The sequence below is a fragment of the Saimiri boliviensis genome, chromosome 1 (assembly GCF_048565385.1).
Source record: "Saimiri boliviensis isolate mSaiBol1 chromosome 1, mSaiBol1.pri, whole genome shotgun sequence".
Taxonomy (NCBI): domain Eukaryota; kingdom Metazoa; phylum Chordata; class Mammalia; order Primates; family Cebidae; genus Saimiri; species Saimiri boliviensis.
The window spans coordinates 263,730,601-263,802,689 of NC_133449.1; the positions used below are offsets into that span (position 1 = coordinate 263,730,601).

Here is a 72,089-nt window from a genome sequence, read left to right on the forward strand (position 1 = left end):
TGCACTCCAACCTGGGTGGCAGAGCGAGACTCTGTCTCAAAACCAAAACCAAAGCAAAACAAAAAACAACAAAGTCAGCAGAGAGATAGAATATGAGAATGGGCTGAGAGGTGTTTGGATGCTGGAGTCTGTACTTCTTGATTTAGGACCCACAATGCCGATATTGATATTGTGTGAGAGAGCTTTGATCACAAAGACGCTGAATTCCAACCACACAACTCACCTCTCTCCCTTTGGGACAGTCATTTACACAATCTGATCTTCTTCTCTATTGGTGATATGGGCTCATGCCATCTTCTCAGAGATTTGCCATTGAATCAAGAAACTCAGTGTTTTGAGTTCCTCTACTAGGTCATTTAGTCAGTCAAATATTTACTAAGAATCTACCATGTGACATGCTTGAAATCAGTAATGAGCAGAATAAACACAGCCCTGGGTCTCAAAGAAAACACCTTGGAGTTTTTCTACATGATAACGTGTAAGAAGCAGTAAGCATGCAGGTGAAAGAGTGGTGTTGGGGGTGGAGGGCGCTGCAGAAGCCACTCGCTATCGGACCCTGGACAGTTGCTGCCCCCATCTTCTTCCCCTGTCCCATGGCTTACGGTGTTCTCACCACACGACTCCAAACTACCTCCTGAGCACACCATCCTCTTCATGCCAATCTTTCTGTCTTAACACCTTTGTCTTTGCTGCTCACTCTGCTGAAATAACCCTTCACCAGTTACTCGCAGGGCCGCTCCTGTCCTCCAACTGTCCGAATCTAAAATAGCAGCCCAAGTCCTTCTCGACTCTTCCTCGTGACTCTGCTTCATTTTTTTACAGCACTTGCCGCCTCCTGACATTCTAGTGCACATTTGTTTTGCTGTTGCTGTTGTGAACCTCCGCCCTCCCTGGTTTACATTGTCTCTCTGCTCCACTAGACTGTAAGCCCCACGAGAGCCGGCACTTTTGTCTACTTTGTTCGCTGCCCCATCTCCAGTGCCAGATCGAGCCTAGATCCTGGTTTTATTCATCAAACATTTGCTGAATGAATGAAGGAAGGAAACACACATGGGAACCTAATTAGGTTCAGGGAAATCTTCCTAGCAAAGAAGATGTTTAAGCCAAAGAATTGTCCAGATAAAGAAGTTATTTAGGCAAAGAAGGGAATACAAAAGTATTTTAGGCAGGAAATACAGCATGTGGGGAGTCCTGGAGATGAGTAAGAGCTTGTTCACAGCAGCGAAAGATGTTGAGTGTGGTCAGTGACAAAGTGTGGAAAGGGTGGAGTAAGGGAGAGGGCTGTGGCTGGGGAGCCAGAGGTCTGGCGTAGGGAGCCCTGGAAGACCTGACCAGGAGCTTGAACTTTATCCCACCAGCAGAGGGATGCAAAATAGTACAGCGACATTAGAAAACGTTTCTGCATTTTCTTATGAAGTTAAGTCTGTTTTTACCGTACAACTTAAAATGCCATTCCTAGGTATTTACTTGAGTGAAATGTAAACTTATATTCCAGAAAACATTCTATGAGAATGCTTATAGAAGCTCTGTTCTTTTTTTTCTGAGACAGAAACTCTTGTTGCCCAGGCTGGAGTGCAATGGAGCAATCTCGCTCACTGCAAACTCCCCCTCCTGGGTTCAAGCGATTCTCCTGACGCAGCCTTCTGAGTAGTTGGGATTACAGGCATGTGCCACCATGCCCAGCTAATTTTGTATTTTTGTAGAGACAGGGTTTCTCCATGTTGGTCAGGCTGGTCTCGAACTCCTGACCTCAGGTGATCTCCCAGCTCGGCCTCCCAAAGTGTTGGCATTATAGGCGTGAGCCACCACCATGTCCGGCAGAAAAGAACTGTTCTATATTTGTAATGCTGTGATTACCTGACTGCGTGCTTGTCAAAATTTTCACAATTATGCGTTCAAAAGAGTTATTTTCACTGTATGAATATTACTCTTTAATTTTTAAGAAAAAAAAAAAAAACATGGGAAATCATTAGAAGATTCTCTGCAGAGACGTAGCACTGTCAGATTTGTGTCTCCAAAAGATCACCTTGTCTGGAGGACAACAAGAATGGAAACAGAAAAACCAGTGAAGAGTCTATAGCAGTGGAGGAGGCGAGAGATAATGGTGGCTCCCACTATGCTGGTAGAAGTGAAGATGTAAGGAATGGAGGACTTGAGAAATATTTAGGGAGTAGAATTGGCAGGACTTGGGAATTAATTAGATGTGAGAAATGAGAAAGAAAGAGGAGTCAAGAATGATGCTGAGGAATCTGGCTTGGAGGCATCTGGGTGTAGTGGTGCCACGGAGCATGCAGCAGGAGGAACAGGCTCTGGCATGTACAAGGTGTGAGGATACGGTGAGATAACAGTGGCTAGGTACACGTCAGAGGTGCGCTTAATGTTTTTATCTGCTGCATTGGGTTGTTTGGTCTTGTTTAGCTAAGCAGCAAAATGTTAGGCACGTCGCTCACATAAAGAGACCACCAGGCAGGCTTTGTGTGGGCAACAAGGTCATTTTATTTCATGCTTGTGTGCAAGCGGGCCAAGCCTGACAAAGGAGTTAGGCGAGGGGGGTAGGAAAGGGGACTTGTTATATAGGTTGGGGCAAATGGTCAGTTAAAGGTGGTTATCTATTTTAGGGAGGGGGAGGGCATCACGGGATGCATGGCCACAATGGTAGGGGTTATCTATTATGATCAGGCATGGTCAGAAGGGTAGGGGTTATCAGTTGCTAGCGGAGGGGAGGGTGCAGTAACTTACGTAGTTACAGGGATGGGAGTCTTGAGAAACCGAACGTCTTCTGGGGAAGCTTCGCAAGGCTGACCAGGAGCAATGGTAGACCGGTGCAGCGGGAGTGCAGTCAGCTGAGGCAGGAGCTAGTTGTTTCACTTCTTTTTGTGGCCATCAGATTACTTCAGACTTTCTGGCCCCTGGAGACCACCAGGAGGTGTACGTGCAGGTCACAAAGGCTATAATGGCCAGGCTTGGACTTGAAGGCCTGACACAAAGTAGCACATGCCTGAGCGCTTACTACTAAGGGTCTCTTTGCAGCCATAAAATCCACCTGTCTCATTAGTTGTCCTTTTAATTTCACCTTCTATACACTCTCATCAGAGCACTCTCATCTTCCAAACTCAGTGCTGCTCACGTGGGTGATCAAGACATAGCGCCTACTCAATTCGAGCAGGTGCAACCACATCATTAAGACAGTAAGTCAGATGGTGGACCATTCCTCAGGTCCAAACCTATTTTCAAGGCATTTTTTTTTCTATATCCATACACATACGCCCTAGTAAAGAGAGAGCTGTCTGTCTACCCTCCCAGAGTCTTTAGCACCTGCACTTGGTGTGGCTTGGGCAGTGTTGACTGACTCCATAGAGGAATGACGAACCTCCATCCTCCCTTCTGCTTTGTCAGCTCCTTTTATTCTCTGGCCCGGAGAAAGCCGGATTGTGCATCTCCGGCCAAACCACCTTCTACTATTTTCATGTGGCCCCAATTCGTTGTGGTCTGGCCTGGCAAGGAGGAACCCAGACTGAATGAGTGTGGTTCCTGGAGACTGTAGATTTCTTTCAGAACATTTAAAATTCCCAACCAATGTCATATTATTGATCCTGAAAGTACTTTTGTGAAGTTAATTGGAAACTCTTGTTTATATTTAAGAATAGGGAAACTGAAACCCAGAGACATTCTGGATAAATCAGCCTAGATTCTAACTGAAGATATGCAGAGCGTTGGTTTCTTACTGTTGCCTTAGAGGCATGTTGCAACATTCTGGGCTTTGTAAATGTCAAGATTCAATGAAATTGCTTTGTAATGGTTACCTCTTGGTGGGTGGGATTGCAGGGTGGTTTTATACTCTTTATGATTGTGTGTTCTGTTTTTTCTATACTAAGCATGTGTTACTTTTATAATTAGGAAGAAAATGCAAGAAACTATTGCAAAACAGCATGCATAGTATGACATCATTTTTAAGGAAACAAGTACATGTGAGACTATGCATCTACATGTTTGCAGCAGGCAGTCAACAGGCCTGTCTGGGAATAAGGGTGACTTTTCTTTTCTTCTTCATGCTTTCTGTGTTTTTCCAATTTTCTGTGATAAATGCAATGTTTATTGCAGCACTGTTTATAATAGCAAAGACTTGGAACCAACCCAAATGCTCATCAATGATAGACTGGATAAAGAAAATGTAGCACATATGTACCATGGAATGCTATGCAGTCATAAAAAAGGATGAGTTCATGTTCTTTTCAGGGACATGGATGAATCTGGAAACCATAGTTCTCAACAAACTGACACAGGAACAGAAAACCAAACACTGCATATTCTCACTTATAAGTGGGTGTTGAACAATGAGAACACAGGGACACAGGAAGGGGAACATCACATACTGGGGACTGTTGGGGAGTTGAGGGGGCTAGGGGATGGATAGCAGTGGGTGGGAGGACTGGGGAGGGATAACTTTAGGAGAAATACCTAATGTAGATGACAGGGGGATGGATGCAGCAAACCACCATGGCACGTGTATAGCTATGTAACAAAGCTGCACAATCTGCACATGTACCCCAGAACTTAAAGAATAAAAAAGATATATGTATATATAGAAAATTGTTAAAAAATGATGCATAGCATTTCTGTCCTCAATTAACTCAATAGGACTTGGATGGTGAGGAAAGCTGGCTTCATCCTGACCCTGAAAGTAACTGGCTCTGTGACCTAAGGCAAATCCATTCAGAATGATCCATTTCCAGGGCTTTAAACAGGAGTGATGATGTCAGTGCAATCTACACCCCATCCACCCACCACATCAGTGTCAGTCCTAATGAGCTAAGGCATGGGAAAGCATTTGGAAGGACGATGGGAAGCTGCATTCCACAACTAGAACTGCTGTCCCATAAATATTCTGTTAAATATTATTAAAGCAGCATGTTGCAATTTGCAAGCACATAATTTTTATTTTAAGGAAACAGACTAAATCACAGTTATTAAACCAATATCCTGGACTTTGGCATTTCTTGTGCCAACTGATGTCATGTGAGAGCAGAAGGGAAAAAAAGTTTGTCCTTATATGCCTGGGTATCTTGCCACCATCGAAGGAGGTGGGAGTGCGAAGGCCAAGGGCTCTTGAGGGAATAGGGGTGACCAGGCACTGCTGGCTCTGAGCAGGGCTTCTCTTTTTCTCCCAGTCGTGGTCTGGTTTGAACAGGGATTCTGGGAATGCTGCACCGCCGTGCCTCTGAGTCTTGCTGGTAACCATGCCCGAATCTTCCACAAAGGCAGAAAATCAGACCCTCTTGGCTGCACATTGACAGAAAATCTATGGCTAAGATGGCTCCATCAGGGAACTAAAGCTATTGTTCGCTTCCAGTTAAAAGTCATGTAATTATCAATGTTCAGTCATATAATTTTATGGCCATGATGATTCACACAGATTCTCTGTAAGAAGAAAAAAAATGACACAGAACAGCTTATAGATCTCTCTGATATATAGCTATATGCATCACAGAGGGTGAGAGATTTATATTTCTTTGAATTTGAAGTTTCGCTGGGCATTTAGAAATATATTATTAGGGTGATGCTGCCCCCTCTTCCTCCTCAGGGGTAGTAATGGAAATCATTTAATGTGGGAACTCAACTCATTTCAAGTTTTCTTTGGCTGAACATCTAGTGGAGGAGGGGAGGGCTGCTTTCAAATGCTTCTATTCCGATCACGCTTTTGTTAAGTTTTTCTATTGTTAAATGACTCGTATATTGGGGTGGAACTGAGGGTGCTTGAATCACTTTTCAGTATTACACCTAGCTTATGCTTTTCCATATGTCTAAAAGAAATAAAAAGTATTTTCCCCACTGAAGCAATTTAGGAATGGTCCTAGTGTTAGAGAAAACAAACAGATTAAGTTTGTGAACATTAAAAACTGAATGTTGGGACAGGGTGTGGTGGCTCACGCCTGTGATTCTAGCACTTTGGGAGGCTAAGACAGGCAGATCACTTGAGGTCTGCAGTTCGAGACCAGCCTGGCCAACATGACAAAACCTCCTCAGCTCCTACCTGACAGTTTACTCACCAGGCTCTTTCTGCTGGGCTGCCTAGTCCCTGCAGGTGGGACTGGACTGGTGGGGCCTGGGTTTTTCAAGGCAGCCAGAGTCTGGCTGTCATTTGAGGTGTCCTTCCTGCCCCATGAATGACACCCATCCCTCCCACCTCAGGTGCAAATGCTACTGGTTTTTCCTTTAGCGCTCTCTCTTACCCACCATGGATGCTAGTTCCATCAGCCTCCCGCTTTGGATTTTTGCAGGCTCTGTGCCCTCCCAACTCTTGGGAACATCTGTTGAACTTTGTAAGAATGCTCTCTGATCCCATAACAGTCTTAGGTTTCTGCGGTCTGCGAGCCACTTGCTTTGGGGTAGGTGGGCAAGATTGAGAGGTATTCTCCCTTGCTGACCAGCGCCTTCACTTCCCCACCCCTTTCCTTTCCATCATACACTTGCTTTGAGTAAGAAGAGGGGAGGAAATGTTCTGTGTTCGGAGAAAGTCTCCCTCGCTAACCTTCCAGCGTCATTATTGCTTTTTTCTCTGTGTAGGTGAAGGTGTGTGGTGCTTTGTGAGTTACGAAGTGGTTCCAGACTCTTAGCACGTCCTGTGCATGTTCTCATGTCTACTGCCCTCAGCTTTGGAGCCTGAATCAAGACCAGGACCCATCTTATGTAATATCCTGTGACGAAGAAAGACAGCGACCTCTCCAGGCTGGCTTGAATGCAAGCCAGGGTTTGCCACGTAGGTGGCACCAAGACCATACTGCAGCAGTGCCCCTCAGATATGACTTTCTGCCTCTTCACCTCTCTCTGTCCCCTTGCTCTGGTTCTGGAGGAGTTTGATGCAGCAGAGGAAGTTGGGGTACAGTGTCACAGGTGAGTAAAGAACCAATCAATACCCTCTGCTCTTCTCTAATGCAAGTATCTGAACCTGAGTCAGGCCTGAAATGGCAGAGGAGAGGAGCTTTGAAGCACATGAGAAACTGAAGTTTGAGTTTAGAGGAACTAGACTTTCCAATACCTGAAAATAAGACTGGCTTGGTGTGTGACAGTAACTCGAAGGGGAAAGGTCTGTCTGAGATACTCTTTAGGTGCGGGGAAGAGAAATCTGATGGAGAAGTGAAACGGAAGTCCATGGATGAGAGAAAAAATTGTTTCAGGAGCTGCAAGGCCAGCCCCACAATGTTTCATTTACCTGAGCAAAGATTGCAGGGAGAGAGGTCTTTGTATGCCATGATTTTGAGAAATATTTGGAGGTGTGCAGTCTCAGTACTTGACCTATAAAAAAAATACTCCTTTAATTTCTATAATACTCATCTTTTCTCTTTTTTGCAACATTCTGTCTGTGGTAACCCTGCCTCATCTATCAATATTTCTGGGTTTGAAGAACCTTTCTCTCCCACTTACTGAACAGAGAAATTGATGGTAAGAACAATCTAGATATTCTAGAGTGTAAAACTGAGATTTTTGAAATCAGTTTCCTGTTGAATTGCAATATTTAGGATTTGTAAAATATAACTGGGACAGCTTTCTCAGAAAGGCAGATTCAGTTTTTATAGAATTTACACTGTTTGATAACTAATGGCACAGTGATTAAGACACCAAACTCAGTCTGATTGTGTCTCTTTTTAATTGTACGACCTTGAGCAAATTACACGACCTCTCCTCACCTCGATTTCCACCTTTTTAGTGCTAAGTACCGACCTCATAGACTTGTCAGGAGGACTAAATGAGTGAATGCGTGGACAGTGGTAAAGACAGAGTCTGGTAACTTGGTAAAGACTCAGGACTCAACTATTGTTGTAGACACTGTCTGAACCTAAGTCATATCTTCTTGGCCTACACTAGAATAGCCTGTGATAATTCCCATGCACATCTATAGCTTCCTGCCTCTTCCTTCTTTTCCTACGGGTGTTCTCTGGCAGCAGGAGTGAGCTCAGTTCAAGTGCGGGGCAGCCAGAGTGCTGGGCATTAACACCCCAGATGAGACTTTCAATCAATGAGGGATGGGAGGTGGAAGATAAATACCCCAGATCCCCTACCTTTCATTGAGTGGATTCTGAGCCATATTCCACCCAGTCTATCAGGGACTCCCTGATGGGATCCAGTTCCAGTTGCCCATCGCAGTAACCCGTTCATCATGTGTCCTGTGTCCAGTTACGTCCCCTCGAGGCCTCACTTCTCCACTCCCTTGTCATGTCTCCTGAGATTGCCTCTCAGATAAACAACTTAAACCCAACCCTTGTCTTAGTGGAGAACCTTGAGGGAATCAAACCTAAGATAGCCCTTTGTTAGGTAAGTCTGCCAACTTCTTAAAATTCCATCTTATACATTTTTCATGTCACCAACAACACATAAGAATGGTGGAATTCACAACTAGAGCTCAAATACTTGTTGATTTTTATTTTTTATTTATTTTCTTTCGAGACAGAGTCTCCCTCTGTTGCCTAGGCTGTAGTGCAGTGGTGCAATCTCGACTCACTGCAACCTCCACCTCCTCGGTTTGAGTGATTCTCATGCCTCAGCCTCCCGAGTAGCTGAGAATACAGTTGCCAGCCAGCACACTCAGCTGATTTTTGTAGTTTTAGTAGAGGTAGGATTTCACCATGTTGGCCAGGCTGGTCTTGAACTCCTGACCTCAAATGATCTGCCCGCCTTGGCCTCCCAATGCTAGGGTTATAGGTGTGAGCCACTGCTCCCGGTCAGTTGTTGATTTTTAATCTAGATCTTCATTATTCAGTATTTCTCCTTGCCTCCCCACAAGCTTGTAATTAGAACTGTACCCTCAGAACTTCAGATGGATGGATCGTTATCCTTTTCTCAAGATTTCTACTCAAAGCACTCTGGGGCTCTAAAAAGGATTGTTTTTGTTCATCCTGTGCTCCTAGAGCAAAATCCAGTATCTGGCAATACTAATACTCAACAAAAACACTACTGCCTTACCAGCCAAAGCCTTATTCTTTACATTAAATTGAAAACTAGTGGAGAAATAGGAACACTTTTACACTGTTGGTGGGAATGTAAATTAATTCAACCATTGTGGAAGACAGTGTGGCGATTCCTCAAGGACCTAAAAATAGAAATCCCATTTGACCCAGCAATCCCATTACTGGGTATATATCCAAAGGATTATAAATCATTCTACTACAAGGACACGTGCACACGAATGTTCATTGCAGCACTGTTTACAATAGCAAAGACCTGGAACCAACCCAAATGCCCAACGATGATAGACTGGATAGGGAAAATGTGGTACATATACACCATGGAATATTATGCAGCCATCAAAAACGATGAGTTCACGTCCTTTATAGGGACATGGATGAACCTGGAAACCATCATTCTCAGCAAACTGACACAAGAGCAGAAAATCAAACACCGTATATTCTCGCTCATAGGCGGGTGTTGAACAATGAGATCACATGGACACAGGGAGGGGAGCACTACACACTGGGGTCTGTTGGGGGGAAATGGGGGAGGGGCGGGGGTGGGGAGGTGGGAAGAGATAGCATGGGGAGAAATGACAGATACAGGTGAGGGGACGGAAGGAAGCAAAGCACACTGCCATGTGTGTACCTATGCAACAATCTTGCATGTTCATCACATGTACCCCAAAACCTAAAATGCAATTAAAAAAAAAAAAAAAAAAAAAAAAAAAAAAGAAAACTAGCTGGTTACAAATTAAACTCCAAATAATGAGAAAGCATCAGCAAACTTTACATATTATCTATTAATATTATATATTAAATGCATCAGCCTAATAATTGTGTTGAGACGGTCTAGACCTGTGCTGTCCAGTAAGATATTAAACACCCACGGCTACGGAGCACTTGTGATGTTCTACACAAATAAAGTGTACCCAAGATTTTAAAGACTTAGTACCAAAAAAAGAATGTAAGCATCTCATTGCTAATTTTTAAAAATATATTGTATGCTGAAATATTTTTTGACATATTGGGTTACATAAAATGCCTTATTAAAATTTAATTTACACATTTATTTTGACTCTTTTTAATGTGACTACTAGAAAATTTGAAATTCCCCATGTGATTACATTATATTTCTATGGGACAGTGAAGCTCTAGAGAGTTCTCACACCCATACCTTTCAAGGATCACTCTTCTCAACTGCCTTTCATGCATGGAGTTTTCTTAGCCTCTAACTAAACATGTATGGCTCATGGGCCTGCCACAGAGGCTAGCTACCTGAAGGCTGGACGCTGCCTGCTGCTTGAGGCTGGGCTGGGGGCAACTTGCCGTGAGGAAGAGCAAATACAATGAGAGCCCAGGTCCTACGTTGTGCACATTTGTCTTGGATCTCAGAGAGGGAGTGAAGTAGATAAAGCCTTACTATATCAATACTAAATCATAAGAATCCAATACCTATGTCTATTCAAATGTCTCTACTTTCATTTGGTTATTTGGCTGATTTCTGGCCTGTGGTCTGCCTAAACAGTATTTTTTTCTCCTGACTCAATTGAATAATTTGAGAATTTGGAATCCAGAGACATGTTCTTGAGTGTAGGCCATGCATTTTCTAGCCCTTGAGTGTTATTTTATCTTCCTAAGTCTTGGTTTCCAACTCTGTAAAACAGCGATAGTGATGCCTGACTGTGTATTGCACAGAACTACCTCAAGGAGCAAATCAGAGAGTGGGCAGCTTTATGTGGACTAGACTCTGGGATGAGTCCTTAAAATGATACCAGTTTAAGGAGCTGCAAGAAGATTTGATGGTGAGTGACTGAAATATCCCAGAGAGTACCCAGTGACTGATAAGCCGTTCTTCTTCCCTTTGTTGATCATCTCAACAAAAAGTCTCTGGTAGAGTACAGACCAGAATACATGCTATTGTTGAATGAGATTAAATAAGTGTAGATGCAATATATTGGTTAGTAAGAGAACTATCCCTATGGGTTTGTTTGTTTTCATAGCTATGCACACATTTTCATTCTTGAGAACCCCAAGGAACAAAATGTTATTGGCATCCTCTCCAGAAACAAAGAACAGCTGCATTTGTCTGGGACATTTCCCAAGCAGCTCCTTCCCCTATGTGTGAAAGATGCTATTGATCTACTGACCTGACAATGAGGAGGGAGACTGAGTTCCTAGCACTCTCCTTCACAAGCACTTGTGCAGAACTGGGTATGCCAGTGGATACTCAACGGTGTTCAGTAAAGGGAGCACTACATACCCGAGCTTTTCCCCAAAACACAGTGGAGACCATAGAGCCCCTGTGGAGAAAAGACCTGGAACATCCCCGCTTCCACCAGCAGCGGTCTCATTCTGACAACTGGTGCCACGCAGACTGTGAAGCTGGTAGAGTCTTGAGCAGTGATTCTCAACCCTGGCTGCCCATTAGAAACTTTTGGATGAATTTTGAAAATACCCAATGCTCAGGCCTTGATTCTGACATTCTGATTTAAGTGAATTAGAACAGGGTGTTGGCACTTGGAGCTTTATAAAGCTCTCCAGGGTTGAGAATCAGTGGTTTAAAATCAGGACCAGAAGCCCTCTCAATTTCTCATTCAGATAATTGTTGAAAACGTGGGCTTCAGACGCAGATATCTTTGTGTTTAGAATTCTGACTGTTCATTAATTCAGTCCTTGAATGAACTATTGAAATTCTCAATTTCCTTGTTTCTAAAATGGAATAACACTTATCTCAGAGCATTTTTAGAAAAATTAAGTGTCAAGACATATGTCTATTTATTGTAAACAACTTGAAGATAGGGACTTTCTGGTAATATAAATAACATTTAATTGAATAACTGCGATGTATCAGACACTATACTAGACACAGCAAGGGCAATAATGATATTATCTCACTTAAGCTTCACGAGGTAACTATATGTGAAATAAAGAACAGTTCTGTGAGATGAAGAAAATAATATACAGAAAATTTGACTGCAGATGCCCAGGATCTCACAGGCTACAGCAAAGCCAGGATTTGAACTTTCATAGATCATTATTTTAATTGAGGCACTACAAGGTCTCCCTAGCCTGTGCTCAATCTGCATCATTAGCCCCTCCCACGATACCTGCCATGTGAAAGTACTTAATAACATGCAACAAATGGATACAAATGAAAAGATGTAAATTAATGAATGAAGCACCCAGGTCATGGTAGACAATTAACATTAGTTCTCTCCTCTATTGTTTAAGTCGCTCCATTAGTCTAACAGGTGAAAAGAGTCTATTTTCATCAGAGACAACATCCAATAAGCAAAATTATAACCTGCCTTATATTATTGCTGTTGCAAAATGAGAAACTAGACTAGTAGCAGATCAATCCCATGCATTTGTATAATATTCAGTGGAAGATGATTTTAACTTGGAGTATGCTGATGGCTCCAGATTAGAAAAGCAAATATTGGGCCAGGCACAGTGGCTCAAGCCTGTAATCCCAGCCCTTTGGGAGGCTAAGGCAGGTGGATCACTTGAGGTCAGGAGCTCGAGACCAGCCTGGCTGATATGATGAAACCCTGTCTCCACTAAATACACAAAAATTAGGCTGGCATGATGGTGCATGCCTGTAATTCCAGCTACTCAGGAGGCTGAGGCAGGAGAATCGCTTGAACCTGGGAGGTGGAAGTCACAGTTAGCCAAGATCACGCCACTGCACTCTAGAGTGGGCATGATCACTGGGCGACAGAGGTAGACTCTGTCTCAAAAAAAAAAGAAAGAAAGAAAGAAAGAAAAGCAAATATTGGTTCATGCCAGGTTTAAACTCCTGTTAATCTTCCAAATTACTATTTGGATACTAGCTGTCAGAATGTTTTATGTGTTTCCTACATGGATTCTGAACACAGCTGTGTGAAAACTCTGTGGGCTTATTTTAACACATTAGAGCAGCTTGGAATAGTTGGAAATACACAATCAGTGGAGTCAGCCAGCCTGAGTTCAGATTTTGGCCATCCAGTTACCAGCTGTGAAGCCTTAAGCCCAAGCATCTCAAATGAAGTGTTCATGGCCTAGAGGTTTGGGACATTGTGGTGGAAGGTCTCAGAGATTCAGGATAAGCATGATTCATTCATTCATTCACTAAGCAAATATTTATTGGATGTCAGGCATAGTCTTACAAGACAGGGAAGATTTCTGTTCTCATGGAGCTTTAGATTCTTCAAATAGAGACATATAAATAAAATGATTTCAGGTACAGATTAGTGTTATTTTTTCAAGTGATAATATAGAACTATTTTTAAAAGCCTAATAACATTGAGTAATCAATACTAATAGTTGACAACCAGAATACACTTTCTCCTTTCCAATAGTACCTTGTTTTCAATTAGGTATCGACCATTCCTACACTCTACCCATGGAATGGGTATTGGTTGACTCAAACCAAAGACATTCAACTTCTCATTAGTTTAGGGTGGTCATGTAACCTAAATAGTTTAATCAGGGTAAATCTTAAGACGCTGGTATTCTGATATGTAATGTTGATATTAAGGGTTCCCCCCCACCCCCGCCTACCCTCTCAGAATCAGAGGATAAAGTTGTAAAACAAGAACTTTTGGAGCCATTTTGCCATCAGGATGTAAACAGTTTAAGGGTAAAGCTGACATGAAAAAGGTGCAGCTAAATGAATCCCACTCAAAAGTAAGCTTAAGCGTGCCTTATCTCTGAACTTCAAGTCATAAAAGCAAATGCATTTCTTTGTTGTTTAAGCGAATATGAACCAGATCTTCTGTTTCTTGCAGCCAAAGAATTCTCTAATTGATACGGAATTTGGTTCTAGGAGTGGGATGCAATAAAATATAAACTCTAAAACATAGACTTGTCTGAAAAGAGATAACTAGGTGAAAAGCCTGTTGAGACTCAGGCCATATGTCTGCAAGGTATATCAGGGGAAATGGTAGGAAAAACAGGATTTTTTATTACAATAATGTCTTACAATAAGGAGACAATCTTAAGATGAAGTGGCTCATCTAAAAGCAGAGAAAGAAAAAATGTGGCCTTATTTTAGGAAGACCCTCTCTGGGTATGAACTGCTATCCAAAATGACTAGAATCTAGTGTTGTTGCAAAGACTAAATACTCCACTCCAAGTTAAGGTTCACCCATGTGAAAAAAAGAGGTAAGATGGGGGCAACAGACCACACTAACCCCTCAGGCCACTCCCAAATGCTTCCTACTAAAGAGTCTCCATCTGACAAAGCAAACAAGTATAATCGTGACAGAACCTGTATTAGTCCTTTCTGCATTGCTATAAAGGAATACCTGAGGCTGGGTAATTTATAAGGAAAACACATTTTTTTGGCTCACATTTTCTGCAGGCTGTACAGGAAGCATAGTGCCAGTATCTGCCTCTGGTAAGGAAGGGTGTCAGGAAGCTCACAGTCATGGCAGAAAGCGAAGGGGAGCCAGCATTTCAGATGGTGACAGAGGGAGCAAGCAGGGGGTGAGGGAAGTGCCACATTCTTTTAAACAACGTGATCTCCCATAAACTCAGAGTGAGAACTCACTCATTACCACAAGGAAGGCACCAACCATTCATGAAGAATCCACCCCCCATGCCCAAAACACCTGCTACTAGGCTCCACCTCCAACATTAAGGATCACATTTCAACATGAAATTTGGAGGGGACAAAATATCCAAACCATATCAGAACCTGAGAGCAGGGAGCAAATCATTATATTCCAAGTTATTGTCAGAAACTTCCAGAAGAAGCCAAGATAAAAGTAGCAATCATTACACTAAAGCCTGAGGTGATGATGATATAAGAGGGCTTTTTTTAGACAGTAGAAATTCCTGGACTCAGATAGAATGACTGGAGACAGGCTCTCTGTCAATGGTTTCTAGCCCATGGAAGTGACTTGTCGAATATACTGATGTTAACTAAGTTTTGTGAAGAGCTATTGTATTAGTCTGTTTTCATGCTGCTATGAAGACAACCCAAGACTGGGTAATTTATAAAGGAAAAAGTTTTAATTGACTCACAGTTCATCATGGCTTGGGAGGCCTCAGGAAACTTCATGGCAGAAGGGGAAGCAAACATGTCCTTCTTCACATGACATCAGGGAAGAAGAATGAGTGCCCAGCAAAGGGGGAAGCCCCTTATAAAACCATCACATCTCATGAGAACTAACTCACTATCATGAGAACAGGATGGGGGAAATGGTCCCATTATTCAATTATTTCCACCTAGTCCCTCCTACAACACATGGGGATATGGGAACTACGGTTCAAGATCAGATTTGGGTGGGGACACAGCCAAACTATATCAGCTATATTGCCAAAGAAATCCCAGTCCTGGACAACCACAGTCCATAACTGCTCAAGCCCTAAGCCAGTCTCAGGTTCCGTAAAGTTACACACACAGAAAAGGGGATGCTTGAGTTATGCAGCCCCTGGGAAGGGAAACTTCTCTACATATGGCTATGGAGGTCAATGAACAGAGAAGAGTCTCCCAGAGTGGAAAACCAGAGGCTGCCAGATAGATTGACTAAGATACTTCCCCACTGTCAGAGAATTATCAGACCATAATGCTGAGAGAAAGAAATGATATTCTCAATATCAGCGTCTCTAACTCAGAATCTCAAAATTTACCCTGACTGAATGGGTTGGTTAAGTCATATTCTCATCCCAAGTCACATACCCATCATAGGGGATTACATCTTGTATGTACTAATGTTCAGTGTGTGTATTTGTGTGTGTGTGTGTGTGTGTGTGTGTGTGTGTGTGTGTTCTCAATTCTCTTTGTAATTAAGGTTTTTTTTTTTCTGCAGTCATTCTTGTTCTTCTCTATTATTGTATATTGAATGCGTTGGTAATTAATGAATTTGCTTTAGCCATAATTTTGTCCAACCACAAAGAACGACGTTCAAAATGAAATAAGATTTCATATCACTCAGAAGTCCTGGACTTGGAACCAGATGCTGTAACTGGATAATACTTTGGTTGTGTATTTTTTGGAGACAGAGTGAGAATGTCTTATTTAGATATGGAAATTTTTGAAAATAAATACAGGGAAGATGAGTATATGTAGGTGTTCGATAGTCAAAGAGTTGGACTTTCTAAAACCACTTCACATGTATCCAAGGATTTAGCAAATAATATATTATTAAAATATTAGGGCTGGGTTTCTGACAGATAAAGGAGTTACAGATAAAGGTGGGAAGCTAGAATGAACTCTGTAGTGTTGAATTAAAATTGAAGGTATCAGCATGAACTCATGGTTTTTAATTTATAGATATATATAGAAATAGACACAGATATGTGCATTGTGTTCACAAATGTATTTCCTATTTCTGTCTGCAGAGAGTGCCTCGAAGCAATGAGACCCAATACCAACTAACATACCAACTGCCCAGATCTTGGTTTCTTAATACCATTTGCCAGTAAAAGTTACTAGGTTCCTTGGAGAAAGTGGCTGATTCTAGGTCTGAGACAGGGAAGGTACAAGATGTGCATGAATTGTCTTGGAATGCCAGAAATAAGAAAATATGCACAAAAAAGATTGGGAATATGTCAAAAGAACACAGGAGCCTGCTTGAAGAAACTCCCAAAAGTCAAATCTGGGACAATCTGAGCAGTAAAATAATGCTAGTAATGGATTATCATCCAAGGAATAAAGTGAGAATGCATTGAGACTATATTTATATTAACAAATAAATACATGGGAGAGAAGAAGAAGTGCAGTAGAATTCCAACTAATAAATATAAAAAAAAATAATGGAGTTAGAAAATTACCATTTGGGAAACACTACCATAATGGCATTAGGCAAGATTCACCAATAAATTTTAAAATTACTGGATAAAACTATAATGACAAATAAGATATTTACATATGTCAAAATATGTCCCCTCCCTCATCTTTTATTTGTCGGATTGATCCCTATTTGAGCCTCCTTATATTGATTAGCTTTCACTCCATAAGTTTCATATTAATTACAAAGGGAAAAACAGTGATATTACAGTAGGGAAACATGGCAGGCACCATGTTAATTTAGTGATCAGAATTTTCATAACCTATAATGGTCCAAATTGGCATCATATGTCTGACTACAATGTGCTAAGATGGATATAGCATCACTCTGTAACATTTCTTCCAAAAATATATAACCCAAATTTAAATTGTGAGTAAACATTAGACAAACTCAAATTCAGTGCCATTTTACAAAATAACTGACCAAAATTCTTTGACAACATTAGGGTTATCAATAACACACACAATAAAACCTCTCCCAGATTAACGGAAACGTAACAACCAAATGCAAAGTGTGATCCTGAATTAGGTCCTGAACCAGAAAAGAAAAATCATTAGGATAATTGATGATATTTGAATAGAGCTATAGATTAGATAATAGTATTATATCAGAGAAAATTTCCTAATCTTAATTATTGTATCTAGTCTTATTAGACATCAACATATGAAGAATCTTGGTGAAGAGAAAGAGGAAGCTTTTGTATAATTTTTGTATCATTTGTCAGTAAAATCATTTCCAAATGAAAAGTCTTTTAAATTTAAAAATTAAATTTAAAGATGTCAAAAAAAACTACTCAGCCTTTAAAATATTTCTATGTTCTTCTCTTCTTCAAAACCTTACCCGACTCCTCATTTTTTGTAATTCTATACTTATATTTACTTCTCTATTATACTTGTTTCTGTTATGACTCAGAGTTCCATAAACTGGCAGCCTGTGGGCTAAATTGGCCTTCAGTTCTTTTCATTTGGCTGGCATAAAGCCCTCCTCCCTAAATCTGATTTGTCATAGCTCCCCACTGCTCCTTATTGTGTCAGGTATCAGGCTGGCTTTACTTACTTAAGACATTTCTTTTTTGTTAGTTTAAGCCTTTCTACCAAAATCTTGAAATCTTGTGCAATAACTTATGCAAAAGATATTTCCATAGATAACTTCACTCTGTTCAAATGATCATATTTGCTGATTCACGGGGTCTGAGTTAATGTGCACTTGAATTTTATTACATTATGAAAATAAGTGCTATTTCATTTTTGACTCAGAAATAGCCATTAGTCATCAAGTCCTAACACTGATCTTTGAGGTTAATAGCAGTTTAGATCAATCACAAAATATATGAAAATGAGGAGATTCAGAGATTCTGTATTTACTCATTTCTCAGAAACCTGATGAGTCTTGCTCTAGGAATTGCATCATCTCTTCCAGAGTCTTCTCCTACTCCATAATCCAATCACCTGGGAAGCTTTTTAAATACGCTTTTAAAGCCTTTTTTTAATGCTTAAAAAATACCTAGACCTTACTCTCAGAGATTCAGATTTAATTGCTGTGCAGTAGAGTATGGCATTATTGGCCACTTAATCAAAGGAGGACCTATGGCTTCCTCTTGCCCAAAGATTTATTTCTGAATTTCTTGGTCTAACCCATTCATTTCTCCCACAACTTGGTCTCTTCTTGATCCCACAGACCTCCAAACTTATTGTTCATGCTTCAGTTTCCATCTTCAACTTGCCCAGTGAACTTGATTTCTGGCATTTTCTTTTTTGTAGCTCCCCACTGGCCATAAAGCCCAGAGCCCACGTGGAGGAGCTTTAGGGGAGTAGCTCCCAGTCCGTGGTCCTCCACCACTCCTGACCCCTCCACCTGGGCTCTGGGCCTTTCCTCCTGAGACAACCTTCCTTTTCCATAGAAATAGCCCAGGTTGCAGCTGAACAGCCTTCTGAGCCTGCTCCTTACTCAAAAAATTGGGGGACCCAAAGTCATTTTGCAATTTGTGAAATCTTAGAGCCTTGTACTCCAAGCTGGCTAGGTTCCCCCCCCCCACGCCCCCGTAAAATTCTCTTTAAAATATAGGTCTTCTACTATTTCCACTTATGTCTACCACATCCATAATTCTTTTTGTGAGTGGCCTCTCACTGCTTTGGGCATGCCTGGCTGCTGGGGAACACCTGATGATTCTTAAAAGCCTTTTTGTTTGACTGAGATGTCCCACTGGGAATCGCTTTGTAAAACCCAAAACCCAAAATTCAAAAATAAGTAAGGTTCAAAAAAAGAAGAAGGGAACATTTCTGCAAAGGTAGCAATATAGGGAGAGGCCAGGAACTTGCAATGAACACATCTGGGACACTCAGTTCCCGCTGGGTGCTATGTGGATGGGTAAAATGAGATGAAAGGAACAAGGCTGGGCAAACAGCCAGAATTTGACAGCTACTATTCCAATGTATATTTAGCATCCAGGAATGTTTTTTGAATTTAACATTATTTTACAAGTATGTTTGCAAATTATTGCATAGTATTTATCATATATTATTTGAAATGACTGGATGGTTCTCTAGCAATTTAATATATCATCATTTACCATTCCCCTACAGTATCACATTTAGGCAGTTTTGGTTTTCTGCTGTTTAAATAACTGCTATGATTGTCTTTATACATTTTTAGTCATCAATTATAATATATTTAATCTTCCAATAATTAGACCACTGGGTAACATATTTAAGGCAAGTGACTTAAATGGTCAGTGTTTTCTAGAAGGCTTATACCAACTGCCAACCCTTTAATCTACCTGTTAAAGTTCACTTTAACCTACCTGTTTCCCTGAAGTCTTAGCACCATTGAGTTTTATCACTCTTGTTTCTTTCTTTAGAATTTAGCAGACACAATGGCATCTCCTGGTTTCTATTTGCATTTTTAAAATTTGTAAATAGCATCATCATTTTTCCTTTTGTTAATTTAACAAAACTAATTTTCCTTGTGTGAAGTTAGCTCTAGTCCTAGTGTGTAAAAGATAAAAGGTCCAGCTGCAAAAGGTAGAAATGAAAAAAGAATCAAATAATAATAAAAAATTAACAATGAGTTTTTTCTTTCTCACATAAAAGAATTCTGGGGATATCCCAGGGCTGCCAGGGACTCTGTATTGTCAGCAACTTGTGCTTCATTAATCTTATCACTGTTATCCCAGGTGACAGCTTCTACCTTATGATCTGCATTCCAGTCAGCGGGAAGGAGACAGGGTGGGAATGTGATAAGCTACTTCCCCTGAAGGACATTTTCCAGAAGGTGAGCACCGCTTCTGTTTATGTCCCCTTGGCCAGCACTTAGTTTTATTTCCAAGAAGAAAAAGGAGAACAGATATCATGTTGATGGGCAGTCTCTGCCGGGCAGCTAATCTTCACCTTCCATTAAGGCTGAGAAATTGCCAGCACAGGAGAAAAAGGTGGTGCAGTTCAGCAGAAGGAGGAAATGTGAGAAGAGAGCCAAGACTTAGACTGGCAAAGAGGGGCAGGTGTGTGGGTGGGCAAACACTACTGTGTGAAGTCAGCTTCTCCCTGATTCTAGACTCCTGGCTGCTTCACCATCAGCCCTCTCTGATAGACCTTCTGTCTCCTCTGCAAATTTTAAACACTTTTCAATGCCCAGCTAAGATCTCAATACCTTCTGCAAACTTCCCTGACCAGAACCAGACCAAACAGTCTTTTGAACCTAGATACCAAGCTGCGTCTTCTTAAATATCATTTCTGTAAGTGTAATTGACCTCAAGAGATTAGAAATACATTGCAAACAGACATAGTACTTTGCATTTTTCAGTGGCCACCATCCCCCACTAATCTAGCTTTCTGTATTCTCTTATCTCAGTAGAATCATCCCTAGCTCTTCCCAAATACGCTGTTTGTTAGAAATCCAGGATTTTAAAGTTCAGAAAATATCATTTTCCCAAGAAGGTAGCAGATGTTTATTTACACCATCAGCTTTTGTGGACTTGTAGTTGGTAAACAGACAATACAGCACTAGGGTAAGAATTCTTGGAGCTTAGTAATATGACATGCTTTTCATTTGGTTGTTTTGCTTTAATTTCCACAGATCTACTTTTTAGATAACCCACACTCGCCCAATTGTGTATTTCTGAAAATCACTATGTGTGGCTTGAAATGATCTATTAGAACACATTATGTATATGGAAAATTGGGAAATGATGCTTGGTAATCGAGATGCAATATCCTGTTTCAGGAAAAAGGAGTATTTACTAATTTTTTCACAAATATGTAGTATATACTAAGTGCCTGCTCCCTACAAGGCACAATGCCAGCTCACGTGGTGTCCAATAATATGGGGGACCCAAAGATGGATCAGACCAGACCAGGATTCTGCTCTCAAGAAGGTTTTAGCCTTCTAGGTAAGAAACACATACATGCTAGCATATAGCCTTTTTTAATTGTTCCTTTCACTGTTAGAAACCCTAGTGGTAGAGGGAAAACCTTGCCATTGGTAGATCAAGCACAAATACGCAACCTAAGAATGACTCAAAGCAGAACTTGACTTTAGCCCCTGAGTCACCTCTCAGTCCATAGACTGTGGGAATTTGGGCACACCACTTAATTCTCTTCTGTAAAATGAGGATAATAACACTGACATCACACTCAATACCTATCTTGTTAGTTCACAGAAGTCATTAATAATTCTGCTAGGCACAACATGCTGTCATATAGCTAATGACCTTATTAAGCAGGCTATAAACTACAACTTGATACAATTATAAATGAATACATTCTTGTATAGCTACAGAATTATTCAACAGATCAAATGGGTCAGCTTGCTTCACTTCCAGAAAATTCTTGACGTTTCTTGAATTGTCAGGCTGAGGCTTGAAGAAGGAGGAACCCCTGAATTCCAGAGTCAAGGTAACCGCAGGAAACCCAGGTGCTTGGGCGTTCCTCTTCCCTGGTTGCCAGTAGGGGAGGCCCCTGGACCCAAAAATACTTCTACTGGCAGCCAGGGAAGGGAGTAGGGAAGAAGCCATATGGGGAGACAGGATGAGAAATTGGGAAAAGAAGGTGAGAGAATGCTAAAAAAAAATCTTGTTTTGCCTAGAGATATATCTCTTTTTGTTGTGGGAAGTGTAGCTGAAGACTGAGGAACTACTACCTTCTTACTTCCTCTTTCCAAATCTAGTTCTTCTTCCCACTCTGGGAATTCTGATGTGGCAGGAACAATGGGAAGGGAACATAGTAGGGGAGGAGGTGAATGCCAGCAGGATCCCTTGGTTCTAGTACCGGAGCTGCTCATCTGGACAATCTAGCATCCTCCAATTCTACACTTTTGTTATGACCACACTCGAGAAACTCTTCCTCTTCCTCCATCTCTCTTCCAGGAAACTGGGCTTCTGAATTGTGGGCCCAGATTAACAACCCAGCAAACTGAAGTTATATTTGGGGTACTTTTCTGGTTGGTGCCTTAGGTATTTGCAGCTTATCGTGCATAGCAACCTTGAGATACTAAGGAGACTGGGGTAGGTGGGGAAAAAGGCAGAAAGGATGCAGCAGAGCATACTAGTAGAGCATAGTAGTAGAGCATAGGAGTGCCCTCACCTACCTCACCAACAAGAGGCAAGGCCTTTACAAACTGTCTACCTTTCAGTTGCAAATAATATGTCTGGATGCACTCAGGTCATTGAGCGACAAATCAGAAACCGAGGTCTGAAGTCCCCGAGAATGAGAGGCGTGCCTGAAAGATTGAGGGTGGGAAGAGAGGAAGAATGCTGTAGTGGGGTTGTTGAAATGGAGGGTCTAGATCTTTGGCTTGAAGGAAATGGTCACTGGGATAAGTGCAGTCAAAGAACTGATGATTGACAGAGGCTGCCCCAGAGCAACCCACTGGTAGTGGGTACAAGGTCTCAAGGGGCACATGGGCATGGGCAAGTTTAAGAGAGTTACAGTCTAGATCCTAGTTTCCATATGTGCTCTTTCTCAAAACTGATTGTGTTCGGACACCTCTTGGCTGTCATATTGGTTCTCATACTTGATTCCTTTTGTGCAATGGCCTCAGTGGTACTTTTTAAAAGGAAAGTCTACTGCCATGCATGCCAAATCTCACTAGGGTGTACTGTCCCCCATAGGAAATCCCTGTGTGATGCCAGCGAGGGTCCACCTGAAATATCGATGCCTGTGTCTCACATACCTCTTTTGCATTGATTTTAAGTAGGAGGAGGAGAAGGATTAACATTATAGTTTCAAATTAAAGCAACCTATACTGACATATTTTCTTGAACATTTACTCAAACTCAGGGGAAAACCATTTCTTTCAACTTTTGCCAAAAGATTGTGTACTGCAAATCCATGTGTATTTTATTTATTTAATTAATTTATTTTGAGACAGAGTTTTGCTCTTGTTGCCTAGGCTGGCGTGCAATGGCATGATCTCGGCTCACTGCCACCTCTGCCTCCTGGGTTCAGGTGATTCTCCTGCCTCAGCCTCCTGAGTAGCTGGGATTACAGTCATGCACCACCATGCCCAGCTAATTTTGTATTTTTTAAGTAGAGACAGTTTCTCCATTTTGGTGAGGCTGGTCTTCAACTCCTGACACCAGGTGATCCACCCACCTCAGCCTCCTAAATACCATGTTTATTTTTAAATTTGGATACAAGTCTCCTGTTTGCTTCAGGTTTTCTGTAGATTTAGTGACACAATGCCTTCTCTTTTTTTGCCAGTAATTTCCACAAAATATCATCCTGTTCTAGCAGTAAGCAACATTCATTCATGATACACAAACTTATCTTTTTATTTAAAGGCTAATTTCCTTTTTATGTTTAATGGTTATTTTAAAATGTTATATTTTAATGGCTTTATTTTGCCCAAGTATGCACTAATATAAATTGTAATGATAATGCAGAATATTTATTAACATGCATAGTCTTCTGGTGACAATTTTAACTAATTTGTATTAATAAATATTTCATTTAGAAAAAATTAAGTATGTTTATCTTATGAACTTATTTTTCTGCCAAGAATTATAATGTGGTGCTCAATAAAAGATTATCAAGTTTAAAAGCATCTCATACTAAGATAAAATTCTGTGGGTAACATAAGATGAAAATGTGAGTTCGAGGAGAAAAAAATAAGTGATGGAAAATTTCTGACTGTTACAAAAGAGCTTATTCATGTGCTTTTTGAATACAAGAAGGTAGGTATTGAATACATTTAATTGAATGATTTAACAGTTTTAAAAGTCAATGTGCCAGAAATTATATCCTCTTTAATTATTTAAACCTGCAATAAAAATCTTATATGTTAATTAAAAAACGTGTGATGGGGATACATAATTTTCCCAAAAATGGTAGGAGGTCCCAGAAAAAAGCATCTTGTCGAGCTCTGCCCTAGGAAGGAGATGAACGTGGAAAGGGAACAGGGTGGAGGAGAAGGGGCTGCCCACTCTGCAATTTTGCCCAGGGGCAGGGCACATACTTGTGTCCCCTGGCCTCTCTGGGGTGCCTCTGCCTTGTGGTGAGGGGGTCTTGTCTGGCTTTCCAAGAGAATATGAAGCAGATGATCCTCCAGGGCAGACACTTCATTCTGCTTAGTATTTGCTCAAAGTGGCATCCCAATGGACTATAGTGATATATCCTTGACTCTGTATGGTACTTAAAGTTCATCCTGGAGTGGTCAGTACCCTGCAGGAGACACAGCTGGTGGAGTGGGATAGCAATGGTACAGCTAATCAGACACCCTGGAATGCTAAAATCTTGGCAAAGTTGCCAGATAGATGAAAAGATGCAGTGTTATAAAAACGCACGATGGAATGCATAAGACACATGGATGACCTTCTTGTCCTTCACTGTCAAGAACCCTAGGAGTCTCTGAGCACAGAATTCAGGTTTCTCCATGCCTCAGCCTCCCAGGCACAGATGGGCCTCTAACCCTCCCTGTTGGTGGTGCCTGCCCAGCCCTCTCCTTGCCCTCATCAACCCTCTGCCAGTGCTCCCTGCTCCGTCCATTGCCACCTCGTCGTCTGTGGCTCCCCAGAGTCTGGCCACTCACTTAGGACTTTTGCCAGCAAATGCTGACTTGGCAGAAGCTGCAGCGGGTTTTCTGGGTTTAAGAAAAAAGCCAGTCCCATTCGGTGTCAGTTTTCCAGCTGCCCCAGAAGCTATTTCCATGGCGTGCCCAGTCCTCATAAAGTCAGGCTATGTTTCTGGGTGTTGACTTGGGGTCTGGATTGGCAGGAACGAGGAGCTGCGGGAGATAGTCAGACCCACTGAAACACCCTGTTGGCAACAACAAACAGGACACATGGAAACGAAGGGGATTCTTAGGTGGCCACAGCCCTGTGGTCCCCGTGGTTCTGAAGGCCAAAGGAAATATGTGAGAGCATAAAGTGGCGTCTGCATCTTAAAGTTGAAACAATAACCTCTTCCTTTTTCTTAATGAAACCTAAGGTGGCCTTTGTGATGGACAGGTATCACTGCACCACAGGCAGCAAGGTGGAAGCTAATTCCACCATGATACTAAGATGTTTTTTTTCATGACTACTCTCCCTCAAGTGGATCACGGGATTTTCAGAGGCTCCATGATACATGATGACATCTTCGCTCTGATGATAATAGAACCTGTGCAAACCTCTGATGACAAACAGAACAGTAAATATCAATAGACATAACTCAGCAGATATCACAAAATCTCTTTGGTTATTTTCAGTAATTTTTAAATGTAACAAAGAGTCCTGAGAATAAAAAGTTTAAGAGCTGCTGCCACAGATCTTAAGTTTCAGGATAAGGTTCTAAACAAGAGGAGATAAATTGCTCAAAATAGCAAAAAACTTGAGGCAGGGTCAGGAAGAAACTCTGTACCACACCACACTGCCCAGGTTTGCTTTAACTTTAATTAATGGGATGCTGTTAATGTTCATGCCTACCCATGTTCCACTCTGAAGAATGTTAGGTTTCCCTAAATGAAGGCAAGAGCAGGACCCTCTGGGACAGGAGCAGATCTGATGGAAACAGTGGAGCAAGACAGACGAGCCAGCTGGAGAATCACTTTGGATTACAAGGTGACCACAGGGGAAGAGTCAAGGAAAAATTTGCCTCATCGCTTGAATTCCAATTGTAATCTAATCTGTCATGGCTGAGATTCCCTTCTTTCTGCTATGGTCTGCCCCTGCGGTCCTTCCAGACACTGGGGAACATAACAGTTGGGGTACCTATAAAAGAAGTCTTAGCCGTATCTAGTGCATTTGCCCATTCATTTAATGATGTATGTGCAGTACTTGCCATGTGCCTCTCACAGGCATGGGCCCCGGGAATACAGCAGCCACAAGACAGATGCCGGTCCTTTTCCCTACCAGGATGGCCCATCCCCTCCATTTCAGATGCTAGAGGCTGGAGGGATAATGTGACCTGGCCAAAGCCACACAGCAGTTGAAAAAGAAGCATCCACTGTATATCTGTTCTCTGGGGGATACAACAGAAATAGGTGACACATTCATGGCCACAAATGAGCTTATGGTATCATTAGAGAAATGAGATTTATACTTAAAATGATATAAAGATTTGGATTGCACAGGCTAGGTATTCCACAGTGGGATAATAAAATAGTTGTTTAATTGCTGTAACTAGTTTAAGAACAGTTTTTTTTTTTTTTGGTGGGTGGGGATCATTCAGAGGGACAGAGTCTTTCATTGTTTTCATTTATTTGTTAATATTCAATTTATCAACCAGGAATGGAGGAATTAAATAAGAAATTATGGTGAAAATGTACAATCAAGTGTAAAATTGGTGTAGAATTGATTGAGTAGAGACATAGAGTGAAGCTTAGGCTGTAAAGTGTAATCCCAGCACTTTGAGGGACTGAGGCGAGAGGATTGTGTGAACACAGGAGTTCCAGCCCAGCCTGGGCAACATGGAGAGACCCTGTCTCTACAAAAAAATGCAAATATTAGCTGAGCACTGTGGCACTCACTTTGAAAAAGATTCAGTTTATCAAATTACACATTTTAAACTCAAGCTCTTAATTGTGAGGTTTTAAGTTCTGCCTATAAATAGATCAAGATCTGCAAGCCTAGCAAAATTTTAAATTACTTTTGAAGTCCTTAAATTAATATTTTGTAGCACTTACAAATTCAGTTAAACACCTTTAAACATTTTAACTTGCATGAACATATTTAATGTTTTATTTCCTTTTTATGTAATTAAGTTGCCTAATTTAACAAAATCATCCAATTATCCTGAGTACTTAAAAACCTCTTAAAAGTTAACAAGTCACAACCTTGTAAGTATGGCTAAGCTTAAGCTTTTTTTTTTTTTTTTTAACTTTTCAATATTAGGTAAACCTCAAAATGAAAAGTTTAAATTAGTTACGCAATTAACATTTTTAATTGAAATGTCAGGACTGACTTATTTATAACTCACATACCCAAAATACCAAATGTGCACAGCTTCCTAACACGAAAATATTAATACTGTTGTTTTGACACTCTTAAACATTTTTATATCCAATTCTACCTCTTTCTGAAATAAGACTAGCCTGGGGAATAATTTGGGTCATTCTGTTCATTTCTGGGTCATTCGTCACTTTCTTTTGGAAAGTTTTGCATTGCTTTCTCAACTTATTGGAAGTTGCAAAGCAATCAAAGGTATTGGCCTACATCTGTATTAGATTCTTACTTGCTGCCTCAGTCTTGAGAACACACGAAAGTGGTGTCCTGCAGCCATGGCCTTTACGTTCAGGTGACAATAACTCATTCTTTTGCTGCTCAAGCAGAATTTCAACTTCTGCTCAAAATGGTCACTTAATTAGATTTTGCTTTTGTTCGGATCCCAACATATGTGAAAGTATCTTACGTCAAACAGAAAACACCGCTGAAGTGAGGAAAGCCTGTATTCTTCTATTTCCCCCATTTTTAGAACTTCATACCTCTTAAGAATGTTAACACGTGGTGTCAGTTGTGCTAAGCGTAGTGACTCTTTTCCATATGTGAAAAATGAACAGTCCTATTTGTACTTTTTATTTCCATTTTTATCCATTCAACTCTGCTCCCTATAATCACATTTTAAGATGAGGCCCCAGTCTTTAAGGAATTTAGTTGTGCATTCTTTTATCTAACTCTACCATAAGCTCTTTAAAGAGTTACATTCACCAAATACATCTCTTGAAATCTTTCTCAGCACCTAGTGCAGGGTGCCCAGTGTATTTGTTAACTTAGCAATATTTGATGAATTAAATAAGAAATTATGATAAAAACATACAATCAAGTGGAAAATTGGTGTTGAATTGATTGAGTAGAGGCATAGAGTGAGGCTTTGAAGAAGTTTGGCAGCAAAGATGATGTAAAGATATGTGAAGTCTAAGGAAGAATTCTGTGGGTTGCCAGGAAGAAGTGAGTCAGAGAAAGAAAATAATAACAATGGTACTGAGTGTATAATTACTATGTGACAAGCTCAGTTTTAAATGTTTTATATGTGTTAACTAACTCTTTAACCCTCCTAACATTTCTATAGGGTAGACACCATTATTATTGCCATTTTACAAAATGAAGAAACTGAGGCACAAAAAGGCTAAGTCATTTAGTACTATACTGTTTGTATGATAATTTACCTTAAAATAGTTCAATACAGGTCAGGTGTGGTAGCTCACACCTGTAATCCCAGCACTTTGGGAGGCCGAGGTGGACAGATCACCTGAGGTCAGCAGTTTGAGACCAGCCAGGCCAACGTGGTGAAACCCAGTCTCTACTAAAAATACAAAAATTAGCCAAGTGTGTTGTTGTGTGCCTGTAATCCCAACACTTGGGCAGCTGAGGCAGGAGAATCACTTGAACTGGGAGGCGGAGGTTGTAGTAAGCCAGATCATGCCACTGCACTGCTGCCTGGGTGACAGAGCAAGACTCCATCTCAAAAAATGAAATAAAAAATTTCAGTGTAAACTTCAGTGTGACATTTGTATATATAGCTTTAGCCCTTGGGGTAGGTAGTTAGCATTTGAAGTCTACTAATCAGGAATCTATACCCCAGAGGTGGCCATGTCCCCCAGGCACTTCTCCCCAGTCTTGCCAGGCTGGTTGGTATGATTTGGCTCTGTGTCCCCACCCAAATCTCATTTCCAATTGTAATCCCCACTTGTTGGGGGAGGGGCCTGGTGGAAAGTCATTGGATCATGGGGACAGCCTTCCCCTTGCTGTTCTCATGATACAATTCTCATGAGATCTGAAGGTTTACGAGCATGGGACTTCCCTTTTCACTCGCTCCCCACCCTGCCTCTCGCTGCCATGTAAGCCTTATGTGCCTTGCTTCCCCTTTGTCTTCTGCCATGATTATACGTTTCCTGAGGCCTCCTCAGCCATGCAGAATTGGGAGTCAATTAAACCTCTTTTATTTGTAAGTTACCCAGTCTTAGGTAGTTCTTTACAGCAGTGCGAAAACAGACTAATACACTGGTCCTGCTGTCAGAGTATTGTTCCATCTACTTCCCATCTACCTCGAAGTGGATCTTATGTGCAAGGTGCTTGTCAAAGTGCTTGAGGACAGAGCAAGAAGAAATCAAGTTTGCAATGACATATTTGTGGTAGTTTGGTGCCTGCTTGCTAATAAATACTTGTACTTTTAGCAGAATTTGACCTTAGACTTACTATCATGGTAACATAGGCTTGTTAGAGTTTGTCGAGGACTGCTCTACCTCTGATCAGCAGAGGTTACTAATATCTACCACATTGCTGAGAGCAGCCTGCAACTGCCACAGGTCACACAGCTGGCAGGTGGCAGCATCAGCACTCACTCTCAGGCCACCAGCATCCTAATTAGCATGCCACACTGCTTCCCTGGAAGAGGATTGAACAGAAGCAAGCAGGGCATGAGTGAAGGAGCAGAGTTTTCAGGCAAAGGGAGATGATCCAGGGCATAGCTAGAGACAGCAGTGTTTTCAGAGGAAAGATTTCTTTCAGTCAGAAAGGGAGACAGAGAAAGATATGAGGACAGTGAGTGTCACTGTAAGTAAGTTTAGAGGCAGAGGGAGGAAATCAGAGCTTCTGCCTGATGAATCATATTTCCCTGGAGAAGCAGAATTCAAGGGCTTGGATTGAAAGTAAAGGTGGTGGGGTTGGTGCAGGCTTATGTTCAGGGGCAATGGGGAGACCCTTCTGTGTTTCCCATGTATGTTCTTATGAGAAGAAGGGTTGCCTGGGATCAGGAGTGTGGAGCTTGTAGGAAGGGAAGCCTCGGAGGCTAAGCGCGGCCCCAGGGTCAAGACGGGGAATTTGTTCCAACCTCTAGTACCCTGTCCAGATATCCAGGTCATCCGGAGGGAGGCCTGAGACACAGCTTGTCCTAAGGAACAGCGAGAAGAGGAACAAGGCATAGCTCAAAGGCCCCAGTAGCCAGAGACACCCGCTTTGCAGAACTCAACCTTACCTCAAAGGGGATGATGATAAGGCCTTTTCCTGTCCCTGTCTAAAGTGCATTGAAGAGTTCAGGATGCTCATGGTGAATTTTAAGATTTCCTGAGGTCAAAGAGTAGGACAGTCAGTTCTGGGGGAGACAAAATGACTCTGCATTTTGTTCCTCTGCAAGAGCTGATGAATAATTCAAGGCGATGCTAAGTAAGTGAGCTCTGCCAGGCAGGCTGGCTCTGAGCAGGGACATCCCGGCGGGTTGCCATGGGACTGTGTTCACAAAGAAAAGACCCCCATCTTCTTCTTATATACTCCTTAGTGTCCCTGGCCCTGATCCCACCTGGCTCCCAGGGAAGTCCTTTGCAACCAAGGAGATGAATGCCTGCTACAGAGAGTTCCTGGAGGAACTTCCAAATTCAGGCGGAAACAGGAATGGATGGAGAGGCCGTGTGATTCTCTCTTGGGTATTTGCATTGTACTAAGAGGACAAATGGAAGGGTCTTGCCAAAGAAAAGAAAAAGAGTAAAGAAAGTGGGCTGGCTGGCTGGGGAATCCCAGGGACCTAACTGGTCCTCACTACTGCCTGTCGTAGGTGAATCCATGGGGCTTCCTTCCCCACTCAGGGAAACAACCTCTTCGCCAAGGGCAAAACCTTGTATATAACACAGCCCTGCCCTCATAGTCTCCACTTCGGACTAGATTTGTTGATTCTTATTTGAAGGAGGAGATGTCAAGAGCCCTCAAAAACAGTAGACGCTCACCTCCAGCTGGCAATAAACTTATACATCAGCAAATCAGATGCCTCAGACAGAAAGATGATAACCATATTGTCTTGACTTTACCCGCAAATTCAGCTGTTCAGTTATCATTATTGTATCCTATCACACTAAGAAAATAGCTTTGAGACACTTTAAGTGAGCAAAACCCCATCTGCTTCCTTAGTAAGGGCAGCTATGCAAAATCCTGGCACCAAAACCCGTTATCACAGAGAACTACCCAACAGAAAAGCCAGTCCCATTCCCGAGTGACCTCTCTCTTTGCCTCCTCACCGTTTGGAAGTCTGTCCTAGTCTGTCACTCATAAAGTTAAAAAAAAAAAGATACTTGTGTCAATAGACTATATCTTCAGGATATCATATAGTATAATATTCATGGTGTCCATGTTGGTTTCAGTATAAAATACTCAGTTTGATAAAAATGTGTTACAGCAACTCCACCATAAACTCATTTAGGAAATACTGGCAACCAAATCCAGGTCTTGCATGGGACAAGGGAGTGGAGGCTGATCTCAATACATCTCTCATTAATCTTCAGTAACATTCTCCAAAACACAGAGTAAGGCAACATCAGCAGGGGATGCAAATCCTACTCAGTGAGCCAACCCCGCCCTGCTGACTTAGAGTCAGTCACTCCTTGCAGTACCTGTGGACTGGGAACTCTCTGGCTACTCAGGGAAAACAAAACATGGTGCCTGTTTGCCGATAATTATCTGTTGTGATTATTTCACTATGGTTTTTTGTAAAGAGGTGCTCCTTTTTGTTTTCCCAAAACCATATATGTAGGGGTAGGAGACATAATACCAGGGAAGTCACCGTGTGTGTGTGGTGTGTGTGTGTATTGGTGCAACGGACTGAGTGTGTCCCCCCAATGTTGATATGTTGAAATCCTAACCCCCAGTGTGATGCTATGAAGAGGTGGGCTTTGGGAGCTGATGAAGTCATGAGGGCAGAGCCCTCAGGGATGGGATTAGTGCCCTTATGAAAGAGACCCCAAAGAGATCTCTCATCCTTCTTCTGCCACATGAGGAGGCAGTAGTAAGAAGACTGCAGTCTGCAATCCCGAAGAGAGTCCTTGCCAGATCCTAACCATGCTGGCACCCTAATGGTGGACTTCCAGACTCCAGAACGATGAAAAAGAAATCTCTGTTGTTTATAAGCTACCCAGCCTATGGTATTTTGTGATAACAGCCTGAATGGACTAAGACAATTGGGGTAGTAGTGGGAGGGGGCCGAGTTACCACCTACTAAGGTGAAGCACTGAGGATCTACTCAGTGTAGCAAGGAGTGATCAAGCACTTGCAGAATGGCTAGGATTTAGGAAAGAGAGAAATTGAGACAATAACAATAATGATAATAGAACGCTTTCTGTGACTGAACTCTATTTTGAGAAATGATTCATCTAGGGGAGGAGAGCAACAACATATATCTAATTAACAATAAATCAGGCCACTGTACTACATAGTATATTTAAGAAAACAGCTACGAAATTGCAAAGGAGGGAGTTGGAGAACAACGCTTTTGCAGTTGGAGGAGAGAGAGAGGAAAGGCTTCCTGGAGAAGTCCATTTGTGTTGTGGCGCTTGCCCAGCACGCCCGGCTTCCACCCCACCCAGAAGGATGGTAACAAGACAGAGGCCCTCGTCCCTGCTGGCCATGTGGGAGGCTGTGGCACGCATTTGGAGGGGCACCCCCAACCTCCATTGTACCCCTTTTATTTTCCTTTCCTTTTTTTTTTTTTTTTTTTTGGAGATGGAGTCTTGCACTGTTGCCTGGGCTGGAGTGCAATGGCGTGATCTCAGCTTGCTGCAACCTTCACCTCCCAGGTTCAAGTGATTCTCCTGCCTCAGCAGAGAGTCTGGTATAGCCTGAGAGCTGCCCTTGCCAGAGATTTGGGAGGCAGACAGGAGGCAGAAGCCATTCTCCACACCTGTAGTGGCTAATTGGTGAGCGCCAACAGTTGCAGATATTTCAACAGCTGACCTCCCTCTACCTCGTCAAGGGGCGAGGTGGTTGAGGCAGAAGCCCTAGTAATTGTGAAAATAGCAGCAGGCTGTTCTCTGGATGCTACCAATGGTTTGGCCTTGAAACCTACACTCAGTCAGCAGCCCCCTGACTTCTGCCCCTGCAGCCCCTCCTACTTGAAATACCTAGAATGGTTTCTGTTTTCTGCACTTTACACTGAGAAATAAAGATGTTCTGGATGACTAATTAAAAACTTCTATAGATAAGTAGTAACATAGAGAAAATGACAGCAATTTGGGCCTGGCCACTATCACTGCATCCATTTATTAGCCTCTTACAAATTGGCCTCTGTTCCACCACCCTAAGAGGAAAGGCCCATCTGAGTTATCCAGCCATTGCATCCTTGCAGAGAGACACCTTAGAGACTTTGCTGCTGATTTGTTGCCCCTCCCTTCCTTAATATGATTTCTTCCTGTATCTGACCTTTCTGTGATACCTTCTCTTTTTCTCTGAATTCTCTTTTATCCTACCTCTCTCAAACTGCTTAAGTTCTTGGCCTTCTACACTTCTAACTTTGCATTCTGTCTGGTGGGAAAATATATTCATGCTTTCTTTTGTCATTTCTGATTATCAACGGTGTGCTTGGAGCTATGGCCCAGGTGAAGATAAGCTGCAAGAATCTTGTAAGAGGAGTAAGTCAGTTACAGAAAAGGCACTTTCTAGTGCAATGAGTATTCCAGGGAAGGTAGCCATAAAGGGCTTTGAAAATAGACGGTAGAAAATGGAAGGTAGGAAATGAAGGATGCTTCGTGAAGAAAACAGCTTGGGAGATAAACCAGAGAGGACTTTTGATAGGTGAAAACAGGTCTCAGGGAAAGGAAAACATTTTAACAGGAGGAAATAACATGAGAAGAACTGAATGGAAGTAAAAAGGTATAAGGCATGTGGGGAAATCCTACTCACATCCATAAAGCAATCCCATATACAGTGGTCCATCACTTAACCAGGAAGATATAGCCTGAGAAATTTGTCCAGCTCTTTTGTCATTGTGTGAACATCATAGAGTACACTTAGACAAACCTAGATGGTATAGCCTACTACACACCCAGGCTGCAAACCTGTACAGCAGTTTGCTGTATTGAATACTGTAGGCAACTGTAACACAGTATAAATATTTCCATGTATTTAAACATATCTAAACATGTAAAAGTTACAACCCAAATACAGTTTTGTAATCTTATGGGACCACCACTGTATACGTGATCCGTCATTGACCAAAATGCCATTTTTGGTGCATGACTGTGGTTAGATTGTGAGCTCTGTGAGTGAGGAACCTGTTCACTAGCTGTCTCTCTTTCCAGAATTCAGCATTGCACCCTCATTAAGTACTCGTGAGTGAAAGACTAAAATAGGAGCATTCGCCCTCATGCCAGTGGATGAGTCTAGTTGAGAGCCCAGCCACTCCCTTCTGCCCAGGCTGCTGCAGTTATGTCAAGACAGGGACACAGAGCCCTGAGCGAAGTGCTCTACTCCTCAGCATTTTCCATGAACCCCGGCCAGGGAGCTGCCTCCTTACTTTCCCTTCTACTCCTCCACAGTTAACCAATCCACTGGGTTGAAGGTGCCACTAACCATCAGCTAATGTTGATAGTTCTACTACCTTTAAAACTTATGCAGCATATGAACCATTCGTATTCTGGATTCCACTACCACCCAGTTCATTGTTCACATTCCACCCTTGATCCTTGACAAACACAGCAGCCAGAATCGTCCTTTCAGGAGCATCACTCTGAGCACATTAGACCTGTCCAGCCTCATGTGTTCTCCATGGTCTTACATGGTCTCCTCTGTGATACGGTTTGGTTCTGTGTTCCCACCCAAATCTCATGTTGAATTGTAGTCCCGGTGATGGCAGAGGGACCTAGTGGGAGGTGACTGGATCATGGAGGTGGATTTCCCCCTTGCTGCTCTCATGATAGTGAGTTCTCACGAGATCTGGTTGTTTGAAAGTGTGCAACACTTACCCCTTTACTCTCTCTCTCCTTCTTTGCCATCTGTAGAAGGTGCTTGCTTCCCCTTCACCTCCCACCATGATTGAAAGTTTCATGAGGCCTCTCCAGCCATGCCTCCTATACAGCCTGTGGAATTGTGAGTCAATTCAATGTTCTTCATAAATTACCCAGTCTCCGGTAGTTCTTGACAGCAGCGTGAGAATGGACTAATCCGCCCTGCTAACTTCATGAGGAGCATGTACACTCACTGCTTCTGCATCCGCTATTTCCATGCTAGCTAATTTCCTTCTCACGCATGGTGAGACATGCACTTCAATTTTCTTCCTAGTTTCTTCCAACTGTTGCCTATTTACCTCATTTGAAAAGTGTTATTCCCTCTCCTTTCTTGGTCCCTTTTTGTGAGCCAAGAAACAAGCTGCATTAAGTCTAATAAACCTAAGAATAGTTCTAGAGTAGTAACTACCCTGGAGTTTGCAATGAAATTAAACAAAGAACCAGTTAGCATCCTCTGAAGTTTGTCAGAATCTTATACCTACGGAGGATATCCGCATCCCTACACAGGTTTCCATTGCCTCCTTCTGCTCTCCTAATTAAACCTGCTATTCTTTTGAGGGCCAGCCTCTTTCAAATTATATAATCTTTCCAAAATAACATTTTACTTGGGATTATTGTTTTTATAATAGTTTAGTAATATAGAAAAATAGGGTTTTCTTATTTCTTTCCTTTGCAATAAACAATTTTCAGCAGTATAGTAGCTTTAACAGGCGATTGTGATGTCACTGCTTGTCACATTGTTTCTGTAGGGAAACCAACTCATGAATGATGAAATGTGATGGGGGTGAAATCACAACTGTGTGATTGTAGACCACCAACTTGCCTGTGAAGGGAATTTGGGGATGTGCGCTGCTGGAGGCCACGTGCATGTTGAAAGTATGTAAATTCAAATGACTTGAGGGAATGTGGTGTGTAAACAATTGTGCAGGGTCTATTTGTGTGTGCATAATTGGTTGCTAGAACTGAGCCATGATTAGTCACCAAATTACAAAAGCATGCCTTTTCCTTCAGTGGATGTAGCACTGGCCCGGGATACACAGCGTGGAGAGAGGAGCAAGGGTTAGATTTTTGCCCCACTCGCCCACATGGCAGAGGTCTGTGTGCAGTGTACAATTTGCACAACCAGAAAAATTGCATTCATATGATGCCCTACAAAATGCCAAAAACCTACAAAGCAGTCAACCTGTGTAGTCTACAGGGAAAGGAAGGACATGTTTATTCTAGTGACCTAGATTCAAATCACAGACAAAGAAGCAGTGAGGAAAAAAGATCAAAGAGAAAAATCAAAAGTTGTACAATCCTGGGGTTGGGAGAGAAAGAATGGGTGGGGCATAGATGAGGCAAAGGGAGACAAAGAGGAAACAGATTAGAGAGAGGGAAGGGAAAGGAAGGAAGGAAAGAAAGAAGAAAGGAAGGAGCAAAAGATTCATGAAGGAAAAATAGAAGTTATTTTTGAAACATTCATGACCCCCTCCCCTTTTTGAGGCATTGTGATGGGGAGACAGAGATGGGTCCGCTTCCTTAAGATCAATCTACTCACATATAAAATAAGGAGCAAAGCAATTACACACACACACACACACACACACACACACACACACACACAGACACACACAGACACACACACAGACACACACAGACACACAGGCAATGAGGCAGCCATCCTTGTGAATTTCAAACTGAAGCAAGACACAAGAAGTCCGTATTAGTCAAGGTAATAGTTATGCCAATGAAAAGTCCTTGCTTCTCAGACCTGCACACCATTCTCAGAAGCCAAAGGAGGAGAAAGCTTCAGAGAGCTAAAGTTAGATCAGTTCAGAAGAGGAAATGCCCCCTGGGAATTCACTGTTTCATTTCACAACACACCTCCTTGTGTTGGTGCCCTGGGCCACTGATAAGCTGTAAACAAGAGACAGACGGGACATTGATGTGTCCTACAGGGAATCTACCCAGGCTAGGTAAGAGGAAAATAAAGGAATGGGCTAAAGCCAGGATTTTAGAGCTTGAAAATATTTTGCTGCCTGGGAGAGTGTCTGTAAGCAGATGATAATGATGACAGTTGTCTGCAGGCCTTGGCAGATGCATTTCCCAAGCATTTTCAGACTTAATGAGTCCAGAGAGCATCCCCTGGGGCAGGGAAGTCACGTTATTAGCAGATTACGGTAAGGAAATGGGGGAAATCTACGGGTTTCAGTGAATGATGGGGACACCAGAATTAAGTGTTTTAGCCTGAATCCTCACAAACACTTTTGCTTCCAATCTTTCTCCCAGGAGAGCCAGGGGAAAGGGGTGGCTTGAAGTCTGAATGTGATTTCAGGGAAGAAGAGAGTGATTCTCCACATGTGCATTGAGTCTCTCCTCGTGTTTGTACACATGTCCATGATGCTGCCTGAGCCGGCAGAAACCACCCCACTGCAGTGCAGCCTATATACAATTGTACCACTTGCATGATTACATGTGGGACCCTGCAAAGTTATCCAGGAAAACTGCACTCATATGAGCCCTAGCCATCCGGCTGCCTAGCACTTTTTCAGTTCCCTTCCTCGGTTTGAAGATTTCCAGATTTATGAATCCCACTTCCCCAGGAGGGAGCCAGAAACTCAATTTCTCTAAGTTGTTTCTAGCTGGAAACAGGCATGTTCCCAGCCTCCTCAGATAGACTGTGCCAAACTTTGATTGTAGGAGAGCCTTGTGGAAGAAAGAGTGCGGAGTGGAGGAATTCTGATGGGGGTGACAGAGAGACACTTAGTTTGCAGAAGCAAAGGTTGTGGGGTTCCAGTGGTAGTTCCCCTGCTGTGCTGTAATAGTAGGCACTCTCTTGGAGCAATAATTAAGGTACCGGACCCAGCTGAGTAATCTCCAAGCCTGATTATCTAACCCTCCTAGGTACTCTGCGTAAAAACCAATATAGTCCAGTGACTACAGTTGAAGTAGCTACAGTGAATTCTGTTGTTTGTAACCAAAACCTTTTACTAATTATCCTTGTACTTATAGGCAATGCCAAAAAAAAACCCCTCTAATTAAAATGAAATTTTAGTATAGTAATTTTAGAAAGCATTTAGGTATTCAAAAATGCTTTTGCAAAAAATGTATAAATGTATTTGTTATACTTTATTTTAAAATCAAAGAAACAGAATCCAGAGAAGCCTAGTCATATATCAAGCTGCTTAGCATATTAAGATTAAAATGATAATTAGGGCCAGTTATGGTGGCTCACCACTGTAATCCCAGCACTTTGGGAGGCTGAGGCAGGCGGATCACCTGAGGTCAGGAGTTTGAGGTCAGCCTGAGCAGCATGGAGAAACCCCCTCTCTACTAAAAATACAAAATTAGCCAGGTGTGGTGGCACATGCTTGTTATTGCAGCTACTTGGGAGACTGAGGCAGGAGAATCATTTGAACCCAGGAGGCAGAAGTTGCAGTGAGCTGAGATCGTGCCACTGCACTCCAGCCTGGGCAGCAACAAGAGTGAAACTCCATCTTGGAAAAAAAAATGGGTATTAGGCTTCTGGATTTCACTTCAGTTATTTCCCCACCACAGAAACCTACCCATGGGAGGGGACTTGAGTCATATTCTTGACTGAATCCAACTAGAAATTACCAAAAACATTTTTTAAAAATCTTGCACTAAGTGGCTAATTCACGACTGAGCAGAACTGGAGGTCTGGGTTGAGAAATGGAAGGCACACTTGATTTGAATGCAAGACTTTGAAGAAACTAGAAAAATGCAATAATCAAGACAAATAAGAGTTTAGCCGGGCCCAGTGTCTCACACCTGCAATCCCAGCACTTTGGGATGCTGAGACAGGCGGATCACCTAAGGTCAGGAGTTTAACACCAGCTTGACCAAGATGGGAAACCCAGCCTCTACTAAAAATACAGACATTAGCTGGGTGTGGTGAGGGCGTGTCTGTAATCTCAGCTACTCAGGAGGCTGAGGCATGAGAATCACTTGAACCGGGAAGCAGAGGTTGCAGTGAGCCAAGATTGTGCCACTGCACTCCAGCCTGGGGGACAGAGTGAGACTCTGTCTCAAAAGAAAAAAAATGAAAGAAAGGAAAAAAAAACAGTTTCATGCAACATTTTATAAATTAAAATGAATGCAAAAATCCATGATGAACAAAATTTTAAATGAAGACAAGATCAGTATTACTGATTTTTCCCTTTGTCTCAGACTCTGATACATAGTTACTTATGCTGTCTTTAGGGAACCTGTACATGTTATCTTTAAATGAATTAATAGCACAGATTAGACTACCTCATTGCCTCCTCGAATAACCAAAGTTTAAATCTTCTTCCTGGTATACGAATCTTCTCCAGGAGAATATATAGTGGCATCTCTCTGGAAGCATTCCTGAGCCCACAAATTTGGATTAGATCAGAATCTCTGTGTCCAGACCTGTCTGGACCTTGGAGAAATGTGAATGCTGGCAGAATCTCTAAAATAACAGAGTAAATTGAACCAAATTAAACACAAGAAGACGTAAGATCAAATTTTAACGAATATTTGGGCTGCCGGCTACCCGGCACTTCTAAATAGATGAGTGCCTTGATAAATCACAACAAGGATGGCGGTAATTAGTGTCCATTTCTCACTACATGCCAGAGGCCCTGTTAGACACTTCAAACAGTGGATGCTTCTCATCACAATTCCTATAAGACAGGAAGTCCTATGACAAAAGTGGGGGTAAAGTTCCTAGTTAGAAAGTGGCAGAGCCACACCATAAGCCCACGGTAACAAACTCCAGGGCTGAAGTCTCCCTGCCATACTGTGCTTTATTTCAAGAAAGTGGACCTGTTCTCAAGAAGTCTGAGGATCACAAAGCATCAGGCCTAGACCCCAGCAGGCAAATGGATATTGTTAGAATGGTCACTTGGGAAAAGCCACAGTTTCTCTTTCATGAGTGAAGAGAGTGGAAGGAGAGATAGCCTCAGTCTTGCAAGCCTGGAATCTCTGCCCGATAACCAGCATCCTTCAATTCTCTCTGCCCAGCAGAGGAGTTTGTCTAGTTCCAAAGAAGCACTTAATGTACTTTCATGCCCATTACCCAATCCTAGGTGTTCTGATGTGAGAAGAACTTCTTCAGAAGGTATCTTAATGCATATGGGGAAACTGAGGCCAAGGTAAGTAAAGTAATTTTCATAGAAAACTGAGACTAGAACCCAAGTTACTCAATCTCCAGTCAAGACTGAGTTTGTCACACCATACAGCCACTGAGATTAAGTCCTGAACTGTATATGCAAAAAACCGTGCTTCGTCACTGAGGCTGACAGACCCTCTTCAAAAGGTTTAGTCTGTACACCAAAGGTTTAAAAATATAAAAACTTGGCATTTTATAGGCCAAATCTAGTTTTCAGTTGTGGTTGGGTTTTTTTTCCCTTGGTTTGTCAAGTGTTTTTGAAAAATTTGAACTAGTTGATATAATTTAAAAAATCAGGAGTTTTAACATGCAAATCCAGATTTCTGGCTCCCCTTGAAAAAATCCAAGATCAGGACACACTGGAACCACTTTCACACATGGCAGCTATGGGCTAGAGCAGGTAGTGTGCTGAGCCAGATCAGACTCGCTCTCAAGAGCCAATTATAAAATATTCAGAAATGTCATGGGCCACGTGTTAAATGGCAGCTTGAAATCTGCCATCATAGGATCGTTTACACCAGCCATGTTACCATGGAAACATGGACAATGGAAACATTTGTCCATTATCCATCTGCTCCTTCCCCTGATTGGTCAAGGACAGCGCCACTAGCAAAATTCTCCTGTTCTTCCAGACTGCACGTACATGAGTTGCCCAAGAAAACCTCAAGTCAAAGAAGCTGCATTGCAGGAAACCAACACGGTGCAGGCCCTAGGTAAGGCAACACTGATTGCACTTGCAAGAAACAAATGCCTGCAAAAATCAGGCCAAGAGGATTTTGAAGCTGTGCCAAAAAAGGTTTCTATATACTGGCCTTTTTGAATAGTGTAGCTATGAACATTCTTGCACATCTCTCTTGTGCACGTGTATATATTTCTGTCAGATACACGCCATAGGACTGGAATTGCTGGAATCACCCTTAGGAGCTATAGCTAAATAGTTTTCTAAAGTGCTGTTATTTATTTACATTCCCACCAGCCATGAAGGAAAGTTGTGGTTGCTTCAACATTTAGTGCTACCATATTCTTTTTAAAACTGTCACTTAAAAAAATCACTTCCTATTGGCTAAAGATTATATCAGTTTGTACCTCTGTAGCTATTCGGTTTAGCACCACATTTTATATCAGGCCACTTGCGTGCTGTGTCCTGGCCACAGATGTGCTCGCGTATTCTAGGCTGATGGGGTAAGATCAACAACTTTACACTTGACCCAAGTGGCAATCCAAAGCAAACAAGGAGGAAGGAATAAGTCAATAGAATTCCCAAAAGAAGTCATCATAATTGATTACATTTCACTTATCAGAAAACCATTCCAAGTCTTTGACTAATTTGAGACTCCCTGTTGTGATACAGAATCACTTCCTCTGTGAGATGTTATAATTCTTGCCAGGAATATCCAGGGAACTGCTTTCCTCTGCTCCAAGTCTCAGAGTCCAGGCTGTCTGTAACACATAATTTATGATTGAGAAACAGGAAAAAAGGGAGACCATCTTACATGTTCTGGCCCCAAACCTCCTTTCTCTTTAGTTCCAGCCCCAAATCAACCCTACTTGACTGCCCCCCTCACGCCACAAAACAACCAAGCGCTCTCATTCTGAAGTGCTCTCTTGGCTTCCACGGTCATGATAAAATTCCCTCCCCCATAGTCACTGTGGCCTGACCTCCAACTAGGACCACCTCCTAGGAGAGGCACTGTGTTTAGGAAAATCATCCTCAAGAATCTCTGGCTTCTAAACGTCCACTCAAAAGACTGTGATAAGGATGAATGAATTGCAAATAGAAGCAGTTTCTATTCAGGAAGCCCAAAGAAGCTCCCTGTGTTCTTCCTCTGTGACCTGCAGCAGGCAGGTCACTCTTTGGCCAGGATGAGCAGAGGCTCTCCAATCCTGCCTCTACCCTTTGTACTGTTGTTCCAGCCCACCTGGGACAGGCATCCTTAGGTCCAGCCTGCCTGTCCATCCTGCCATGCCAGATCATTCATGCCATGCCCACGGGGTGGTGTCCTGGGGGAGAGTCCTCCTCTGGAGAAAGGTGCTTTTTCTTCACCACGGGCAAAGAGAGGCCAAGCTGCCCTGTGTGGTGTTGGCAAGCATCCAGGAGAGGCTTCGCAGCTGGGAATTAGCTCAACACCTTCTCATGTCCTGAGGAAGAAGTCACAGGTTATAGCATTATGCCTTTGGCATGTATTCCTTCTCCCATAGGGCAAAGCTGGCTTGCTCACAAATGCTTTCACATTTCACACCCTCCAAACATGCCAATTCACCGCACTCATGGGAAGCAGGGTGGCAGGAAGTCAGACTTCAGAGCTTTATCCTCAAACTCCTTTACTGAAATATCTATTGCTGGCCTCACCACGTATACTTACTAAGCTCTTTCTATATATCTTTTATTTAATTCTCACAACTCTTTGAGGCAGCTGCTAGTATTAGGCTATTTCACAGTTGGAGAAACTGTGCCCATGAATTCACAATTAGGAAGTGGTTAAGGTGAAATTCAAACCCAGGAAATTGACTCCCAAGGCCGTGCTCTCAGTAGCTATTTTGTAGCAGGATTTCTTACCCTGTTATCCAGATGTGGATCCTCAGCCCCCAGCCACTGGTTTTCATCTGCCTTCTTTGCGGTCCCAGCTCCCACACTATCTTGAAAGTGTCTCCAAGGCTTTTGGTTGGGACCCATCCCAACCTCTTGTCTTCTCCCCAAACGTCACAGAGACTTTCTAAGATCAGAACCCTTGGAGCATTTTGAGCTGCCCAGTAGCAGAGTCTACACCAGCAGGCCTCAGCTACCAGCAGAGCCGAGTCCACACAGCAGACTTGAACTCCTCAGCTTCAAGCCCCAGCACCATCACCCAGCAGGAGTGAACATCCAGCAGGTTAGCCAAACACTGCAAGGCTCGGTTTCTACCTTAGTACCACAGTCTAATAATAATGCGTGCCTAATAGGGCTTTTCACAGGATCCAATGAGCTGATGAATGTAAAACACAGCACAGTTACTCGCTATCGCTAGTCATAAAACACCTGTTCAGTTTTCAATTTTTGAAATCTTGAGGTTAGAAAGTGTAAAACGGCTTCCCTTTTAATTCTGGCTCTTCTTCAAGTCTTCTTTCCCCTGCCACCCTTTTACGCCCTGTTGGAGGTCTCCATTCTAAGGGTGTGAGTACAGAACACAGTGCTTGGCTCTGGGCAGGAGCGCTCAGCGTTACTCCTTCCTTCTAGCTTTTGTTCTCCCTACATCATCCCAGTACTGACTTACCCTTTCCCTCTTCTCTTGATATTTTTGTTCTCTTTTTTCCAGGTGCTTGAGAGGGAGCTGAGAGACCTAGACACCATCTTTAGAGTGGCTTAGGCAGCATCCACAAGGCCAGAGTAGCTCATCTGTCCAGAACTAAATCTGGATCCCTGCTCTACAGACTCTTCACCCAGCCATTTTAGGGAGTATCCAGTGTCTGACTTTGGATCACGATTTTTTTCTTACAGAGAGACATGATCGATGTCCATTAAAACCACAGAGTGGCTGGGTGCAGTGACTCATGCTTTTAGTCCTTGGACTTTGGGAGGTGGAGCCACTTGAGCTCGAGAGTTCGAGGCCAGCTCAAGCAACAGGGTGAGACCCTGTCTCTACAAAAAAATACAAATTTTATTTGGGTGTGGTGATGTGTGCCTATAGTCTCAGCTACTTCAGAGGCTGAGGTGGGAGGATCACCTGAGCCCAGGGAAGTCGAGGCTGCAGTGAGCCATGATCGTGCTACTGCACTCCAGCCTGGGCAACAGAGTGAGACCCCATCTAAAAAAAAAAAAAAAAGCACAGAGCATTTGTCAAAAAGCATCAGTAGGACATCTGTAAAGATTTGGCTTCTTATCTCAGAAGTGTGGTTCTGTTCATGTTAAGTACGCATTTTCTTACCTCTTGTAAGTATACATGATTGAGATTAAATCTCATACTCGACTACTGCAGTGGCTCTTAATCAGGGAGAGTATCTGAATTACATTTCTGAGATTCCTCAGGATGGCTTTAAAATCATGGAGCCAAGGATTTGTATATTTTGATTCAGACACTGTTCCCTCTTCCAGACCCTGCTACCACCTTCCCAGTCAACAACCATTATCCTGGTGGCTTTTTAGATGGTGGGCATTCATCCAAATGAACAGCTCTGAAAATGAAAGTTTAAAAATCAAAATAGGCTGGGCCCAGTGTAGTCCCAGCACTTTGAGAGACTGGTGTGGGAGGATTGCTTGAGCCCAGGAGTTCCTGATCAGCCTGGGCAACACAGTGAGACCCCATCTCTACAAAAATTTTTTTAAAAAATTAGCCCATTGTGGTGGAGTGCACTTGTAGTCCCAGCTACTTGGGAGGAGGGGGCAGGAGGCTTGCTAGAGCCTGGGAGGTCGAGGCTGCAGTGAGCTGTGATGACGCCACTGCACTCCAGCTTGTGTGACAGAAATAGACTTTGTTTCAAAAAATAAACACACACACACACACACACACACACGTATGTGGTCTAATTTCTGTCAAAAGACATTCTATTTGCTCCTTGATTCTCTGCCCTTTTAAAACAGCTTATCTTTCCAGTTAACACCTAAGGCTCTGACTTTCTTTCCCCCGTTAGTTGTCATAGCCTTCTGCAACATGTGCTCCTTCTATATTTCAGACATGGCATAGGAGACACAGCGATAACTAAGCATGTACAGCAAATCAAAGGATGGAGCCCCCAATTGAAGCCAAGTCTCCTATATCTTATCAATTTACCCAACAACATTGTCTTTCTCTGTAGAGGTTACTCTTTTATGCACATAAATGTGAATTAGAACATCTCTGCCCTGCTCCTTTCAGCAGTACAACTTGGCAATGACATACGCTGCCATCCATTTCACTGGAACATTTGCCATAAAGTTGCTTTTAAAAGACATTCTCTTACAATACTGTCAATGGCCCTTGCATTAAAAATGAGAAAAATATGGAAACATGCATTAAAATCTTCAGAAATAAATGGCTTTTTTATTACATAAAAGCTCTCATGTGTCTCAAAGGTACTGAGAATAGAATAATTTATCATAAATTAGATTATTATTGCTGGGAAAAGATCTATTTTAATGCCAGTTTTCTTGGGGGTTAAACCAAACCCTAACAGTCCATTGGGGGTGTTCATAAATGTAGAAGTCAAATACTTAAAAGCTTAAAGTGGAAAATACATGCTGGTGAAGCAGTCTCGGGAAAGACAGAACAAGTTCTGTTTGTCCTCATCTCTGGGAGGGGGAAACTATCACATCCAGAAAAAAAAAGTGGAGATAATGACTTCTCTGCAACTAAGATGAAGATCCACTGAGCTTTGGGGTTTGAAATGCAATGTCAGAACTTCGGTCTCCCGACACCTAAGTCACCAGCTGCTGGGTGGTGTCCAGCGTCAGAGATACACTCTGCAAAACAGATACCATCTTAGGAAAATGTGATCCTGTTGTCCTTTCAGGCCCATATTTCACAGGAAGATAAGTGGAAACTTAACAGGAAAACTGCAGCTCCGAGTGAAGAGAGAGCAAGTTGTCTTTTCTGATATATCCAGGAAATGAGATGTTCTGGTTAATATGTGCTGAAGACGTAGTATTGACTTTCAGACTCAGAATATGATCACATGTATTTCTCATTAAAACTATATCGAACGTTATTTGACTTTTGTTGAATCAGTCATGTCGATAAATAGTATCTTAGTACAGTACTGAACAGAGTCAGTGACTAGAATGCCACTGAAACCAGCTTTTTCTAGGACATGGTTTTCATGGTTTTAGGGGGTGGAGAAACTTGCATAGTAATCCACAGTGATGAATGATTTAGGTGGGGTAGGAGAAAAGTGATGAGCATTCATTTTGCTGGCAGTGTCACTTCCGTGGAGGAGTGTTATACTGCTGATTGTACGTCACATGCCCTATACTTATGAAGGCTTTATTACATGATCCAGTGTTGTGATCAGAGATGAAAGGAATTTCTTAATAGCTCTCCTTCCTTTTTCTATTCTCCTTTCCTTACCAATTCCCTTTATCCCTGGTTCTTTGCATCTTCATTTCTAGTCAATACCCTGTTACTCTGAGGGAAAGATCTGTCTGTGAAACTGGACACTAAAAATGTCATCCATTTCACTGGAACATTTGCCATAAAGTTGCTTTTAAAAGACATTCTCTTACAACTTATTTGGAGGGGTAGAGCAGAGGATTTGGGCAGCATAGAGGCCCAGGCTGGAAGAAAGGAGCTGGCAGGGAGAAAGTCTGGCTGAGGGACAGACCCCCTTAGGACTGATTTCTTGGTAGTCTATTCAAGCCCTTGGATGTCTGCACTGGAATTATGGTAATAGCCAACATTCATTAAGTGTTTTGTTAGTGCCAGGATCTGTGCATTATCTTCTTTAATCCTTACACAACCACGTGAGGTAGGCACCATTACCATCTCAATTTAAAAGATGAGGGCTAAGGCTCAGTAACCTTAGGTGAATTTCCAAGTTCACACCTCAACTAAATGGCTGATCCAGCTATGTTTCATTTCAAAAGCTTGAGCCTAGACGACCTTCTCCAATTAATTAGCTATGCCTTCCTTTTTATCTTTATCTCTTTCTTGTCTCTCCTTTTTCTTTTTTGTCTTTATTTATTTATTTATTTATTTATTTATTTATTTATTTTACTTTAAGTTCTGGGGTATATGTTCAGATCTTGCAGGATTGTTACATAGGTATACACATGTCATGGTGGTTTGCTGCCTCCATCCCCCCATCACCTACATTAGGTATTTCTCGTAATGTTATTCCTCCCCAATCTCCCCACCCCCTGCTGTCCCTCCCCTAGCCTCCCACCCCACAACAGACCCCAGTGTGTGATGGTCCCCTCTCTGTGTCCATGTGTTCTCATTGTTCAGTACCTGCTTATGAATGAGAACATGTGGTGTTTGGTTTTCTGTTCTTGTGTCCATTTGCTGAGAATGATTGTTTCTAGCTTCATCCATGTCCCTGCAAAGGACATGAAATCATCCTTTTTAATGGATGCATAGTATTCCATGGCGTATTTGTGCCACATTTTCTTTATCAAGTCTATCTTTGATGGACATTTGGGTTGGTTCCAAGTCTTTGCTATTGTAAACAGTGCTGCAATGAACATATGTGTGCATGTGTCTTTATAATAGATAGATTTATAATCCTTTGGGTATATACCCAGTAATGAGATTGCTGGGTCAAATGGAATTTCTATTTCTAGATCCTTGAGGAATTGCCACATGGTTCTCCACAATGGTTGAACTAATTTACATTCCCACCAACAGTGTAAAAGCGATCCTATTTTTCCACATCCTCTTCAGCATCTGTTGTTTCCAGATTTTTAATGATCACCATTCTAACTGGCGTGAGATGGTATCTCAACGTGGTTTTGATTTGCATTTCTCTAATGACCAGTGATGATGAGCATTTTTTCATGTTTGTTGGCTGCATAAATGTCTCTTCTTTTAAAAGTGTCTGTTCATATCTTTTGTCCACTTTTTGATGGGGTTGTTTGTTATTTTCTTGTAAATTTGTTTTAGTTCTTTGCAGATTCTTGATATTAGCCGTTTGTCAGATGGGTAGCTTGCAAAAACTTTTTCCCATTCTGTTGATTGCCAGTTCACTCTAATAACTGTTTCTTTTGCTGTGCAGAAGCTCTTAAGTTTAATTAGATCCCATTTGACTGTTTTGGCATTTGTTGCCATTGCTTTTGGTGTTTTAGTCATGAAGTCCTTGCCTATGCCTATGTCTTGAATGATATTGCCTAGATTTTTTTCCAGGGTTTTTGGTATTAGGTCTTATGTTTAAAGCTTTAATCCATTTTGAGTTAATTTTTGTATAAGGTATAAAAAAGGGGTCCAGTTCCAGCTTTCTGCACATGGGTAGCTGGTTTTCCTAGCACCATTTATTAAAAAGGGAATCCTTTCCCCATTGCTTCTTTTTGTCCTGTTCATCAAAGATCAGGTGGTTGTAGATGTGTGGCATTACTTCAGAGGCCTCTGTTCTGATCTATTGGCCTGTATCTCTGTTTTGGTACCAGTACCATGCTGCTTTGATTACTGTAGCCTTGTAGTATATTTTGAAGTCAGGTAGCCTGATGCCTAGTTTTGTTCTTTTTACTTAGGATTGCCTTGGCTATGCAGGCTCTTTTTTGGTTCCATATGAAGTTTAAGGTGATTTTTTCCAGTTCTGTGAAGAAGGTCAATGGTAGTTTGATGGGGTTAGCATTGAATCTATAAATTACTTTGGGCAGCATGGCCATTTTCATGATACCAATTCTTCCCAACCATTAGCATGGAATGTTTTTCCACCTATTTGTGTCCTCTCTTATTTCCTTGAGCCACAGTTGTTTGTACTTCTCCTTGAAGAGGTCCTTCACATCCTTTGTTAGTTGTATTCCTAGGTATTTTATTCTCTTTGTAGCAATTGTGAATGGGAATTCACTCATGATTTGGCTCTCTGTTTGTCTGTTACTGGTGTTTAGGAATGCTTGTGATTTTTGCACATTGATTTTGTATCCTGAGACTGCTGAAGTTGCTTATCATCTTAAGGAGATTTTGGGCTGAGATGACAGAGTATTCTAAATATTCAATCATGTTGTCTGCAAATAGAGACAACGTGACCTCCTCTTTCCTTAATTGAATACTCTTTATTTCTTTTTCTTGCCTGATTGCTCTGGCTGTAACTTCCCATACTATGTGGAATAGGAGTGGTAAGAGAAGGCACCATTGTCTAGTGCCAGTTTTCAAAGGGAATGCTTCCAGTTTTTGCCCATTCAGTATGATATTGGCTGTGGGTTTGTCATAAATAGCTTTTATTATTTGGAGATAAGTTCCATCAGTACCTAGTTTATTAAGAGTTTTTGGCATAAAGGGCTACTGAATTTTGTTGAAGGCCTTCGCTGCATCTATTGAGATAATCATGTGGTTTTTGTCTTTGGTTCTGTTTATGTGATGGATTATGTTTACAGATTCGTGTATGTTGAACCAGCCTTGTATTCACAGGATGAAGCCTACTTGATCATGTTGGATAAGCTTTTTGCTGTGCTGTTGGATTTGGTCTGCCAATATTTTATTAAAGATTTTTGTGTTAATGTTCATCATGGATGTTAGCCTGAAATTTTCTTTTTTAGTTGTATCTCTGCCAGGTTTTGGTATCAGGATAATGTTGGTCATATAAAATGAGTTAGGGAGGATTCTCTGTTTTTGTATTGTTTGAAATAATTTCAGAAGGAATGGTGCTAGCTCCTCTTTGTACATCTGGTAGAATTTGGCTGTGAACCTGTCTGGACTTGGACTTTTTTTGGTTGGTAGGCTATTAATTTCTGCCTCTACTTCAGACCTTGTTGTTGGTCTATTCAGCAATTTAACTTCTTCCTGGTTTAGTCTTGGAAGGGTGTAAGTGTCCAGGAATTTATCTGCTTTTTCTAGATTTACTGGTTCACGGGCATAGAGTTGTTTGTAGTAATCTTTGATAGTAGTTTGTATTTCTGTGGAATCAGTGGTGATATTCCCTTTATCATTTTTTATTGTATCTATTTGATTTTTTTCTCTTTTCTTTTTTTATTAGTCTGGATAGTGGTCTATCTATTTTTGTTGACCTTTTCAAAAAACCAGCTCCTGGATTTATTGATTTTTTTGAAGAGTCTCTTGTGTCTCTATCTCCTTCAGTTCTGCTATGATCTTAGTTATTTCTTGTCTTGTGCTAGTGTTTGAATTTGTTTAATCTTGCTCTTCTAGCTCTTTTTCTATTGATAGGGTGTCAATTTTAGATCTTTCCTCGCTTCTCATGTGGGCATTTAGTGCTATAAATTTTCCTCTAAACACTGCTTTAAATGTGTCCCAGAGATTCTGGTATGTTGTGTCTTTGTTGTCATTGGTTTCAAAGAACATCTTTATTTCTGCCTTCATTTCATTATTTATCCTTCAGGAGTAGGTTATTCAGTTACCATGTAGTTGTGCAGTTTTGAGTGAATTTCTTAATCCTGAGTTCTAATTTGATAGCACTGTGGCCTGAGAGACTGGTTGTTTTGATTTCCGTTCTTTTGCATTTGCTAAGGAGTGATTTACTTCCAATTATGTGGTCAATTTTAGAGTAAGTGCGATGTGGTGCGGACAAAAACGTATATTCTTTGGATTTGGGGTGAGAGTTCTGCAGATGTCTATTAGGTCCACTTGGTCCAGATCTAAGTTCAAGTACTGGACATCCTTGTAAATTTTCTGTCTCATGGATCTAATATTGACGGTGGAGTGTTAAAGTCTCCCACTATTATTGTGTGGGAGTCTAGGTCTCTTTGTAGGTCATTAAGAACTTGCTTTATGCATCTGGGTGCTCCAGTATTGGGTGCATATGTATTTAGGATAATTAGCTCTTCTTGTTGCATTGATCCTTTTACCATTATGTAATGCCCTTCTTTGTCTCTTTTGACTTTTGTTGGTTTAAAGTCTGTTTTATCAGAGACTAGGATTGCAACCCCTTCTTCTTTTTGCTCTCCATTTGCTTGGTAAATCTTCCTCCATCTCTTTATTTTGAGTCTATGTGTGCCTTTGCATGTGACATGGGTCTTCTGAATACAGCACACTGATGGATCTTGACTTTTTATCCAATTTGCCGATCCGTGTCTTTTGATTGGGGCATTTAGCCCATTTGCATTTAGGGTTAATACTGTTATGTGTGAACTTGATACTGCCATTTTGATGCTAGCTGGTTGTTTTGCCTGTTAGTTGATGCAGTTTCTTCATTGTGTCAATGGTCTTTACCATTTGGTACATTTTTGCAGTGGCTGGTACTGGTTGTTCCTTTCCATGTTTAGTGCTTCCTTCAGGAGCTCTTGCAAGGCAGGCCTGGTGGTGATAAAATCTCTCAGCAATTGCTTGTTCATAAAGGATTTTATTTCTCCTTCACTTATGAAGCTTAATTTGGCTGGATATGAAATTCTGGGTTGAAAGTTCTTTTCTTTAAGGATGCTGAATATTGGCCTCACTCTTCTGATTTGCAGGGTTTCTGCTGAGAGATCCTGTGTGAGTCTGATGGACTTGCTTCTGTGGGTAACCCAACCTTTCTCTCTGGCTGCCTTTAGCATTTTTTCCTTTATTTCAACCCTGGAGAATCTGAAGATTATATGCCTTGGGGTTACTCTTCTTGAGGAATATCTTTGTGGTGTTCTCTGTATTTCCTGGATTTGAATGTTGGTCTGCTTTGCTAGGTTGGGAAAGTTTTCCTGGATAATATCCTGAATAGTGTTTTCCAGTTTGTATTTATTCTCTCTGTCACATTCAGGTACACTGATTAAATGTAGACTAGGCCTTTTCACATAATCCCATATTTCTTGGGGGCTTTGTTAATTTCTTTTCACTCTTTTTTCTCTAATCATGCCTTCTCATTTTATTTCATTGTGTTGGTCTTCAATCTCTGATATTCTTTCTTCTGCTTTATTGATTTGGCTATTGAAACTTATGTATGCTTCACAAAGATTTTGTGCTGTGTTTTTCAGCTCCATCAAGTTATTTATGTTCTTCTCTAAGCTGATTATTTTACTTAGCATTTCATCTAACTTTTTTCAAGGTTCTTAGTTTCTTTGCATTGGGTTAGAACACGTTCCTTTAGCTCAGAGAAGTTTCTTATTACCCACCTTTTGAAGCCTGCTTCTGTCAATTCAGCAAACTCATTCTCTATCCAGTTTTGTTCCCTTGCTGGTGAAAGAGAGACATTCTGGTTTTTGGTGATTTCATCCTTTTTTCACTGGTTTCTTCCCAACTCATGGATTTATCTACCTTTGGTCTCTGAAGTTGGTGACTTTCAGGTGGGGTCTCTGAGTGGACATCCTTTCTGTTGATGTTGAAGTTATTTCTGTTTTTCAGTTTTCCTCCTAACAGTCAGGCCCCTCTGCTACAGGACTGCTGGATGTCCACTCTGGACCCTGCTTGCCTGGGAATCACCCACAGGGGCTGCAGAAGAGTAAGGGTTGCTGCCTGTTCCTTATTCTGGTATCTTCGTCCCAGAAGGATACCTGCCAGATGTCAGCAAGAGCTCTCCTTTATGAGGTGTCTCTTTGGATATAAGGGGGTCATGGAGCTGCTCGAGGAGGCAATCTGTCCCTTATCAGAACTCAAATGCTATGCTGGGAGCTCTGTTATTCTGTTCAGAGCTGCTGGGCAGGGACGTTTAAGTCTGCTGCAGTGGAACTCACAACTGCCTCTTTTCCCAGGTGCTCTGTCCCAGGAAGTTGGGGCTTTATTTGTAAGTCCCTGATGTGCTGCTGCTTTTTTTCAGAGATGCCTTGCCCAGCAAGGAGGAAGTCTAGTCACAGTCTCCCTGCAGAGGTGTTGCTGAGCTGCCACAGGCTCTGTCCAGCTGCTGTGTAAATGTCCTTGCAGTTTTGTTTACACAGGTAAGGGTAGAACTGCCTCAGTAATGGCAGACTGCCTCGATAATGGTGGATTGCCTTGGTAATGGCAGACTGCCTCTGTAATGGTGGACCCTTCTTCCCATGGAGCCCAACTGTCCAGGGTTGAGCATAAACTGCTGCACTGGCTGCGAAACTCTCAAGCCAGTGTGTTTCAGATTGCAGGTCTTTGTGGGGGTGGGACCCATTAAGCCAGATCACCTGACTCCCTGCCTTTAGACCCCTCTTTTTCAGGGGAATGTGTGGCTCTGTCTCACAGGCATTCCAGGTGCCAGTTAAAATGGCTGCTCCGATTTGTGCAGATTTTTGTGCTGGAAACCCAAGGCGCTTGTTGGCAGGCAGGAATCTCCTGGTCTGTGGGCTGTAAAGATTGCGGGAGAAGCTCAGTATCTGACCTGGAGTGCTGGAGTGCCAGAAAAGCCCTTGATGGCCTCCGTTGGGTAGGAGGGGACTCCTGCAGTCCAATGCACTTCCCAGGTGAGGCAGTGCCCCACCCTGCCTTGGCTTGCCCTCCTTAGGCTGCACCCACTGTCCAACCAGTCCCATTGAGATGCACCCGGTACCTCAGTTGGAAATGCAGCGATCACTCGCCCTCTGCATTGCTCTCACTGGGGACTGTGCTCCGGAGCTGTTCCTATTCAGCCATTTTGGCAGAGCTACATCTCTCTCCTTTTTAAGATTAGGAAGACTTTGGCTGGCACAGTGACTAATGCCTGTAATGCCAGCATTTTGGGAAGCTGGAGTGGGTGGATTACTAGAGATCAGATGAATTACTTGAGGTCAGGAGTTTGAGACCAGCCAAACCAACATGGTGAAACCCGGTCTCTATTAAAAATACAAAAATTATCCTGGTGTGGTGTTGACTGCCTGTAATTCCAGCTACTCAGGAGGCTGAGGCATAAGAATCATTTGAACCCACGAGGTGGAGGTTGCAGTGGGCCAAGATCACACCATTACACTCCACCCTGGGTGACAGAGCGAGACTCTCTCTCTCTCTCTCTCTCACACACACACACACACACACAGACACACACACACACACACAAAGATTATAAAGACTTTAGAAAATGTGTTACTGTGTCCTCTTGAAGAGCAACATGGTAGTTCTTGGGCCAAAAGTCACAGGCCCTAAATCCTTATTTCTATGGACCACTGGCTCTATTTGCCCATCTGTAAAATTAGGAAGTTGGATTAGATGGTATGTGAGGATTATTTGGCCTCTGACACTGGTGACTCCCCAGCACCTAGGAGGGGGTGTGGGGCATGACTTACCTGAGCTATTCCCACTTGAGATGTGAGTGGCAAGAAGGCAGCACCTGTGATTGCAGTGACTGGATTTCCAAGCCTCAGATCAGAATATCCATTACCTGCATCATTGAGTGACAACAAGTTGTAATGGCAACATCAACCCTACTCCAAAAATTCAATGATATGGAAGTTACAGTGGATAAATCCAGACCTACTCTCCTGTGGAGGGTGAGGCACTTTATGAACTTCTTTATTTCTATCACACTGTCTCTCCTTTGACATCCAGTCCTTGAACTTCTCCAGCAAGCAAAATAAAGCCAAGAGTGATGTGTCAGTGCTATTATAAAATCATATGCAGTATTCTGGACTCTGTAGCTGATTTCATCTAATTCACATGTGTTTGCATATTGCCTTTTGTTAAATGGTTCCAAATCCAGTTTGTAAAGTAAGAGATGGCATCAAACCAATGTTCTAGATGGAGCAACTGCATTCTCATTCAGAGCAAATGTGACCACTGTAGGAAGCAAGTTTTTAAGGCCTTCCCACTTTAGGAGAGAGAAAACATAATTAAGCAAATTTGCCTGGCTTTGCTTCCCTTTAATGGGGATAGAGCACTGTGGGGAGGAAAAGTGCCAAATGGTATCTACATGTTTAATAATTCATGCTTGTTTTTTCTTCTATTTTTCCCCACCCCCTCAACTCCTTTCCCCACTCAATACAGCTCTTCGATGTCCCCTCAGGAATTAGGATATCTCCAAGTGTTTACATAATGAGAGATTAAGTCCTGTTGAAGGAGAAATTTCGGCCACAGAAAAATCATGATAAGAAAGCCAGAAATGTTGTTTGCCTTGGGATCACATTCTGAGATTCAGTCTTACAGCCTCAAAAGGCATTGAGCAAAAGTTTTTTGGTGGACTCATGAATTGGAGGTGAAAGTGGTTGACCGTTATTTGCAAAGCTGGATTAAGTGAAAGCAAATGGTAACTGATATTAGCCTCCTGTCTGGAAGGAATCTGCTGTGTATGTGAGATAAGATGCAACTCTAATAAAAATACCAACTTAGTTTCTGCTCTTTTGCGCTTACCTGCTTTGCTCTGTGTTATCGCATTTTTGTAGGCTTAACCCTGCGGCAGTTTGCAAGTTTCTAGGTGAATAACTATTGCATCTTTGCACATGGTGTGTTTTGTGCATGAAATGTATGTTGCCCAGTCCACTGCCTCCACCCTTTCCCTGCTGAGGCAAAATAAGCCATTACTTTAACAATCCATTATTTGCAATGGATTGGAAAGACAAGGAGCCCCACAGTGAGCTGACATTGGCCTTGTATTTCTAATCATGGAATAGTAGACAAAGGACGTGCAGGGGAGGGAGTTTGCAGCAAGATAAATTTGGGGCACTTCTTGGGTGAAAGGGGAGGTGGGAAAGGTCTGGTAGGTCCAGGCAAGGACAGCAGCTCCAGGGGACAGCCTGAGTCAGTGCCTCTTGACCTCTATCCAGGTGCAACAGAATCACTTGTGTTGATTATGAAAATACAGGTTCCTTGGCCTCAGCTCCAGAAATTCTGATTTGGTCCACAGGAAGTGGGTTTCAGATAATTCTAATGCAGGCAACCTAGGATCAGAAACACTGCTAAGGGCAATGGGCTACCTGTACCAAGAAGGGTTAAGGAGGAGGAAAAAGAGCAGAGAGTTTAAAAAGTGCAAAGGTACCTGAAGGCAGCAAAAAAGTAAGGTCTTTGGAGTCAAACTTAGGTTCCAATCTCAGAAGCATTCCCACTTCATCTTTATGAACATTCTTCCCCATGTATAAAATAAGGAGAAATAACAATGATAATAATAGTTCATATGCAAGGGTTCTTATAGCCCAGGTTACATGTTTTAGTGAGTTAGCCCATTTAAACTTCATCACACCACAAAGAGGACATAGCATTATTCTCATTTTGTCCGTGAGGAAACAGAGGCATAGATGGAGTGTTAAACTGGCCTTAAAGGCCACACTGCTAACAAGTGCTGCAGCTGTGATTTGAACCCAGGGAGTGTAAGTTGGGGAAATTTGGGGAGAAAATGTACAGGAAATATCTGGCTGCTGCCTGACACAGAGGGCTCAGGTTTGTGTCCTTCTTTCCCAGTGTTGCTGAGACGTGGTCAACTGGTCACACGTCTTGATCAGCTGCCTGCTCCAGTTGAACTCTACCATAATTGCTGAAGGATTGGGGTGGTGATCTGAAGATACACCCCAGAGCCTCAGTTTCCTCATCTCTAATATGAGGATAGCAATGTCCTACATCGCAGCATGAGATATTCAAATGAGATCATACCTGTAAAAAGTATTTTATTAAGAGTATTCGGTACAAATATCCATTGGATTATAAAGATGAATATGGGACCAGTCTTTGCACCGAACAGCCAAAAATACCTTCTTCGGGTGTCATTCCTCTCTCTTTTAGTAACTCCTGAATGTCTCTTGGGTAAAATAAGAATATGTGCTAATGTGTTTTCAGATAGTGGCTTAGTCTTTTCATTCCTATAAAGGGCTGGTGCTCTTGTGGGTGGGGAAGGAGGGAGATTAGGTGAAAATGTCGAGGCTACTCCTTAGGAAAAAAAGGAAACTTTATCTTTAAGAATTTTATATATGTATATATGCACCTTAAGCTCTGGGATACATGCGCAGAACATGCAGGTTTCTTGCATAGGTATACATGTACCATGGTGGTTAGCTGCACCCATCAACATGTCATCTGCATTAGGTATTTCTCCTAATGCTAACCTTCCCATTTCCCCCATCCCCTGACAGGCCCTGATGTGTGATGGTCCCTTCTCTGTGCCCATATGTTCTCATTGTTCAACTCCCACTTATGAGTAAGAACATGTGGTGTTTGTTTTTCTGTTCCTCTGATAGGCTGCTGAGAATGATGGTTTCCAACTTCACCCATGTCCCTGCAAAGGACATGAACTCATCCATTTTTATGGCTGTATAGTATTCCATGGTGTATATCATTTTCTTTATCCAGTCTTTCATCAATGGGCTTTTGGGTTGGTTCCAAGTCTTTGCTATTGCAAATAATGCTGCAATAAACATATATGTGCACGTGTCTTTATAGTAGAATGATTTATAATCCTTTCAGTATATATCCAATAATAGGAATGCTGGGTCAAATGGTATTTCTAGGTATAGATCCTTGAGGAATTGCCACACTGTCTTCCACAATAGTTGAACTAATTTACACTCCCACCAACAACGTAAAGGCATTCCTATTTCTCCACATCCTCTACAGCACCTGTTGTTTCCTGACTTTTTAGTGATCGCCATTTTAGTGGGTGTGAGATGTGGTTTTGATTTGCATTTCTATGATGACCAGTGATGATGAGCTTTTTATCAAATGTTTGTTGATCACATAAATGTCTTCTTTTGAGAAGTGTCTGTTCACATCAGTCACCCACTTTTTAATGGGGTTGTTTTTATCTTGTAAATTTATTTAAGTTCTTTGTAGATTCTGGGTATTAGCTCTTTGTCAGATGAATAGATGGCAAAAATTTTCTCCCATTCTGTAGGTTGCCAGTTCACTCTGATGATAGTCTCTTTTGCTGTGCAGAAGCTCTTTAGTTTAACTAGATTCCATTTGTCAATTTTGGCTTTTGTCGCAATTACTTTTGGCGTTTTAATCATGACATCTTTACCCATGCCTATGTCCTGAATGGTATTGTGTAAGTTTTCTTCTAGGGCTTTTATGGTTTTAGATCTTATGTTTAAGTCTTTAATCCATCTTGAGTTAATTTTTGTATAAGGTGTAAGTAAGGAACTGGTCCAGTTTCAGTTTTCTGCATGTGGCCAGCCAGTTTTCCCAACAGTATTTATTAAACAGGGAATTCTTTCCCCATTGCTTGTTTGTCAAATTTGTTGAAGATCAGATGGTTGTAGATGTGTGGCATTATTCCTGAGGCCTCTATTATGTTTCATTGGTCTATATATCTGTTTTGGTACCAGTACCATGCTGCTTTTGTACTATAGCCTTACAATATAGTTTGCGTGATGCTTCCAGCTTTATTCTTTTTGGATTGTCTTGGCTATACAGGATCTTTTTCGGTTCCATGTGAAATTTAAAGTAGTTTTTTTCCAATTCTGTGAAGAAAGTCAATGTTAGCTTGATGTAATTCACATTCCTTGTAAGTTGTATTCACAGATATTTAATTCTCTTTGTAGTAATTGTGAATGAGAGTTCACTCATGATTTGTCTCTCTCTTTGTCTGTTATTGATGTATAGGAATGCTTGTGATTTCTGCACATTGATTTTGTATCTTGAGACTTTGCTGAAGTTGCTTACCAGCATAAGGAGATTTTGGACTGAGACTATGGAGTTTTCTAAATATAAAATCGTGTCATCTACAAATAGAGACAATTTGACTTCCTCTTTTCCTAATTGAATACTCTTTATTTCTTTTTCTTGACTGATTGCCCTGGCCAGAACTTCCAATACGATGTTGACTAGGAGTGGTGAGAGAGAGCATCCTTGCCTTGTGCCAGTGTTCAAAGGGAATGCTTCCAGTTTTTGCTCATTCAGTATGATATTTGCTGTGGGTTTGTTATAAACAGCTTTTATTATTTTGAGATACGTTCCATCGATACCTAGTTTATTGAGTGTTTTTAGCATGAGTGGGTATTGAATTTTATTCAAGGCCTTTTCTGTATCTATTGAGATAATCATGTGGTTTTTGTCATTGATTCTGTTTATGTTTATGATTATGTTTATTGATTTGCATATGTTGAACCAGTCTTGCATCCCAGGGATGAAGCTGATTTGATCATGTTGGATAAGCTTACAATGTGCTGCTGGATTCAGTTTTCTAGTATTTTTTTTTTTTTTGAGAATTTTTGCATGGGTGTTCATCAGGGAAATTGGCCTGAAATTTTCTTTTTTTGTTGTATCTCTGCCAGATTTTGGTATCAAGATGATGCTAGCCTCATAAAATGAGTTAGGGAGAAGCCTCTCTTTTTTTATGATTTGGAATCATTTCAGAAGGAAGGGTACAGATTTTCTTTGTACCTCTGGTAGAATTTGACTGTGAATCTGTCTGGCCCTGGGCTTTATTTGGTTGGTAAGATATTAATTACTACCTCAATTTCAGAACTTGTTATTGGCCTATTCAGGGATTTGACTTCTTCCCTGTTTAGTATTGGGAGAGTGTATGTGTCCAGGGATTAATCCATTTCTTCTAGATTTTCTAATTTATTTGCTTAGAGGTGTTTATAGTATTCTCTGAAGGTAGCTTGTATTTCTATGGGATCAGTGGTGATATTCCCTTTGTCATTTTTTATTTTGTCTATTTGATTCTTCTCTCTTTTATTCTTTATTATTCTAGCTAGTGGTCTATCTATTTTGTGAATCTTTCCAAAAAACCAGCTCGTGAGTTCACGGATTTTTTTGAAGGGCTTTTTATGTCTATCTCCTTCAGTTCTGCTCTGATCTTAGTTATTTCTTGTTTTTTGGTAGCTTTTGAATATATTTGCTCTTGTTTCCCTAGTTCTTTTAATTGTGTTGTTTGGGTGTTGATTTTAGATATTTCCTGCTTTCTCATGTGGGTGTTTAGTGCTATAAATTTCCCTCTAAACACTGCTTTTGCTGTGTCCCAGAGATTCTGGTAGGTGTGTCTTTGTTCTCATTGGTTTCAAGGAACTTATTTATTTCTGCCTTAATTTCATTATTTACCTAGTAATCATTCAGGAGAAGGTTGTTCAGTTTGCATGTAGTTGTGTGGTTTTGAGTGAGTTTCTTAATCTTGAGATCTAATTTGATTGCACTGTAGTCTGAGATACTGTTATAATTTTTGTTCTTTTGCATTTGCTGAGGAGTGTTTTACTCCCAAGAATGTGGTCAATTTTAGAAGAAGTGCTATGTGGTGCTCAGAAGAATGTATATTCTGTTGATTTGGGTTGGACAATTATGTAGATGTCTATTAGGTCCATTTGGTCCAGTGCTGAGTTCAAGTCCTGAATATCCTTGTCAATTTTCTGTCCTCTTGATCTGTCTAATATTGACAGTGGGGTGTTAAAGTCTCTCACAATTATTGTATGGGAGTCTAGACTCTTTGTATGTCTCTAAGCATTTCCTTTATGAATCTGGGTGCTCCTGTATTGGGTGCATATATATTTAAGATAGTTAGCTCTTCTTGTTGCATTGTTCTTTTTACTATTATGTAATGCCCTTCTTCTTTTTTTTTTTTTAATCTTTGTTGGTTTAAATTCTGTTTTATTCGAGACTAGGATTGCAATCCATGCTTTTTATTGTTTGTTTGCTTTCCATTTGCTTGGTAAATATTCTTCCATCCCTTTATTTTGAGCCTATGTGTGCTTTTGCACATAAGATGGGTTTCCTGAACACAGCACACTGATGGGTCTTGACCCTTTATCCAATTTGCCAGTCTGTGTCTTTTAATTGGGGCATTCAGCCTGTTCACATTTAAGGTTAATATTGTATGTGTGAATTTGATCCTGTCATTATGATGCTAGCTGGCTATTATGCCAGTTAGTTGATGCAGTTTCTTCATACTGTTGATGCTCTTTACAACTGGTATGTTTTTGCAGTGGCTAGAACTGGTTTTTCCATTCCATATTTAGTGCTTCCTTCAGGAGCTCTTGTAAGGCAGGTCTGGTGGTGACAAAAATGTCTCAGCATTTTCTTGTCTGTAAAGAGTTTTATTTCTCCTTTGCTTATGAAGCTTAGTTTGGCTGGATATGAAATTCTGGGTTGAAAATTCTTTACTTTAATGATGTTGTATATTGGCCCCCACTCTCTTCTGGCTTGTAGGATCTCTGCAGAGAGATCTGCTGTTAGTCTGATAGGCTTCCCTTTGTGGATAACCCAACCTATCTCTCTTGCTACCCTTAACTTTTTTTCCATCATTTCAACTTTGATGAATCTGATGATTATGTGTCTTGGGGTTGCTCTTCTTGAGGAACATCTTTGCAGTGTTCTCTGTATTTACTGAAATTGAAAGTTGGCCTGCCTGGCTATGTTGGGGAAGTTCTCCTGAATAATATCCTGAAGAGTGTTTTCCAAATTGGTTCCACTCTCCCTGTCACTTACAGGTACACCAATCAAACGTAGATTTGGTCTTTTCACATAGTCCCATACTTCTTGGAGGCTTTGTTTATTCCTTTTCTTTCTTTTTTCTCTAATCTTGTCTTCCCACTTTATTTCATTAAGTTGATCTTCAGTCTCTGATATCCTTTCTTCTGCTTGATTGATTCAGCTATTGATACTTGTGTATGCTTCACAAAGTTCTCGTGCTGTTTTTTTCAGCTCCATCAGGTCATTTATCTTCTTCTCTAAACTGGTCATTCTAGTCAGCAATTCATCTAATTTTTTTTCAAGGTCCTTAGCTTCCTTGCATTAGGTTAGAATATGCTCCTTTAGCTTGGAGAAGTTTGTTATTACCCACCTTCTGAAGCGTACTTCTGTCAATTTGTCAAACTTATTCTCTGCCCAGTTTTGTTCCCTTGCTTGTGAGGAGCTGTGATCCTTTGGAGGAGAAGAGGTGTCCTGGTTATTGGAATTTTCAGCCTTCTTGAGCTGGTTTTTTCCTCATCTTTGTGGATTTATCTACCTTTGGTCTTTGATGTTGGAGACCTTTGGACGTAATTTTTGTGTGGGCATACTTTTTTTTGATGTTGATGCTATTGCTTTCTGTTTGTTAGTTTTCCTTCTAACAGTCAGGCCCCTCTTCTGCAGGTCTGCTGCAGTTTGCTGGAGATCCACTCCAGATCCTGTTTGCCTTGGTATCAGCAGCAGAGACTGCAGATCAGTAAAGACTGCTGCCTGCTCCTTCCTCTGGCAGTTTCATCGTAGAGGGGCACCCACCAGATGCCAGCCAGAGCTCTCCTGTATGAGGTTTCTTTCAACTGCTGCTGGGAGGTGTCTCCCAGACAAGAGGCATGCGAGTCAGGGACCAACTTGACGAGGCAGTCTGTCCTTAGCAGAGCTTGAGCACTGTGCTCGGAGATCTGCTGCTTTCTTCAGAACCAGCAGGCAGGAACATTTAAGTATGCTGAAGCTGTGCCCACAGCCAGCCCTTCCTCCAGGTGCTCTGTCCCATGGAGATGGGAGTTTTATCTATAAGCTGCTGACTGGGGCTGCTGCCTTTCTTTCAGAGATGCCCTGCCCAGAGAGGAAGAATCTAGAGAGGCAGTCTGGTCACAGTGCCCTTGCCTAGCTGTGATGGGTTCCACACCCAGTTTGAAGTTCCCAATGACTTTGTTTACACTGTGAGGGGAAGACCCCTACTCAAGCCTCAGTAATGGTGGAAACCCTTCCCTCCACCAAGCTCAAGCATTCCAGGTTGACTTCAGACTACTGTGGTGGCAGTGAGAATTTCAAGCCAGTGGACCTTAGCTTGCTGGGCTCCAAGGGGTGGAATCTGCTGAGCTAGACCATTTGCCTCGCTGGCTTCAGCCCTCTTACCAGGGGAGTGAAAGGTTCTGACTCACTGGCATTCCAGGTGCCACTGGGGTACAAAAAAAAAATCCTGCAGCTAGCTCAGTGGGAAGACTTTCTCTTAAGGAGGATACGAGGATTGCCAGCACATAGAACATCTCTTAAGGTTCCAGAATATTTCATGTATGCCAAAAGGTGGAGGAGTTCACTCCACAGGTCAAATCTTGAAATCTCAAAGGAAGATCACAACCTGATACTCAGTCCTTGTTATGGTAAACCCAGTCCAGTTGGACAAGCTGATGCATCTTGATGGCATTTATTCATTTTGCAACATTTTTTTACTCAGACATAGCAGTGTTTTGTACCTGCCACTGGAGGTTTGGCTGAGCTCTGTTTGTATTGTGGTGATGCTTAAATCATAGCCCCCTTTTGGGGAGAGTTGACCCAGACTTGCAGAAAGGAATGTGACAAGAGCCGCAGTGTCTAGACTGGACAACAAAAGCAAACCAGAAAAGCAATTACTCCAAGTTGCTGTCTTCTTTTTCTGGGAGTCTCCTCATCATGATTGTTAGAAAAACCTCAGAGCCACCAGAGTAAAATAATAATAATAATAATAAAGATATTTTTTTGTCCATAATGAGAGTTTGAAAAAAGCAAAAACAAAAACAAAAAAACTTGTGGCAAATCAGTACCATCATCCAAGTGGGAGACCTATGCACTTCCTCCTAGAATAAAAAAAACCATTTTCTGTTGGGAAAAGTGGACAGTAGACCTGGGGAGGTTCAATTTTTTTTAACAAAAAGAAAAAATTTTTCCCACTTTCCTTTGGCAAAGGGTAGAACTCAGATGAGATCCTCTTAGTTGGCCTTCCCTTAACGCAGCCCAGAGTTTGGGAAGGGAAAAATTGAATTCACTTTTCAGGAATTCTATTTAATTTCTTTTTTTTTTCTATTCTATTTCCTTGAATACAGTTTGATAAACACCTAGGGAAGTGCTATGAGTTGGAGAACCATGTAGGCGATGGAAGACAGAGTGGGAAGAGGCAGGGTTGTACTTCTCCTCTTCTGAAGCCAGATTGGAAATGGGCATCACCTGACCAAGGAGTGCTCTTTTGGGCAGGGTGAGACCAAAGAAGATAAAAAAGCCATAAAGAAGCAGGATCAGAAAAAGATTCAGACTGGTATTTAGGCAGAAGAAAGTAAAGTAAGGAGACATGGAAATTTAACTCTAAGCAGACCAACTGAATGTAATTCCCATGCATGTTGTTATATCAATGAGATAATAGAATTGGAGCATTTATGATTCTTAGGTTTGAATATGGTTTGTCCCCACCGAAACTCATATTGAGGCCTGAACCCTAATGTGGCATTGTTAGGAGGTTATGCCTTTAAAAGATGATTAGGTCATTAAGATGAATTAAGTCTTTCTCTCCAGGCTGGATGAGTTCTCCTGGGAATGTGTTAGCTCTTGTATGAGTGGATGAGTTCCCTCAAGAGGAGGTTGTTACAAAGTGAGGTTGCTTCTTATGTTTTGCCCTTTTTTCATATGCACCCATTTCCCTTTCTGTTTCTCTGCCAAAGAAACAGAACAAAGCCCTCACCAGAAGCCACCAAATGTGGATGCCCAATCTTGAACTTCCCAGCCTCCAGAACTATGAGCTAAATAAATCCCTTTTCTTTATAAATTATCTACTCAGGTATTCTACTGTAGCAACAGAAAACCGATTAGGACAATATGTACTTTCACATACGTCTCTTGACTTCATTCTTAAAAGAGCCACATTTTCACCTGAATTTTGCAGAAGACACTAAAGCTCAGAGTCATGACATGCCCAACATATTGACATCTCTACATGGCCAAGATAGGACACTGAACCCATGCCTTCTGCCTCCCAATCGAACATTCTTACTGCTCTATTATATTCTCTATGATCTTGTGTTCATAGGACATCTGACTGTACTAAAGGTACTTTGTATTATGCTGTCCTGTGTCTACTTCATTTGTATTTTGCTTAAATCTCATACTTGGCATAAAGTCACCTTTGGGAACTCTGGTTTTCATTATTACTTTGTTAATTAGGAATATAAGACAAAGGATTATCTGCTTCAACTTTAAAAGTTAGAACTGGACTGGGTAGTGTCTAGCATTGTTTTAATTCTACCATTCTGAAATCTGTTACTACATTAGCTCAAACTTCATTTTTTTAGTCTTCCAAAAATCACAATAATTACAAGTAATGGTGTTCATGCCAAATTCATCAGAGTTTGAAAACAGAGCTATATTTCAGCTCTTTGGAGGCCAAAAACGAACTTTGATATTTTCTAAGTGTGAAAATTCTTTCAGCTGTACCAAATTAACTCAAAACATCTGAATGGTCTGCCTCCAAGTATCATAAAATTTTCTCTTTTATGCTTTGAATTTTATTCTAGAGAACCTCTATTCTCCTAGATGTTGTATAAAGAGACTGAAAAGTCACAGGGAACCTTGGTGGAGTGATATTTGCTGAGTGGGCCGAGAGCCAAACTATTGTTCTTGCTATTTCTCAACAGAGAAGAGAAAAGTATTTGCTAACTAGCCCTGGAATCTCTGTCAATTAGATTGGAATTTAAGGGATTTTCCTGATGTGCTTTGTGGAGGTCATTTAATGTTTGTGATTCCAGGTGAAAGTTTGGAACTCTGCAGTGTAATATAGGTTGGCCCAGAAGACCAGCTTAGTGGAGGATCCTACTTTATTGTAGTCAGTGATCTGATGAGTTGTCTTTGTAAGGCAGACATCTTCCCCAAGCTCAGCTCTGTCAAGCACCATGGGTGACACAGAAACAATTTAAGACCTACCTACATAAATAGCTTTAGCGTAACCTTTTAAAATGCAGTCTTCCAATCCAGATTCCTAGGCCTGACTCAAAGGAAGGACCATTTCTGTAAGTGGTGGTGGGAATCTATATTTAATAACTGTCCTGGTGATCCTTATGTGTGCCGTGAACTGACAACCCCAGCCACGCAGTTTTCTAAAAGCCCAAACTTTATATGCACACAGAAAATAGTTATCACAACACAATTCTATACCTTATGGAGTTACAAATAGCAAAGCAGCAGCCAGATGGCCAGCTTCTATGGAGTTGCTGGAGAGGTGGCTAGAAGACCTCTTAGGATCCTGACACCAGCTAGAAACTATGAGACAAGATGCATCAAAGAGGCAAAGGATAATGAGGACAGAAAAGTGACAGATAGGTCCTGGTTGTATAGTGAAAGAGAAATTCAGGGATGCAGCAGAAGCCATGCTTGATCTTGAGAGGGGAGAGAATATGGATAGCTAACATTTTGTTGAGAAGATACTCATTTCAAATGTTTAATACCTTACCGGCTTTTTTTTTTTCAAATGTTTACTATCTTATAGGCTAACACAGATATATTGAGACACATTCAGTTAAGTAGCTGACTTCATGAACCTTGGGAGGTGAGATGGAAAAGGAGGGCAGGGAATTTGGAAACAAATGGTTTTCCCTTATGGTGAAATGTAAATAACAAGCAAGACCCCCAGAAGCACTAAGATGATCTCAAGCAAAAGCCACATTGCTCAGGGTTTCAAGTTCAGAAGTGAGTGAGAACACTAGATGATGAAAACGTGGGGAAGACTGGGGGAAACTGAGCTGAACTTTGAGGATTAAGAGGAAGTTTCATAAAATAAACAGGAAAGAGAATGATATGAAAGGGTTTGGTCTCGAGCAAAGACCAGGTGAGTGAGCAAGGGTCCTGAGCAGCATGAGATTCTTTTTTCACAGCTGACCCTGAGTTAGAATTCTGAGCTTCTACCATCTTACGCACCAAACACCATCTTCCAGGAACCATTGCACCTTTGCTTCAGGCTTGGTGGGCAGAGCAAGGTTATGTTCTGTGGAGAGTCAAGCCTTTCTGTCTCCAAGGTAATAGCAACCCCAGCTTCGGTTTACAGATCCAGTTTGCGGGATGAGTGGGTCTGACAGAGATGCCCATAGCCTGCTTGGAAGCTTCCCTTCCTGACTTCTAATTACCAGTTTGTTTATCGTTTATCTCTGGCTCTTAGTTTGCAACAGGGAGCCAAAATGTTAATGAACACAAAAGGTTAAGCCATTGCTTGACCCCTTCCTTCTGCTGATGGGGGAAGAGGAGGAGGAAGGTAATGCGATCTCTGCTAGCCTTTGTTTATAGGAAGCGCCTTGCACTCACTGAGTTCACAGCCTAACTGTAAAAGATTCAAAGGGTGTGATTATCAGGCTGGCGGTAAATGGGAACACACTGTGGCTTTGTTTGGGCCTGTGGGGAGTTTTTGGTAAATTTTTTGCTTTCAACCCCCCTATAAAAATATTTGGGGATTCAATGATGCTGACTCTACATTTCTCACTTCAAGCCCATACTTTCTCTTCCTTTAATATAGAAGTGGTGGTGATTTTTTTCCCTCTTTGGCCACAGACAGTTTCTCAGTAGCCCTTGCTGACCCAGTGGGCCCACTCCTGCTAATTTTACACAAACCAGATGGTGTCCAAACAAGTCACCTCTATTTCACGCGGCTAGGCCTCCCTCCTGAAAATGAAACGAAGTCAGGGAACGTTGATTCCTGGAAGCTCACAGGGATTCCTCTAAGCCAGCAGGACCTGTTTATTTTATTTATTTGTTTTTTACTAAAAAGAGGATACTGCTCCCATTCAGAGGCTCGCACATTCACTAGAGTTCAGCAGCGCTTGAAATGAGAGGCAGCAAGGCCGGCAGGCTCTGCATATGGTGGGTTGGGGCTGGAGAAGTCACCTGTGTAAAGCAGTAGCGACAATCTAGACCAGCCTTACCCTCAGACTCAGGGTGAAGCCAGAGATTACTTATCTCAAGTTTCTAGTCTCAAGAATTTTTTTCAAGGCAGGTATTTCATGTCTCTTATTTAGATTTAGCTGAGAGTTGGCTCTGGCTGGCACCAATTTTGATCCTTGTCCCTAAGCTCAAGGCCAGCTTGAGGGAATTAGTGCCTTCAGTAGATACAGACTTCCCTCCCCTGCCTGTCTCCAGAGTCCAGGCCTGTGGTTTGGACCAACTCATCACCTGGCTCCACATGAAATACATATGGGCTCTGGAGCTTCAGGCTTCTGAGCTTCTTTAAGGAAAATGTGCCATTTAGAGCAGATCATGTGAAAGGTCCACGGGTTTGGGAAATGATGACTTTGAGTTTCCCCTGTTGCTAACCCAGCTGGGCTGCCATTGTTACCTACTAGATACGTTTACATGCCATTCTTCTCTCTTAATTTTTGTTTGCTTCTTGTCCTCAGACAATTTAACAAATGTGTAATAAATAAATATAATATGCAAGGTGTTAGATGCTGACTACAATCCCTTAATTTGTATTTTGCATAATTTTCAAGATAATTCACCACCTGTGGTCTCACTTGATTTTCACACCATTGCTGAGTAGGTAGTAATAAACTCATTTTATAATGACCTCGTGGAAGCAGGTGATAGATCTCTGAAGTCACAGAACCAGTAAAAGAGTGTGGGCTGGCTGAGAAAGAATTGCTTTATAAAATCACGAAATGCTCATCATGTAAGAAAGAGACCTTAACAGTCAACTAATTCAGTCACCTCACAGAGCCAACCCTCTCCTTCGTATATCAGGAACCCAAGGTTCAGAGAGGGAAAGTGACTTGCCTGGAGTCACACAGTTTCTGTGCTCTGGTCACTCAATCCTCTGAATTGTTCTTTCTGCCTTCTTAATTGAAGACCCAGAGTCCCACTCTTTGGAAGTTGGCTGAGGATGCTTGTTGCCCCAGCTTTGAGCTGATTCTGGACCCAGCTCTGAATCCTCTAGTGGATTTTGGGGTTCCCCTGGAAGTTAAAACTCTGTTTATCCTTGGAGGATGGATGACATCTTACAGAGGCAGAGAGTGGTGAATCCTCACCCCCAGTTCTGTTCATGGTTACTAAGATAGCTCAGCACACTCTCAGCGGATCTCACCAACCAAGCACAAATTCCAAAGGCTTCCCGGGTGGTTTTAGGGCTTATGGATATTCCCAGAAACCTCACAAACCCCTGGGTCTATGGCTCAGATAGCTCCCATACACATACACACACACATGCCTTTTTAAAAAATGCCAGGGGAGGGAATGAATAAAGACCTATATAGTTACACAAATATGAGAGGAAAGATCCATGTTCCATAATCCTAGCTGGAGTCAAAAGTGATACTAATGACAGCTACCATTAATGTTCATTATGAACTAAATACCACTATTATACCTCCTCTACAGATAAGTAAATTGGGTCTCAGAGATGTTAAATGACTGGACTGTGATTCCACAGCTAGAAATGGGCAGAACATCCCAGTATACACTGATGCCTGAACCAAGACACTTGCCTGCATGCCATCCCATGCTGTCCTCCTGCAGACAAAATGGCAGTTAATGGGCTGCCCCAAATCTGCAGTGAACATGCAGCAAGAGACCTGAGCCAAGTAATCCCAGCACAGTCTAAGATGTGCAAGGCAGAAGCAAATTTAAAGAAAATGAAAGGGAAAGTGAGGCCCAATTAGAATCCAAATGAACAGGAAGCATGTTGTAAATGCAAACTTGGAAAAAACGAAGATGAGAGAGGAACACTTTGGAAGAAGGTGAGACAAAAAGAAAACCACGGGAGAAATGTCCTCTGCAGCCCAAACTGGCCTCATCAGATAGCTCTGGAATAAGTTTTTATCTTCGCAAGTTATAACTGGCTGCAGCCAACTGTTTGCATAGTGTGTGGATTGAAATGTTTTATTGCTTTATGGATGCAATTAAACAAATGTGATTAAAGGCAGCGGTAACACTTGCCTCCTGGTGAAGGAGATTGGAACGCTATTTCCAGGGCTTTCTCTGGAACAGGGTGTTTTAATCAGAGAAGAGAAATCTGTTTCCCATTCTTGGGAAGACAATGCAGGAATAGATGGATGATTAAAATGTTTGAAGAGTCACGATCTAAAAAAAGATGATAAAGGTGTTGGGATGGGGGTGAAAGACAAAAATGGAGAGATATTAACAGCTCAAAATATAAGCAGGTATGACTGGCCTCTGAGTGAAAACCAAAATGGCATCTGAAGCACATACGGGAACGAGATGGAAGAAATCTTCACCATGCTATGATGACAATGCTTCCAAAAGGGATTCAAGTAGAATATTTTGTTGCCAGCAGAGGAAAATTCTGGCGCAAGGAAATGTAAAGAATTCAGGAATTCAAAGCAAGATAAGCCCAAAGGCCCACTGTGGGAAGGAGAGAAGAAGCCAGATATTTCTGGGATTTGCATTCACCGATAACGGGAATCACGAGTTCCAGTAACTGTGCTGGGTGCTTGGGCCTAGAAGAGGGAGTGGGCCTGGGTGATACTGCAAAGGTGAGTGGGATAAATGTCTTCCACCTTCGTTAAGAATGTTTTACCGTGGTGAGGAAGAGAGTGATAGCAATACCTCTCTTTATTGTGTGATACAGAGTTGCATAAACCTAAAATGTAGCCACTAAAATAGGAGTTTGGATTTTATTTTATTTTATTTTATTTATTGAGACAGAGTCTCACTCTGTCACCCAGGCTGGAGTGCCCTGGTGTGATCTCAGCTCACTGCAACCACTGCCTCCCAGGTGCAAGTGATTCTCATGCCTCAGCCTCCAGACTAGCTGGGATACAGGCATGCACCAGCATGCCTGATTAATTTTTGTTTTTTGGTAGAGACAGAGTTTCACCATTTTGGCCACGTTTGTCTCAAACACCTGACCTCAAGTGATTCACCCACCTTGGCCTCCCAAAGTGCTGGGATTACAGGCATAAGCCACTGCACCCATCCTGATTTTGGATTTTTAAATAAAGGAGTAATGGAATTTGTATCATGTTGGGGGAATATGGGGAGTGTCAAGGAAGGTTTCAGAGAGGAGGTGGTTTTTGGCGGGATCTTGAAGGGAGAATTGAAGGAATTCAAGGCTTCCTAAAGGGCCTTCTTAGCAAAGGCATGAAAGCAGGACAGCTGAGGGCGTTTTGGTTGAGGTGACAATGGAAAAGTCTAGAATGGCTGCATCCAAGGCTATTTTGAAGTTATGAGAGAAACAAAATGATGTGGCATTATGGATGCCATGCTGGCAAATCTGGATTTTATTTTATAGGTTACTGTTTCTTGACCAATTTTCTGCCTCCCTACCATTGGTATGTGCAATACAACAGTCTCAGTTTTCAATAGGCCCAGGCCCTGCTGAGGAGTCATATCAGAACTGTGGAGCGGGGGATCTTTAGGAGGCAAAAGAATGGGATCAGAGCTAGTAGATAAATTACCAGAATCGAGATTGAATTCAGGAAAACCAGTGTAGAAGCAATTCAATTTGTCCATGTAGAGATGATAAAGGACTGAACTGGGCTTTATTCATTTTGCCTTTGCTGAACACTCACAATGGGCCAAGCACTGTATTTGTTATTGAAAATACAAAAATTTAAGCTCATGATCTACCACTCATGGCTTCCTATTGATGAAGCAAGTAAGCCAATACTGACACAGTTTGGCTTGTGTCCCCACTCAGATCTCATGCTGAATTGTAGGAGGAGGGCCTGGTGGGAGGTGATTAGATCATGGGGGCAGACTTTCCCCTTGCTGTTCTTCTGATAGTGAGTTCTCAGGAGATCTGGTTGTTTAAAAGTGTGTAGCACCTCCCCCTTCTCTCTTCCTCCTGCTTCGGCCATGCAAAACGTGTCTACTTCCCCTTCACCTTCTGCCAGAATTATAAGTTTTCTGAGGTCTCCTCAGTCATGCTTCCTGTAAAGCTTGTGAAAACATGAGCCAATTCAACTTCTTTTTTTTTTTTATAAATAACCCACTTTCAGGTATTTCTTTATAGTGGTGTGAGGACAAACTAATACAAATATTACACATAGGGGCCATGAGAGTGGCAATAGAGGGACCCTCAGGAGCACTGAGAAGAGATGTTTAACTAGATTTTAAGGAAATAAAGTTTCAAGGAAATAGGTTAAGTTGAGGCTTAAAAGATAAATAGGCACTATTTAGGTGGGAAAAGGGAAGAAGGGGCCAAGAGTGGAAAGATAGGAGAGTATGTGCAAATATATAGCATCATGAAGTGGCACGTGAAATAAGAGGAAGAGCTAATCTCCAGGCCAATAATTGAACATAGCTTCTATATGTTGAGCCAGGCCCGCTATTAGCAATTTGACTTGTGTTACCGCATAGGATCTTTTGGGCATGCATAGTGTGGGCTAGAGACACAGTGGCTGAAGGTTGAATCAAGACTGCCATATCATGGAGGTTGGACTTTATATGGAAAAGCTATGTAACTCAGATATGTGATTTTAGAAAGATAAGTCTGGCAGCAATGTAAAGAATGGATGGAAAGGGCAGAATTTAGAAAGGAGGAAAATAAGTTACGTAATAATGAGATAATAGGCATGGCAAAGGGGGATGTATTAGCCTGTTATCACACAGCTATAAAGAACCATCCGAGACTGGGAAATTTATAAAGAAAAGGGGTTTGACTCACATTTCTACATTCTGTACAGGAGACATGGCTGGGAAGGCCTCAGGAAACCTACAATCATGGCAGAAGGGCAAAGGAGAAGCCAGCATGTGTTCACATGGTGGCAGGAGAGAGAGAAAGTGAAGGGGAAAGTGCTATATACTTTGAAACAACTAGATCTCATGAGAACTCACTGTCATGAGAACAGCAAGAAAGAAATCCACCCCATGATTCAATCTCCTCCCACCAGGTTCCTCCCCCAACACTAAGGATTACGATTCAACATGAGATTTGGGTGGGAACACAGAGCCAAATCATATCAGGGGACATGTTTGAGAAAGTATGAATAGAAGGCAGTCCGCATGAATGGCCATTGGTCAGACTTGATAGAAGAGGAAAGAATCCAGAGGAGCCCAGCTTCTGATTTGATGACTGTGGTTGATAATGATGTACTTCACAGAGCTAGAGGATGAGGCA

At 41.8% G+C, this 72,089-nt stretch overlaps 1 long non-coding RNA gene across 1 annotated transcript; it reads left to right on the plus strand.

Moving 5' to 3' along the window:
* The first annotated feature begins 35,664 nt into the window (after nt 1–35,664).
* Nucleotides 35,665–45,689, plus strand: LOC141583520 (uncharacterized). Its single transcript, XR_012516153.1, has 5 exons — nt 35,665–35,754; nt 39,949–40,014; nt 40,664–40,827; nt 44,637–44,708; nt 45,281–45,689. It is a non-coding gene; the product is annotated as an uncharacterized LOC141583520 (long non-coding RNA).
* Nucleotides 45,690–72,089: the final 26,400 nt, after the last annotated feature.